The sequence below is a fragment of the Oncorhynchus keta genome, unplaced genomic scaffold (assembly GCF_023373465.1).
Source record: "Oncorhynchus keta strain PuntledgeMale-10-30-2019 unplaced genomic scaffold, Oket_V2 Un_contig_25596_pilon_pilon, whole genome shotgun sequence".
Classification (NCBI taxonomy): domain Eukaryota; kingdom Metazoa; phylum Chordata; class Actinopteri; order Salmoniformes; family Salmonidae; genus Oncorhynchus; species Oncorhynchus keta.
This window is the reverse complement of record NW_026284531.1, coordinates 17,501-74,131: the sequence shown is the minus strand read 5'-3', so window position 1 is coordinate 74,131 and position 56,631 is coordinate 17,501. Positions and strand designations below refer to the sequence as shown.

Sequence of the window (56,631 nt, the reverse complement as noted above, 5' to 3'; positions counted from 1 at the left end):
GTTCCCTGGTCATCATCTCTGGGTCCTGTTCAGCTGGAGCCTAATGTTCCCTGGTCATTATCTCTGGGTCCTGTTCAGTGGGAGCCTAATGTTCCCTGGTCATCATCTCCTGTTCAGTGGGAGCCTAATGTTCCCTGGTCATTATCTCTGGGTCCTGTTCAGTGGGAGCCTAATGTTCCCTGGTCATCATCTCTGGGTCCTGTTCAGTGGGAGCCTAATGTTCCCTGGTCATCATCTCCTGTTCAGTGGGAGGCTAATGTTCCCTGGTCATTATCTCTGGGTCCTGTTCAGTGGGAGCCTAATGTTCCCTGGTCATTATCTCTGGGTCCTGTTCAGTGAGAGCCTAATGTTCCCTGGTCATCATCTCCTGTTCAGTGGGAGGCTAATGTTCCCTGGTCATTATCTCTGGGTCGTGTTCAGTGGGAGCCTAATGTTCCCTGGTCATTATCTCTGGGTCCTGTTCAGTGGAAGCCTAATGTTCCCTGGTCATCATCTCTGGGTCCTGTTCAGCGGGAGCCTAATGTTCCCTGGTCATCATCTCTGGGTCCTGTTCAGCGGGAGCCTAATGTTCCCTGGTTATCATCTCTGGGTCCTGTTCAGCGGGAGCCTAATGTTCCCTGGTTATCATCTCTGGGTCCTGTTCAGTGGGAGCCTAATGTTTTCTGGTCATCATCTCTGGGTCCTGTTCAGTGGGAGCCTAATGTTCCCTGGTCATCATCTCTGGGTCCTGTTCAGTGGGAGCCTAATGTTCGCTGGTCATCATCTCTGGGTCCTGTTCAGCGGGAGCCTAATGTTCCCTGGTCATCATCTCCTGTTCAGTGGAGGCCTAATGTTCCCTGGTCATCATCTCTGGGTCCTGTTCAGTGGGAGCCTAATGTTCCCTGGTCATCATCTCTGGGTCCTGTTCAGTGGGAGCCTAATGTTCCCTGGTCATCATCTCTGGGTCCTGTTCAGTGGGAGCCTAATGTTCCCTGGTCATGATTTGCTGTTCAGTGGGAGCCTAATGTTCCCTGGTCATCATCTCCTGTTCAGTGGGAGCCTAATGTTCCCTGGTCATTGTCTCCTGTTCAGTGGGAGCCTAATGTTCCCTGGTCATCATCTCTGGGTCCTGTTCAGTGGGAGCCTACTGTTCCCTGGTCATTATCTCCTGTTCAGTGGGAGCCTAATGTTCCCTGGTCATCATCTCTGGGTCCTGTTCAGCTGGGAGCCTAATGTTCCCTGGTCATCATCTCCTGTTCAGTGGGAGCCTAATGTTCCCTGGTCATCATCTCTGGGTCCTGTTCAGTGGGAGCCTACTGTTCCCTGGTCATCATCTCTCCTGTTCAGTGGGAGCCTAATGTTCCCTGGTCATCATCTCTGGTCCTGTTCAGTGGGAGCCTACTGTTCCCTGGTCATTATCTCCTGTTCAGTGGGAGCCTAATGTTCCCTGGTCATCATCTCCTGTTCAGTGGGAGCCTAATGTTCCCTGGTCATTATCTCTGGGTCCTGTTCAGCAGGAGCCTAATGTTCCCTGGTCATTATCTCTGGGTCCTGTTCAGTGGGAGGCTAATGTTCCCTGGTCATCATCTCCTGTTCAGTGGGAGCCTAATGTTCCCTGGTCATAATCTCCTGTTCAGTGGGAGCCTAATGTTCCCTGGTCATCATCTCCTGTTCAGTGGGAGGCTAATGTTCCCTGGTCATCATCTCCTGTTCAGTGGGAGCCTAATGTTCCCTGGTCATCATCTCCTGTTCAGTGGGAGCCTAATGTTCCCTGGTCATAATCTCCTGTTCAGTGGGAGCCTAATGTTCCCTGGTCATTATCTCTGGGTCCTGTTCAGTGGGAGCCTAATGTTCCCTGGTCATAATCTCCTGTTCAGTGGGAGCCTAATGTTCCCTGGTCATCTCTGGGTCCTGTTCAGTGGGAGGCTAATGTTCCCTGGTCATTATCTCTAGGTCCTGTTCAGTGGGAGGCTAATGTTCCCTGAGATCATTATCTCTGGGTCCTGTTCAGTGGGAGCCTAATGTTCCCTGGTCATCATCTCTGGGTCTGTTCAGTGGGAGGTTCCCTGTCATCTCTGGGCCCTGTTCAGTGTTCCCTGGTCATTATCTCTGGGTCCTGTTCAGTGGGAGCCTAATGTTCCCTGGTCATCATCTCCTGTTCAGTGGAGGCCTAATGTTCCCTGGTCATTATCTCTGGGTCCTGTTCAGTGGGAGCCTAATGTTCCCTGGTCATTATCTCCTGTTCAGTGGGAGCCTAATGGTCCCTGGGTCAATGTTCCCCTGGTCATTATCTCTGGGTCCTGTTCGGTGGGAGCCTAATGTTCCCTGGTCATCATCTCCCTGTTCAATGTGGTCAGGCACTAAATGTTCCCTGGTCATCTCTGGTCAGTTATGTCTCTGGTCTGGGTCCTGTTCAGTGGGGAGCCTAATGTTCCCTGGTTATCATCTATCCTCAGGGGTCCTGTTCTCTCTGCGGTGAGCCTAATGTTCCCCTGGTCATCATGTTCTCTGGGTCCTGTTCATCTCTGGTTCCTGAGCCTAATGTTCCTGGTCATCATCTCTGGGTCCTTTCAGCAGGAGCTAATGTTCCCTGGTCATTATCTCTGGGTCCTGTTCAGTGGGAGCCTAATGTTCCCCTGGTCATCATCTCTGGGTCTTGTTCACTGGGAGCCTAATGTTCCCTGGTCATTATCTCTGGGTCCTGTTCAGTGGGAGCCTAATGTTCCCTGGTCATCATCTCTGGGTCTTGTTCACTGGGGAGCCTAATGTTCCCATGGTCATTAAATGTTCTCTGGGTCCTTTTCAAATGTTCCTGGTCATAATCTTTGGGTCCCAGTGGAGCCTATGTTCCCTGGTCATCATCTCTGGGTCCTGTTCAGTGGGAGCCTAATGTTCCTGGTCATCATCTCTGGGTCCTGTTCAGTGGGAGCCTTAATGTTCCCTGGTCATCATCTCTGGGTCCTTTTCAGTGGGAGCCTAAATGTTCCCTGGTCTTAATCTTGGGTCCTTTTCATAATGTTCCCCTTTGGGTCCTGTTCAGTGAGCCTAATGTTCCCTGGTCATCTCTGGGTCTCAGCCTAAATGTTCCCTGGTCATAATGACCTTTTCAGAGCCTAACGGGTCATAATGACTGAAACAGGGAAGGGACTTCCTGGATTTGTCTCATAATCATTTTATGTTTAAAAAAAGTTTTCCATTGTATAACCTAATGAACTGTTAAGAATCCTTCCTGAGCTGTTGATACTTACCCACAATACCTTTGACGGGATTGACAGAGCTCAGCATGGCTTTAAAGACATCCACCATAGCCTTGTCTCTCAGGATGGTCTTCTGGAACACCGACAGGAAGTTCTAATGGAACCAAAACAAAACCCCTGTCGTGTTACGGAACCTTGAAGGGGAAGCAACTAACAAACTGCACCACTTGAATGATTCTAAATTACAAATCAAATGTATTTATAAAGCCCTTTGTACATCAGCTGATATCTCAAAGTGCTGTACAGAAACCCAGCCTAAAACCCCCAAACAGCAAGCAATGCAGGTGCAGAAGCACGGTGGCTAGGAAAACTCCCTAGAAAGGCCAGAACCTAGGAAGAAACCTAGAGAGGAACCAGGCTATGAGGGTGGAGATTATAAACCTAGAGAGGAACCAGGCTATGAGGGGTGGAGATTATAAACCTAGAGAGGAACCAGGCTATCAGGGGTGGAGAATATAAACCGTAAGAGAGGAACCAGGCTATCAGGTGGAGATTATAAACCTAGAGAGGAACCAGGCTATATAGATTATAAACCTAGAGAGGAACCAGGCTATGAGGTGGAGATTATAAACCTGAGAGGACCAGGCTATGAGGTGGAGATTATAAACCTAGAGAGGAACCAGGCTATGAGGGGTGGAGATTATAAACCTAGAGAGGACCCAGGCTATGAGGGGTGGAGATTATAAACCTAGAGAGGAAGCAGGCTATGAGGGTGGAGATTATAAACCTAGAGAGGAAGCAGGCTATGAGGGGGTGGAGATTATAAACCTAGAGAGGACCCAGGCTATGAGGGGTGGAGATTATAAACCTAGAGAGGAAGCAGGCTATGAGGGGTGGAGATTATAAACCTAGAGAGGAACCAGGCTATGAGGGGTGGAGATTATAAACCTAGAGAGGAACCAGGCTATGAGGGTGGAGATTATAAACCTAGAGGAACCAGGCTATGAGGGGTGGAGATTATAAACCTAGAGAGAACCAGGCTATGAGGGGTGGAGATTATAAACCTAGAAGAGGAACAGGCTATGAGGGGTGGAGATTATAAACCTAGAGAGGAACCAGGCTATCAGGGGTGGAGATTATAACCTAGAGAGGAACCAGGCTAAGCAGGCTATGAGGGGTGGAGATTATAAACCTGAGAGGACCCAGGCTATCAGGGGTGGAGATTATAAAACCGAGAGGAACCAGGCTATGAGGGGTGGAGATTATAAACCTAGAGGAACCAGGCTGAGGGGTGGAGATTATAAACCTAGAGGACCCAGGCTATGAGGGGTGGAGATTATAAACCTAGAGAGGAAGCAGGCTATGAGGGGTGGAGATTATAAACCTAGAGGAACCAGGCTATGAGGGGTGGGAGATTATAAACCTGAGAGGAACCAGGCCATGCTGAGAGGGGCTGGGGGTGTGGAGATTATAAACCTAGAGAGGAAGCAGGCTATGAGGGGTGGAGATTATAAACCTAGAGAGGAACCAGGCTATGAGGGGTGGAGATTATAAACCTAGAGAGGAAGCAGGCTATGAGGGGTGGAGATTATAAACCTAGAGAGGAACCAGGCTATGAGGGTGGAGATTATAAACCTAGAGAGGAACCAGGCTATGAGGGGTGGAGATTATAAACCTAGAGAGGAACCAGGCTATGAGGGTGGAGATTATAAACCTAGAGAGGACCCAGGCTAAGAGGGGTGGAGATTATAAACCTAGAGAGGACCCAGGCTATGTGGGTGGAGATTATAAACCTAGAGAGGAACCAGGCCAGAGGTGGAGATTATAAACCTAGAGAGGAAGCAGGTTGCTATGAGGGGTGGAGATTATAAACCCAGAGAGGAACCAGGCTATGAGGTGGAGATTATAAACCTAGAGAGGAAGCAGGCTATGAGGGGTGGAGATTATAAACCAGAGAGGAAGCAGGCTATGAGGGGTGGAGATTATAAACCTAGAGAGGAACCAGGCTATGAGGGGTGGAGATTATAAACCGAGAGAGGAACCAGGCTAAGGAGGGGTGGAGATTATAAACCTAGAGAGGAACCAGGCTATGAGGGGGTGGAGATTATAAACCCAGAGAGGAACCAGGCTATGAGGGGTGGAGATTATAAAACCTAGAGAGGAACCAGGCTATGTGGGTGGAGATTATAAAAACCTAGAGAGGAACCAGGCTAAAACAGGAGACAGTCACACTGCACTATGTGCTTGTTGAATGATAAGGACTGGCGTTGTCTGACAGAAAGTGAAGCTACGTGGCCTCCCGGGTGGCGCAGTGGTTAAGTGGCGCTGTACTGCAGCGCCAGCTGTGCCACCAGAGACTCTGGGTTCGTGCCCAGGCTCTGGTCGTAACCCGGCTGCGACCGGAGGCCCGTGGGGCGACACACAACTGGCCTAGCGTCACCCGGGTCAGGGAGGGCTACGATGGGAAATCCGTGTCTATGAGCGCACCAGATTATAAACCTAGGAGGAACCAGGCGAGGGGTGGAGATTATAAACCTAGAGGTTGCCAGGTGCAGGGGTGGAGATTATAAACCGAGAGGTGCGGCTGGAGACTTAAACCAGGCTGGGATGAGGGGTGGAGATTATAAAACCTAGAGGAGGAACCAGGCTATGAGGGGTGGAGATTATAAACCTCCCGAGGAACCAGGCTATGAGGGGTGGAGATTATAAACCTAGAGGAGGAACCAGATAGTAGCTATAAACCAATTGGAACCAGCTATTGGGGGTGGAGATTATAAACCTAGAGAAAAAAAGGCTTAAAAAAGTGAAGCTACGAGAGGAACCAGTATCTGGGGTAAAGATTATAAACCACACTGAGGAACCAGGCTATATCGGTGGAGTTTAAAACCTAGAGAGGACCCTGGCTAAATGGGAAAAGGTATAAAACCTGGAAAGAGGAACCAGGTTATGAGGGGTGGTTAAAACCTGAAGGAACCAGGCTAAGGGGTGGAGATCATAAACCTAGAAAGGTTAACCAGGCTAAATGAGGGGTGGAGATTATAAACCTGAAAACCAGGCTTACTCTGGTTATAAACCTGAAAACCAGGCTATACTCTGGAGATTAAAACCTAGAGGAGGAACCAGGTTATGAAGGGTGGAGATTATAAACATAGAAGGAACCAGTGCACTGTGTGTTTGTTGAATGATAAGGACCGGCGTTGTCTCGAACAGAAAAGTTAAGCTACGAACGACAGTATCTGTATTAAAATATAACCTGGTGATATGACCTCAATATCATGATTGTTTTAAGTCAAAATGGGACAACCTGGTTAAATGAAAAGGTTAACCTGGTTAGATTAAAAAGGTTAACCTGGTTAATTGAAAAGTTAACCTGGTTAAACTACAAAGGTTAAAAAAAGGTTAACCTGGTTAAATTAAAAGGTTAACCTGGTTAAATTAAAAGGTTAACCTGGTTAAATTAAAAAGGTTAACCTGGTTAAATTAAAAGGTTAAGGTTAAATTAAAAGGTTAACCTGGTTAAATGAAAAAGGTTAACCTGGTTAAATGAAAAAGGTTAACCTGGTTAAATGAAAAAGGTTAAATAGTTGTTAGGACTGCGGAAGTACATTCCATAGCATCCTAACAGAGTAGTGTTGATAGGCTGGCAGGCTGGGTTCACAACATAATATCACGTGACCTGCAGTTCCTTGACCATCATGAAGCAGAGCAGCCTGTCCAGCCCGTTGAGGCCGAAGGTCCCCAGGGTGTCCTGTATCTCAGAGAACAGACGGTTGTTGGTCACCTCCTGGTGGGTCTTCAGGTCGTACCAGGTGTTCAACTGGTCCATGTAACACGTCGCCCTGGGAAACACAGGTAACAGGTGAAGGCTTTGCATGAAGACATATTAAAAGCACTGAGAAGAGTATACCCCCCAAAACAGACTTCCTCTACCATGTTTACGCCATTAAAGAACACCAACGCTACCTTCCATAATTAAATCTTCAAATAGCCACCCTTTCTTGATGACTGTTGGGAAAAGCATTCCAGGTGAAGCTGGTTGAGAGAATGCCAAGAGTGTTTGAAGCTGTCATCAAGGCAAAAAGGTGGCTATTACATTTTTTGTCAGGTTAGTATATGATTCCATGTGTTATTTCATAGTGTTGATGTCTTCACTATTATTCTACAATGTAGAAAATAGTTTTTTTTTTTAAATAAATAAATACCCTTGAATGAGTAGGTAGTGTAGATACAAGTTAACAGACTGATGCCACCAAGGTGACATGGAGAGAGATACCTACTTGGGTCTGTGATGCGGAGGATCTTCATGTAGTCGTCCGATGAAGGTGGTTGACTCATCGACCGTGGGGAACTGGGTATGGGGATATGGGTCGACTGGTAGACACGGCCAATCCTGAATCTAAGAAACACAAAGAGGTGAACATTAGCCGTTTAAATAGTACGTATATTATTGGGAAAACCAGAGCTCTCCCAACCCTGTTTCTCTGGAGAGCTACTCTCCTGTAGGTTTTCAATCCAACCCCAGATATAACTAACCTGATTCAACCAGCTAATATATGTTGTATATAGCCTCTCTGCTGTATATAGCCTCTACTGTATATAGCCTTCTCTGCTGTATATAGCCCCTCTCTGCTGTATAGCCTCTCTTCTGCTGTATATGCCTCCTCTCTGTTGCATATAGCCTCTCTGCTGTATATAGCCTCTTCTGCTGTATAGCCTCTGCTGCATAGCCTCTCTGCTGTATATAGCCTCTCTACTGTATATAGCCTCTCTGCTGTATATAGCCTCTCTGCTGTATATAGCCTCTCTGCTGTATATAGCCTCTACTGTATAGCCTCTCTACTGTATATAGCCTTACTGTATAGAGCTCCCTCTACCGCGTATAGAGCCCTCTTACCGCGTATAGAGCTCTACCGCGATAGAGCCCCTCTACTGTATATAGCCTCTGCGCATAGAGCCTTCTACCGCGTATAGAGCCCCTCTACCGCGTATAGAGCCCCCTCTACCGCGTATAGAGCCCCTCTACCGCGTATAGAGCCCCTCTACCGCGTATAGAGCCCCTCTACCGCGTATAGAGCCTCTCTACCGCGTATAGAGCCCCTCTACCGCGTATAGAGCCCCTCTACCGCGTATAGAGCCCCTCTACCGTATAGAGCCCCTCTACCGCGTATAGAGCCCCTCTACCGCGTATAGAGCCCCTCTACCGCGTATAGAGCCCCTCTACCGCGTATAGAGCCCCTCTACCGCGTATAGAGCCCCTCTACCGCGTATAGAGCCCCTCTACCGTATAGAGCCCCTCTACTGTATAGAGCCCTCTACTGTATAGAGCCCCTCTACCGCGTATAGAGCCCCTCTACCGCGTATAGAGCCCCTCTACCGCGTATAGAGCCCCTCTACCGCGTATAGAGCCCCTCTACCGCGTATAGAGCCCCTCTACCGCGTATAGAGCCCCTCTACCGCGTATAGAGCCCCCTCTACCGCGTATAGAGCCCCTCTACCGCGCATAGAGCCCCCTCTATCGCGTATAGAGCCCTCTACCGATAGAGCCCTCTACTCTAAATGCCCTCTACCGTATAGAGCCCTCTACCGCGCATAGAGCCCCTCTACTGCGCAGGAGCTCCCTCTACCGTATAGAGCCCTCTACCGTATAGAGCCCCTCTACTGTATAGAGCCCCTCTACCGTATATAGCCTTTACTCATTTTCCACCATCATTTGCAATAAATTCCAAAAATCCTACAATGTGATTTTCTGGTTTTTTCTCCTCATTGTGTCTGTCATAGTTGAAGTCATGTGACTATATATATAGAAAGGGGATACGAGGAATCAACCAGACCCACTGAGAAAGAGGTCATGTGACTATATATATAAAAAAGGAGATACGAGGAATCAACCAGACCCAGTGAGAAAAGAGGTCATGTGACTATATATATAGAAAGGGGATACAAGGAATCAACCAGACCCACTGAGAAAGAGGTCATGTGACTATATACAGAAAAAGGAGATACAAGGAATCAACCAGACCCACTGAGAAAGAGGTCATGTGACTATATATATAGAAAGGAGATACATGTGAGGAATCAACCAGACCCACTGAGAAAGAGGTCATGTGACTATATATATAGAAAGGGGATACAAGGAATCAACCAGACCCACTGAGAAGAGGTCATGTGACTATATATAAAGGAGGATACGAGGGAATCAACCAGACCCACTGAGAAAGAGGTCATGTGACCATATATATAGAAAGGGGATACAAGGAATCAACCAGACCCACTGAAAGAGTCATGTGACTATATATATAGAAGGATACGAGGAATCATGTGACTATATATATATATAAAAGGGGATACAAGGAATCAACCAGACCCAGTGAGAAAGAGGTCATGTGACTATATATATAGAAAGGAGATACAAGAATCAACCAGACCCAGTGAGAAGAGGTCATGTGATATATATAGAAAAGGAGATACGAGGAATCCAGACCCACTGAGAAAGGGTCATGTGACTATATATATAGAAAGGGGATACAGAATCAACCAGACCCACTGAAAAGAGGTCATGTGACTATATATAAAAGAAAGGGATAGAGGAATCAACCAGACCCAGTGAAAGAGGTCATGTGACTATATATAAAAAGGGATACAAAGAATCAACCAGACCCACTGAGAAAGAGGTCATGTGACTATATATATATAAGGAATACAAAAGGAATCAACCAGACCCAGTGAGAAAGAGGTCATGTGACTATATATACAGAAAGGGGATACAAGGAATCAACCAGACCCACTGAGAAAGAAGTCATGTGACTATATATATATAAAGGAGATACGAGGTCAAACCAGACCCAGTGAGAAGCTGTCATGTGACTACGTATATAGAAAGATGGATACGAGACCTCCTCACTGAAGATCTTCAGTGACGTAGATGGATAGAAATCCTGGATGTACTCAAAGACCCAGTGAGAATCCATCCATGGTGACTATAGAAATCTCCTTCAGCTTCGAATCAACCACTGGTCTGTACCAGGTGATGAGAAATGACATTAATATTCTGTAACAGACCCCTTCAGCTTCAACTCACTGGTCTGTACCAGGTGATGAGAAATGACATTAATATTCTGTAACATATCCTTCAGAAAGGGGCATCAACTCACTGGTCTGTACCAGGTGATGAGAAATGACATTAATATTCTGAAAAAAGGTCCTTCAGTGCGTAGAAGCTGTTACATCCTGCCTTAGCCTTGGGGTTATAGATAAGACCTCCTCCTGCCAGATTTGGCCGTAGATGGAGCGTAATCCTACTCTTCTCAAGGACCAACTCCATCCATGGTACCATCTTCCAGGAGCTTCGGGATCAACTCACTGGTCTGTTTAGACACATTTTCTCAAATATAGAAATGATTTTATTTAATCTTTATTTAACTGGGCGAAAGAAAAAATTCTTGTCAATGAAGGCTAGTTTAATAGCCTTGTTCAGGGGCAGAATCACTGGTCTTTTTACCTGGTTAGCTCAGGGATTTGATCTAGTCCTTTTGATTAATATTCTGTAACCTGCCTTCCTGGGGGTAGGTTTATCAATAACTGGTCTTTTTACCTCTACCCTACTGATGAGAAGATGACATTAATATTTTGAAGAATCCGACCAATAGAACATATGCGGTGGTAAGAATATGATGCATTTAGGCTACTATTTTCATAGATGACCTTGTTTATAGATTATCAGTTCCTTTGTTTAGTTTGAACATGAAAATATTCGTAGGCTAAATCTTCTCACCAACTCCTTTGGGTTTTTCTGATACCATCTTCCAGGAGCTGCTTGGGCATCCACCTGAAGACACGCCATTTAAATAAGGATTGACAACTATAACCTGCATTTAGACACATTTTTCTCAAACCCCAGGGGCTACAACATATATTTTTATTTTGATTTGAATCTTTTCATTTACACCTCCATTGAAGTCAGTTAAGAACAAATTCTTACCACACAACAACGTTTTACAATGACCAGGCCTATCTTCATTGCAAACAAAGGACTTGTTTGGTTCCATCTAAATGCATTTTTCCTTTTCCAACATCAGAATTTAGAATGGAAATTTATTTACCTTGCACAGCTCGCCCTTTGTTCCTCAGTCGATCTTTCACTCAACCCAGCCCCTTTTCTTTTGTGTAACCAGCTGTCATATCTGCTCCGTAAAACCACTAGGCGTAATTTGTCCTCAAGACATATCTAAAATTATGTGTGATTGACAGGTACAAATAAATAATTAAACCCAATTTTTGTATTGAATTCAACTTGAGCCAGGGTTTGAAGATAACCAGATTTACAACTTTCAGAGTTAAGGTCTTCATCACTGCTATTGATGTAAAATATTCAGGTCTTTAAGAGTTTATTCCAAGAAGATAACAGCTCTATAAATATTGGTGCAACTCTGTGAGAAAATCAGGAACAAAATAAAAAGTCCTGATATTCAGCTGGCATAGAAAACCCACTGCCTCTCTAAAAACAACAGTTGCACAAACCCGTTTTAGTTTAAAACGGACACTCACAGATTCCAGCCAGCGTGTCTTCATGTCAGAGACATTCAGTAAAGATGGAGATGGACTCACAGGACAGGAACAAAATAAAAAGCCTCCCATCTATTGCATTTTCCTCTCACAGAGCGCTGGCTCTCACAGGATGCTGCCTCTCTGCCTCCTCTCACAGGACGCTGCCTCTCACAGGACGCTGCCTCTCACAGGACTGCCTCTCACAGGACGCTGCCTCTCACAGGACGCTGCCTCTCACAGAACGCTGCCTCTCACAGAACACTGCCTCTCACAGAACACTGCCTCTCACAGGACACTGCCTCTCACAGGACGCTGCCTCTCACAGTAAATACCTCTCACAGAAATCGCTGCCTCTCACAGAACACTGCCTCTCACAGAACGCTGAAGATCCACAGAACACTGCCTCTCACAGAACACTGCCTCTCACAGGTGACTGTTCCTTTGAGGCCAGATAGAGAATATTAGGTTTTAGGGAGACTCAGTGAGCATCTGCTCCTCTGCTCAGTTAGGGGCCAGGAACCAGGGAAACTCTGGCTCCTAGTTATAGTCACTACTATAGGTCCTAGTTATAGTCACTATAGGTCCTAGTTATAGTCACTACTATAGGTCCTAGTTATAGTCACTACTATAGGTCCTAGTTATAGTCACTACTAGGGTCCTAGTTATAGTCACTACTATAGGTCCTAGTTATAGTCACTACTATAGGTCCTAGTTATAGTCACTACTATAGGTCCTAGTTATAGTCACTACTATAGGTCCTAGTTATAGTCACTACTATAGGTCCTAGTTATAGTCACTACTATAGGTCTAGTTATAGTCACTACTATAGGTCCTAGTTATAGTCACTACTAGGGTCTAGTTATAGTCACTACTATAGGTCCCTAGTCACTACTAGGTCCTAGTTATAGTCACTACTATAGGTCCTAGTTATAGTCACTACTATAGGTCCTAGTTATAGTCACTACTATAGGTCCTAGTTATAGTCACTACTATAGGTCCTAGTTACTATAGGTCAGTCTACTATAGGTCCTAGTTATACTATAGGTCCTAGTTACTATAGTCACTACTATAGGTCCTAGTTATAGTCACTACTAGGTCCTAGTTATAGTCACTACTATAGGTCCTAGTTATAGTCACTACTAGGTCCTAGTTATACTATAGGTCCTAGTTATAGTCTATGAGGTCCTAGTTATACTATAGGTCCTAGTTATAGTCACTACTATAGGTCCTAGTTATAGTCACTACTATAGGTCCTAGTTATACTACTATCGGTCCTAGTTATAGTCACTACTATAGGTCCTAGTTATAGTCACTATAGGTCCTAGTTATAGTCACTACTATAGGTCCTAGTTATAGTATAGGTCCTAGTTATAGTCACTACTATAGGTCCTAGTTATAGTCACTACTATAGGTCCTAGTTATAGTCACTACTAGGTCCTAGTTATAGTCACTACTATAGGTCCTAGTTATAGTCACTACTATAGTTATAGTCACTACTATAGGTCCTAGTTATAGTCACTACTATAGGTCCTAGTTATAGTCACTACTATAGGTCTAGTTATAGTCACTACTATAGGTCCTAGTTATAGTCACTACTATAGGTCCTAGTTATACTATAGGTCCTAGTTATACTATAGTCACTATACTATAGGTCCTAGTTATATATAGTCACTTATACTATAGGTCCTAGTTATAGTCACTACTATAGGTCCTAGTTATAGTCACTACTATAGGTCCTAGTTATAGTCACTACTATAGGTCCTAGGTCCTAGTTATAGTCACTACTATAGGTCCTAGTTATAGTCACTACTATAGGTCCTAGTTATAGTCACTACTATAGGTCCTAGTTATAGTCACTACTATAGGTCCTAGTTATAGTCACTACTATAGGTCCTAGTTATAGTCACTACTATAGGTCCTAGTTATAGTCACTACTATAGGTCCTAGTTATACTATAGGTCTAGTTATAGTCACTACTATAGGTCCTAGTTATAGTCACTATATAGGTCCTAGTTATAGTCCTAGTACTATAGGTCCTAGTTATACTATAGGTCCTAGTTATAGTCACTACTATAGGTCCTAGTTATAGTCACTACTATAGGTCCTAGTTATAGTCACTACTATAGGTCCTAGTTATAGTCACTACTATAGGTCCTAGTTATAGTCACTACTATAGGTCCTAGTTATAGTCACTACTATAGGTCCTAGTTATAGTCACTACTATAGGTCCTAGTTATAGTCACTACTATAGGTCCTAGTTATAGTCACTACTATAGGTCCTAGTTATAGTCACTACTATAGTCCTAGTTATACTACTATAGGTCCTAGTTATAGTCACTACTATAGGTCCTAGTTATAGTCATAGGTCCTAGTTATAGTCACTACTATAGGTCCTAGTTATAGTATAGGTCCTAGTTATAGTCACTACTATAGGTCCTAGTTATAGTCACTACTATAGGTCCTAGTTATAGTCACTACTATAGGTCCTAGTTATAGTATAGGTCACACTACTATAGGTCCTAGTTATAGTCACTACATCTGCCATTTAGCAGATACTTTTATACAAAGACCCTAACAGTCATGTGTGCATACATTTTTCTATTGGGAGGCCCCAGCGGGAATCAAACCCGCAACCTTTGTCATCGCAAGCGCCATGCTCTTCCGACACACAGAGACCATAAAGTCCGTCTCTAAAACGACCTCTGACCTCGTAGCGAGCCCCCAGCTGGGCGTAGTCCTTCAGCTTGTCCTTGTCCAGTCTGGTGGGAACCTCACGATGGCATGGATCTGCAGCTACTGATGATCTTAGCCAAGGAGGTGAACATGCTCTCGGGGATGATCTGTAACACCTAGTGGAGAGTAGAGGAGACAACGTGCTCTCAGGGATGATCTGTAACACCTAGTGGAGAGTAGAGGAGACAACATGCTCTCAGGGATGATCTGTAACACCTAGTGGAGAGTAGAGGAGACAACGTGCTCTCAGGGATGATCTGTAACACCTAGTGGAGAGTAGAGGAGACAACGTGCTCTCAGGGATGATCTGTAACACCTAGTGGAGAGTAGAGGAGACAACGTGCTCTCAGGGATGATCTGTAACACCTAGTGGAGAGTAGAGGAGACAACGTGCTCTCAGGGATGATCTGTAACACCTAGTGGAGAGTAGAGGAGACAACATGCTCTCAGCTCTCTCCTCGGATGATCTGTAACACCTAGTGGAGAGTAGAGGAGACAATGTGCTCTCTCCCAAGGGATGATCTGTAACACCTAGTGGAAGTAGAGGGAGACAACGTGCTCTCGGGGATGATCTGTAACACCTAGTGGAGAGTAGAGGAGACAACGTGCTCTCAGGGATGATCTGTAACACCTAGTGGAGAGTAGAGGAGACAACATGCTCTCAGGGATGATCTGTAACTCCTAGTGGGAGACTAGAGGAGACAACTGCTCTACTCGGTGGATGAGTAACACCTAGAGACTAGACAACATGCTCTCTGGGATGATCTGTAACACCTAGTGGAGAGTAGAGGAAACAACATGCTCCTGGGATGATCTGTAACACCTAGTGGAGAGTAGAGGAGACAACGTGCTCTCAGGGATGATCTGTAACACCTAGTGGAAGTAGAGGAGACAACGTGCTCTCAGGGATGATCTGCCCACTAACACCTAGTGGACCTCTTTCTCCCTCTCTCTCAGAGGAGACAACGTGCTCTCAGGGATGATCTGTAACACCTAGTGGAGAGTAGAGGAGACAACGTGCTCTCAGGGATGATCTGTAACACCTAGTGGAGAGTAGAGGAGACAACGTGCTCTCAGGGATGATCTGTAACACCTAGTGGAGAGTAGAGGAGACAACGTGCTCTCAGGGATGATCTGTAACACCTAGTGGAGGTAGAGGAGACAACATGCTCTTCTCTGTAGGGATGATCTGTAACACCTAGTGGAGAGTAGAGGAGACAACATGCTCTCAGGGATGATCTGTAACACCTAGTGGGCAGAGTTGAGGAGCATCAACATGCTCTCAGGGATGATCTGTAACACCTAGTGGTGAGTAGAGGACTAGGGGACTGGGGGTAAACCTAGTGGAGAGCTAGAGGAGACAACATGCTGGGATGATCTGGTAACACCTAGTAGAGACTAGGGGACAACATGCTCTCAGGGATGATCTGTAGACCCGGGGGAAGGACTGGGATCACCATCATCCCGGTTGACAACGTGGGGCTGGGGGTAGAGAGTAGAGACTAGGGTGCTGGGGGTAGAAGCGAGCGCAGGGTAGGGATGCTGGGGCTGGGCTAGGTGCCAGAGAGGATGAGAACTAGGGCTCCCTCGCTCTCTCCACTGGCTTCAGTTGGCAGACAAGACCATGTCGCCTACGGAGAGACACCTCAATAGAGAGGCCCTACACCCAAACAAGGTGGTTCATCCACCTCTGGGCTCGTCCCTACCACTGAGAGTAGACTAGGCTCCTGGCCCCCAATGGGGGTAGAGAGAGACAGCGGAGACAATCACCACCTTCCGGGATGAAACCCCACCTCTACTTACCTAGGATAGGGTAGAAGTAGAATCCTTCTCACCCCCCTTCTCACCCCCAACAAGGATGCAGATAAGAGTGAGCACCAAGTGCTCTGGGCTGGGCTTACCTAAATGTAAAGTAGAAATGTAGTTATAACATAGTTATACTGGGGATGATAGGGCACTACTAGTGGAAGTTATAGTCAACGTACTATAGGTCCTAGTTATAGTCACTACTAGGGATGATCTATAGGTCCTAGTTATAGTCACTAGGTTAGGCTAAGGTCAGTGGGTTATAGTCACCTAGAGACTCAGGGACTGGGGTTATGTATAGATCCTAGTTATAGTATAGGTCCTAGTTATAGGGAGTTACTTAGGTCACTACAGAGAGTTATGAACTAGGGCTGGGGTAGAGAGTAGAGACTATCTGCTGGGGTAGAGAGTAGAGACTAGGGGCTGGGGGTAGAGAGTAGAGACTAGGGGCTGGGGGTAGAGAGTAGAGACTAGGGGTAGAGAGTAGAGACTAGGGGGCTGGGGGAGACTAGAGACTAGGGGGACTGGGGATAGAGTAGAGACTAGGGTGCTGGGGGTAGAGAGACAGAGACTAGGGTGCTGGGGGTAGAGTAGAGACTAGGGGCTGGGGGTAGAGAGTAGAGACTAGGGGCTGGGGGTAGGAGATCTGTAGAGACTAGGGGCTGGGGGCAGACAACGTGCTCTCAGGAGACTGTAGGGGCTGGGGTAGAGAGTAGAGACTAGGGGCTGGGGGTAGAGAGTAGAGACTAGGGGCTGGGGTAGAGGTAGAGACTAGGGGCTGGGGGATAGTGGAGAGTAGAGACAAGAGTAGAGACTAGGGGCTGGGGTAGAGAGTAGAGACTAGGGGCTGGGGGTAGAGAGTAGAGACTAGGGGCTGGGAGTAGAGACTAGCGGCTGGGGGGTAGAGAGTAGAGACTAGCGGCTGGGGGTATAGAGTAGAGAGTAGAGACTAGGGGCTGGGGGTAGAGTAGAGACTAGGGGACTGGGGGAGACAGAGAGTAGAGACTAGGGGCTGGGGGTAGAGAGTAGAGACTAGGGGACTGTAGAGAGTAGAGACTAGGGGCTGGGGGTAGAGAGTAGAGACTAGGGGCTGGGGGTAGAGAGTAGAGACTAGGGGCAGAGAGTAGAGACTAGGGGCTGGGGGTAGAGTAGAGACTAGGGGCTGGGGGTAGAGAGTAGAGACTAGGGGACTGGGGGTAGAGAGTAGAGACTAGGGGCTGGGGGTAGAGTAGAGACTAGGGGCTGGGAGTAGAGGGGGATGGGGGTAGAGACTAGGGGGGCTGGGGGTAGAGAGAGACTAGGGTGCTGGGGGTAGAGACTAGGGGGGCTGGGGGTAGAGTAGAGACTAGGGGGCTGGGGTAGAGAGTAGAGACTAGGGGGCTGGGGGTAGAGTAGAGACTAGGGGGCTGGGGGTAGAGAGTAGAGACTAGGGGGCTGGGGTAGAGAGTAGAGACTAGGGGGTGGGGGTAGAGAGTAGAGACTAGAGGGCTGGGGGTAGAGAGTAGAGACTAGGGGGCTGGGGGTAGAGAGTAGAGACGAGGGGGCTGGGGGCAGACTAGGGGGCTGGGGGTAGAGAGTAGAGACTAGGGGCTGGGGGTAGAGAGTAGAGACTAGGGGGCTGGGGGTAGAGAGTAGAGACTAGGGGCTGGGGGTAGAGTAGAGACCAGGGGCTGGAGGTAGAGAGTAGAGACTAGGGGGCTGGGGGTAGAGAGTAGAGACTAGGGGCTGGGAGTAGAGAGTAGAGACTAGGGGGCTGGGGGTAGAGAGTAGAGACTAGGGGCTGGGGTAGAGAGTAGAGACTAGGAGGCTGGGGGCAGACTAGGGGGCTGCGGGTAGAGTAGAGACTAGGGGCTGGGGGTAGAGAGTAGAGACTAGGGGCTGGGGTAGAGAGTAGAGACTAGGGGGCTGGGGGTAGAGAGTAGCGACTAGGGGCTGGGGGTAGAGAGTAGAGACTAGGGGACTGGGGGTAGAAAGTAGAGACTATGGGGCTGGGGGTAGAGTAGAGACTAGGGGGCTGGGGGTAGAGAGTAGAGACTAGGGGGCTGGGGGTAGAGTAGAGACTAGGGGCTGGGGATAGAGAGTAGAGACTAGGGGCTGGGGTAGTAGAGACTAGGGGGCTGGGGGTAGAGTAGAGACTAGGGGCTGGGGGTAGAGAGTAGAGACTAGGGGGACTGGGGGTAGAGTAGAGACTAGGGGCTGGGGGTAGAGAGTAGAGACTAGGGGGGCTGGGAGTAGAGAGTAGAGACTAGGGGGCTGGGGAGTAGAGAGTAGAGACTAGGGGGCTGGGGGTAGAGAGTAGAGACTAGGGGCTGGGGGCAGAGAGACTAGGGGCTGGGGTAGAGGTACCAGGGGCTGGGGGGAGTAGAGACTGGGGGCTGGGGGTAGAGAGAGACCAGGGCTAGAGAGATCTAGAGACTGGGGCTGGGGTTAGAGAGTAGAGACTAGGGGCTGGGGGTAGAGAGTAGAGACTGGGGATGGGGGTAGAGAGTAGAGACTAGGGGCTGGGGGTAGAGAGTAGAGACTAGTGGCTGGGGTAGAGAGTAGAGACTAGGGGGCTGGGGGTAGAATAGAGACTAGGGGCTGGGGGGTAGAAAGTAGAGACTATGGGGCTGGGGGTAGAGAGTAGAGACTAGGGGGCTGGGGGTAGGGGCGAGACTAGGGGCTGGGGGTAGTAGAAAGTAGAGACTATGGGGCTGGGGATAGAGAGTAGAGACTAGGGGGCTGGGGGTAGAGAGTAGAGACTAGGGGCTGGGGGTAGAGAGTAGAGACTAGGGGCTGGGGGTAGAGGAAGTAGAGACTGGAGGCTGGGGTAGAACTAGGGGGCTGGGGGTAGAGAGTAGAGACTAGGGGGGGGGTAGAGTAGAGACTGACCTGGGGGTAGAGAGTAGCGACTAGGGGCTGGGGTAGAGAGTAGCGACTAGGGGGCTGGGGGTAGAAAGTAGAGACTAGGGGGCTGGGGTGGGAGAGTAGAGACTAGGGGCTGGGAGTAGAGAGTAGAGACTAGGGGCTGGGGATAGAGATTAGAGACTAGGGGGCTGGGGGTAGAGACAGGGGGCTGGGGGTAGAGAGTAGAGACTAGGTGCTCCGGGACCATACCTTTCTGACGTAGGTCACCAGTTCCCCGGAGTAGAACTGAGAGACACTGAGCAGATCTGGACTGTTGGCCTGGTTGATACGCAGCAGAGGCAGGTCCAACGCAGACGCCAACTGGAAACACGGATCAATAACAACACGCGTTACAGACCGCATGTTTTCAAACAGGAAATACCCTTTTTCCCTTGTTTACGGGATGAACCTGTGTACTCTACGAAATGTACTGTTTGTGTCCGAGTAGTGAATGGTTGACCTTTAGGAAGGTTGCTCGTAGTTTGGTCACCATGGATGGGTTCACTCTGATACTCTCCTGCATGATGGACGTGAAGCTGGGAAAACAACCAGAGAAAAACATTCCAAATGGAACATTTATATATTTCGTATTTGACCAGGTTAGTCTCCTGGGTTAGTCTCCCTGGGTTAGTCTCCCTGGGTTCTTATCTGACCAGGTTAGTCTCCCTGGGTTCTTATTTCATGGTTATCTCCATTCTGGGTTCTTATTTGACCAGGTTAGTCTCCTGTTCTTATTTGACCAGGTTAGTCTCCTGGGTTCTTATTTGATCAGGACCCTGGGTTCTTATTTGACCAGGTTAGTCTCCCTGTTCTTGATCTGCCATGCATAGGACAGGTCTCCTACTGTCTGCATGGTGATCAGGACCATACATAACCCATTTATAACCCCTGACCTGGTTATGATCTGCCATGCATAGGGTTAGTCTCCCTGGGTCTTATGGTGACCAGGTTACCATTCATAACCCATTTATAACCCATTTATAACCAGGTATAACCCCACCTGTCTATGATCTGCCATGCTTAGGACAGGTCTCCTACTGTCTCATGGTGATCAGGACCATTCTTTTATTTGACCTCCTACTATCTGGGTGATCAGGACCATACATAGGTTAATTTGACCATTATGATCTCCCTGGGTTAGGTCTCCTACTGGGTTCTGCATTTGACCAGGACCATGGGTTCATAACCCATTTATAACCACTACCTTATGTCTCCTGGGTTAGTCTCACTGCCACTAACCTTTATAACCCCTACCTGTCTATGATCTCACTGGGTCTCCTACTATCTGCATGGTGATCAGGACCATTCATAACCCATTTATAACCCACAAATAACCCATTTATAACCCCTACCTGTCTATGATCTGCCATGCGTAGGACAGGTCTCCTACTGTCTGCATGGTGATCAGGACCATTCATAACCCATTTATAACCCCTACCTGTCTATGATCTGCCATGCGTAGGACAGGTCTCCTACTATCTGCATGGTGATCAGGACCATTCATTCAACCCATTTATAACCCATTTACCACTACCTGTCTATGATCTGCCATGCGTAGGACAGGTCTCCTACTGTCTGCATGGTGATCAGGACCATTCATAACCCATTCATAACCCATTTATAACCCCTACCTGTCTATGATCTGCCATGCATAGGACAGGTCTCCTACTATCTGCATGGTGATCAGGACCATTCATAACCCATTTATAACCCATTTATAACCCCCACTACCTGTCTATGATCTGCCATGCATAGGACAGGTCTCCTACTATCTGCATGGTGATCAGGACCATTAACCCATTACATTCTGCATAACCCATTCTAACCTACCTGTCTATGATCTGCCATGCATAGGACAGGTCTCCTACTATCTGCATGGTGATCAGGACCATACATAACCCATTCATAACCCCTACCTGTCTATGATCTGCCATGCATAGGACAGGTCTCCTACTATCTGCATGGTGATCAGGACCATTCATAACCCATTTATAACCCCTACCTGTCTATGATCTGCCATGCGTAGGACAGGTCTCCTACTATCTGCATGGTGATCAGGACCATTCATAACCCATTTATAACCCCTACCTGTCTATGATCTGCCATGCGTAGGACAGGTCTCCTACTATCTGCATGGTGATCAGGACCATTCATAACCCATTCATAACCCATTTATAACCCCTACCTGTCTATGATCTGCCATGCGTGGACAGGTCTCCTACTGTCTGCATGGTGATCAGGACCATTCATAACCCATTTATAACCCCTACCTGTCTATGATCTGCCATGCGTAGGACAGGTCTCCTACTATCTGCATGGTGATCAGGACCATACATAACATATAACCCATTTATAACCCATTTATAACCCCTACCTGTCTATGATCTGCCATGCGTAGGACAGGTCTCCTACTATCTGCATGGTGATCAGGACCATTCATAACCCATTCATAACCCATTTATAACCCCTACCTGTCTATGATCTGCCATGCATAGGACAGGTCTCCTACTATCTGCATGGTGATCAGGACCATACATAACCCATTTATAACCCATTTATAACCCCTACCTGTCTATGATCTGCCATGCATAGGACAGGTCTCCTACTATCTGCATGGTGATCAGGACCATTCCCATTTATAACCCCTACCTGTCTATGATCTGCCATGCATAGGACAGGTCTCCTACTATCTGCATGGTGATCATTCAGAACCCACAAATCATAACCCCTACCTGTCTATGATCTGCCATGCGTAGGACAGGTCTCCTACTATCTGCATGGTTTCAGAACCTCCTCCTTGATGTTGATGGTCCTGATCATCTGGTGAAGGAACTTCCTGGTTTATCAGCCAGAAACTGACACACCTGCAGGTTGGACTCAACTGGTGGAACTCTTGAACCTGAGCACAGGTAAAAAGGAGAGGACAAGAAGTCAGTTTTTATTGGTAAGGAGAGGACAGGAAGTCAGGGTTCATAGGTAAGGAGAGGACAGGAAATCAGGGTTCATAGGTAAGGAGAGGACAGGAAATCAGGGTTCATAGGTAAGGAGAGGACAGGAAATCAGGGTTTATAGGTAAGGAGAGGAAGTCAGGGTTTATAGGTAAGGAGAGGACAGGGGGTAAGTCAGGGTGTTTACAGGTAAGGAGAGGACAGGAAGTCAGTGTTTACAGGTATATTGGTAAGGAGAGGACAGGAAGTCAGTGTTTACAGGTAAGGAGAGGACAGGAAGTCAGGGTTTATAGGTAAGGAGTGGACAGGAAGTCAGGGTTTATAGGTAAGGAGAGGACAGGAAGTCAGGGTTTATATAGTCTCCTGTTTCCACACTTCAAATCAAGTCTCTTATCCACTGTAATCACTGGTAGAATGAACATGAGAAAGAGTTTTGCTTTTCACTGAAAAGTTACAACATATTTTTTGGACAAAGCTGCATCATTGTATATCAAATCGAAGGGATACAAATGTCTAAGAGTGTTACCATGTAATCACTATGTAACATAATGACCATGTAACGGTCATTAAGAGTGTTACCATGTAACGGTCACTAAGAGTGTTACCATGTAACGGTCACTAAGAGTGTTACCATGTAACGGTCACTAAGAGTGTTACCATGTAACGGTCACTAAGAGTGTTACCATGTAACGGTCACTAAGAGTGTTACCATGTAACGGTCACTAAGAGTGTTACCATGTAATATAATGATCATGTAATGGTCACTAAGAGTGTTACCATGTAACGGTCACTAAGAGTGTTACCATGTAATCACTGTGTTAATGACCATGTAACGGTCACTAAGAGTGTTACCATGTAATATCACTGAGAGTGTTACCATGTAATGGTCACTAAGAGTGTTACCATGTAACGGTCACTAAGAGTGTTACCATGTAACGGTCACTAAGAGTGTTACCATGTAACGGTCACTAAGAGTGTTACCATGTAACGCGGTCACTAAGAGTGTTACCATGTAGCGGTCATGTAACGTAAGAGTGTTACCATGTAACGGTCAGTAAGAGTGTTACCATGTAGCGGTCACTAAGAGTGTTACCATGTAACGGTCACTAAGAGTGTTACCATGTAACGGTCACTAAGAGTGTTACCATGAGTACCATGTAACGGTCACTAAGAGTGTTACCATGTAATCACTAAGAGTGTTACCATGTAACGGTCACTAAGAGTGTTACCATGTAATCACTGAGAGTGTTACATGTAATGGTCACTAAGAGTGTTACCATGTAACGGTCACTAAGAGTGTTACCATGTAATATAATGATCATGTAATGGTCACTAAGAGTGTTACCATGTAATCACTAAGAGTGTTACCATGTAACGGTCACTAAGAGTGTTACCATGTAACGGTCACTAAGAGTGTTACCATGTAATATAAGAGTGTTACCATAACGGTCACTAAGAGTGTTACCATGTAACGGTCACTAAGAGTGTTACCATGTAATCACTAAGAGTGTTACCATGTAACGGTCACTAAGAGTGTTACCATGTAATGGTCACTAAGAGTGTTACCATGTAATATAATGATCATGTAACGGTCACTGAGAGTGTTACCATGTAACGGTCACTAAGAGTATAACCCAGAGATAACATAACTGTACTCTTGTTCCCGTTCTAGTCGTTGTTGTTTGCGGTGAATTTCCCAGCCTCACCTCTACGAGGGCCTGTATCAGCTGAACGGTCTTCCTGCCTGCCGCGGTGGAGTCCTCGTAGTTCAGAGACTCGATCTGCTTCGAGATCTCCCTGAACCATGCCTGCAGGTTCTCTGTCCAACACAACAACAACCGCGTCAACAACGCACATCAACATCTAGCGCGTTTAGAGTGGAAGTATGGCATAGTGAGATCAGCTTTCACTATTGCAACAGGAATAAGTATGGTACAGTGAGCCATCAACAGGAATAAGTACGGAACAGTGAACCTGCAACAGGAATAAGTATGGTAGTGAGCCTGCATCAGGAATAAGTACGGTACAGTGAGCCATCAACAGGAATAAGTACGGTACAGTGAGCCATCAACAGGAATAAGTACGGTACAGTGAGCCTGCAACAGGAATAAGTATGGTACAGTGAGCCTGCAACAGGAATAAGTATGGTACAGTGAGCCTGCAACAGGAATAAGTATGGTACAGTGAGCCTGCAACAGGAATAAGTATGGTACAGTGAGCCTGCAACAGGAATAAGTATGGTACAGTGAGCCTGCAACAGGAATAAGTATGGTACAGTGAGCCTGCAACAGGAATAAGTATGGTACAGTGAGTCATCAACAGGAATAAGTATGGTACAGTGAGCCATCAACAGAAATGAGCCATCAACAGGAATAAGTATGGTACAGTGAGCCATCAACAGAAATAAGTATGGTACAGTGAGCCTGCAACAGGAATAAGTATGGTACAGTGAGCCTGCAACAGGAATAAGTATGGTACAGTGAACCTGCAACAGGAATAAGTATGGTACAGTGAGCCTGCAACAGGAATAAGTATGGTACAGTGAGCCTGCAACAGGAATAAGTATGGTACAGTGAGCCTGCAACAGGAATAAGTATGGTACAGTGAGCCTGCAACAGGAATAAGTATGGTACAGTGAGCCTGCAACAGGAATAAGTATGGTACAGTGAGCCATCAACAGGAATAAGTATGGTACAGTGAGCCTGCAACAGGAATAAGTATGGTACAGTGAACCTGCAACAGGAATAAGTATGGTACAGTGAGCCATCAACAGAATAAGTATGGTACAGTGAGCCTGCAACAGGAATAAGTATGGTACAGTGAGCCTGCAACAGGAATAAGTATGGTACAGTGAGCCTGCAACAGGAATAAGTATGGTACAGTGAGCCTGCAACAGGAATAAGTATGGTACAGTGAGCCTGCAACAGGAATAAGTATGGTACAGTGAGCCTGCAACAGGAATAAGTATGGTACAGTGAGCCTGCATCAGGAATAAGTATGGTACAGTGAGCCTGCAACAGGAATAAGTACGGTACAGTGAGCCTGCAACAGGAATAAGTATGGTACAGTGAGCCTGCATCAGGAATAAGTATGGTACAGTGAGCCTGCAACAGGAATAAGTATGGTACAGTGAGCCTGCAACAGGAATAAGCATGGTACAGTGAGCCTGCAACAGGAATAAGTATGGTACAGTGAGCCTGCAACAGGAATAAGCATGGTACAGTGAGCCTGCAACAGGAATAAGTATGGTACAGTGAGCCTGCAACAGGAATAAGTATGGTACAGTGAGCCTGCAACAGGAATAAGTATGGTACAGTGAGCCTGAACAGGAATAAGTATGGTACAGTGAGCCTGCAACAGGAATAAGTATGGTACAGTGAGCCTGCAACAGGAATAGGCTATGGTACAGTGAGCCTGCAACAGGAATAAGAATGGTACAGTGAGCCTGCAACAGGAATACAGTATGGTACAGTGAGCCTGAATCAGGAATAAGTATGGTACAGTGAGCCATCAACCTAAGTATGGTACAGTGAGCCTCAACAGGAATAAGTATGGTACAGTGAGCCTGCAACAGGAATAAGTATGGTACCGAGTGAGCCATCAACAGGAATAAGTATGGACAGTGAGCCTGCAACAGGAATAAGTATGGTACCATGTTGAGCCTGCAACAGGAATGCTTCCCACAGTGGCCACAAGCTTTTAAGACCATGTTGACTCACAATGCTTCACCTTCCGAATATTGAGTGGTGGACCATGTTTCCTCCAAACAGCCTCAGTTTGCCGGTGGACCATGTTGACTCCACAAGCTTCCGAAGGCTCCGATTGGGTTGTGGACCATGTTGACTCCAATGCTTCCCTCCGATTGGACCATGTTGACTCCAATGCTTCCCACCGATTGGACCATGTTGACTCCAATGCTTCCCACCGATTGGACCATGTTGACTCCAATGCTTCCCACCGATTGGACCATGTTGACTCCAATGCTTCCCACCGATTGGGTGGTGGACCATGTTGACTCCAATGCTTCCCACCGATTGGGTGGTGGACCATGTTGACTCCAATGCTTCCCTCCGATTGGGTGGTGGACCATGTTGACTCCAATGCTTCCCACCGATTGGGTGGTGGACCATGTTGACTCCAATGCTTCCCTCCGATTGGGTGGTGGACCATGTTGACTCCAATGCTTCCCACCGATTGGGTGGTGGACCATGTTGACTCCAATGCTTCCCTCCGATTGGGTGGTGGACCATGTTGACTCCAATGCTTCCCACCGATTGGGTGGTGGACCATGTTGACTCCAATGCTTCCCACCGATTGGGTGGTGGACCATGTTGACTCCAATGCTTCCCACCGATTGGACCATGTTGACTCCAATGCTTCCCACCGATTGGGTGGTGGACCATGTTGACTCCAATGCTTCCCACCGATTGGACCATGTTGACTCCAATGCTTCCCACCGATAGGACCATGTTGACTCCAATGCTTCCCACCGATAGGACCATGTTGACTCCAATGCTTCCCACCGATTGGGTGGTGGACCATGTTGACTCCAATGCTTCCCACCGATTGGGTGGTGGACCATGTTGACTCCAATGCTTCCCACCGATTGGGTGGTGGACCATGTTGACTCCAATGCTTCCCACCGATTGGGTGGTGGACCATGTTGACTCCAATGCTTCCCTCCGATTGGGTGGTGGACCATGTTGACTCCAATGCTTCTCACCGATTGGGTGGTGGACCATGTTGACTCCAATGCTTCCCACCGATTGGGTGGTGGACCATGTTGACTCCAATGCTTCCCACCGATTGGGTGGTGGACCATGTTGACTCCAATGCTTCCCCCGATTGGGTGGTGGACCATGTTGACTCCAATGCTTCTCACCGATAGGGTGGTGGACCATGTTGACTCCAATGCTTCTCACCGATTGGACCATGTTGACTCAATGCTTCTCACCGATTGGGTGGTGGACCATGTTGACTCAATGCTTCCCACCGATAGGACCATGTTGACTCAATGCTTCTCACCGATTGGGTGGTGGACCAGTCTTGATACACACGGGAAACTGTTGAGTGTGGAAAAACCCAGCAGCGTTGCAGTTCTTGACACAAACCGGGCGCCCGTCACCTACTACCATACCCCGTTCAAAAGGCATTTAAATCTTCTGTCTTGCCCATTCACCCTTAAACATCTGCACTGATGAAGCACAACAAGTGACATCAATCCATATCTTTCAATTCACCTGTCTCGATGTCATGGAAACAGGTGTTCCTAATGCTTTGTCCAATCAGTCACAGTATACCTCACACATTTAACTGATTGAGTGATTGACTTAACAGAAGTCATCAATAAGGGAGTCCAGATCTTTCTACCAGCTGGAATTCACCTGGTGTGTTTTAATGTCATGGAATTAGAGCAGCTGTGTTCCTAATGTGTTTTAATGTCCAACTCAGCTGTAATTATGTATAATGTCGAACTACCAGCTGTTTTATGTGTGTTTGAACTCCAGCTGTGGTAGAAGTCACAATGTGGTAATTACGTGGTTTTAATGTCCAGTTTAATTACGTGTGTTTTAATGTGAACTACCAGCTGTGGTAATTATGGTGTGTTTTAATGTCGAACTAGCAGCTGTGGTAATTATGTGTGTTTTAATGTCGAACTACCAGCTGTGGTAATTATGGTGTGTTTTAATGTCGAACTACCAGCTGTGGTAATTATGTGTGTTTTAATGTCGAACTACCAGCTGTGGTAATTATGTGTGTTTTAATGTCGAACTACCAGCTGTGGTAATTATGTGTGTTTCGATGCCGTAGCTAGTTCCGCTATCATCCATCTCACCATTCTTCTCCACTCTGGTTAGAGGCTTGACCCCAGAGAAGACCTCAGCCAGCTCGGTCATCCTCTCAGATCCCTCAGCTCGATAACTCTCCCATTTCAGCTGCTTCTCTGACAGCATCTTCTTGAACATCTGAGAGGGAAAATAAACAGGGGGGGACAGATGGTGAATTCACCATTTATATTCAGAGACCCAACATGTGTTTTATTTTATTGTGTAATTACAACTTGACATATATGATACGGTTCAGACTCACCTCTTTGAGGGTGAACTCAAACTGGGCGGTGTCTAGGAGAACCTGGAACAGGATCTTGGGGTTGTACTTGGAGTCGTTGATCACCTGGTCTTTGATCTGGCGCAGACGCTTGTTGTTGGGATCATAGGCTGCAAGAAGAAAAGACAACACAGTTTAGGAATATAGTACCGCCTGGGTGATATAGGAGCACCTGGCGTGATATAGGGCGCCTGGCGGGATATAGGAGCGCCTGGCGTGATATAGGAGCGCCTGGCGTGATATAGGAGCGCCTGGCGTGATATAGGAGCGCCTGGCGTGATATAGGAGCGCCTGGCGGGATATAGGAGCGCCTGGCGGGATATAGGAGCGCCTGGCGTGATATAGAGCGCCTGGCGTGATATAGGAGCGCCTGGCGGGATATAGGAGCGCCTGGCGAGATATAGGCGCCCTGGCGTGATATAGGAGCGCCTGGCGTGATATAGAGCGCCTGGCGGGATATAGGAGCACCTGGCGTGATATAGGAGCACCTGAGCGGGATATAGGAGCGCCTGGCGGGATATAGGAGCGCCTGGCGTGATATAGGAGCGCCTGGCGTGATATAGGAGCCTGGCGTGATATAGGAGCGCCTGCCTGGCGATACATATAGGAGCGCCTGGCGTGATATAGAGCGCCTGGCGTGATATAGGAGCGCCTGGCGGGATATAGGAGCGCCTGGCGTGATATAGGAGCGCCTGGCGTGATATAGGAGCGCCTGGCGGGATATGGAGCACCTGGCGGGATATAGGAGCACCTGGCGTGATATGGAGCACCTGGCCCTTATGGAGCACCTGGCGGGATATGGAGCGCCTGGCGGGATATAGGAGCACCTGGCGTGACACAGCGTCGCCTGGCGTGACACCAGGTCGCCTGGCGTGACATAATGCCGATTACACCGGAGGTTCAGCCCGGCATGATTACACCCTTTAGGTTCAGCCCGGCACGATTACACCAGAGGTTCAGCCCGGCACGAACACCAGAGGTTCAGTACCCAGGTTCAGCCCTTTATGGTTCAGCCCGGCACGGATGCACCAGAGGTTCAGCCCGGCACGATTACACCAGAGGTTCAGCCCGGATGCGACATGACACCAGAGGTTCAGCCCGGACGATTTACCCAGAGGTTCAGCCGGCACGACATACACCAGAGGTTCAGCCCGGCACGATTATGCACCAGAGGTTCAGCCCGGCACGATTACACCAGAGGTTCAGCCCGACACGATTACACAGAGGTTCAGCCCGACACGATTACACCCGAGGTTCAGCCCGACATGGATTACACCCTTTATGAGGTTCCTGACACAATTCTACTGGAGGTTCTGTCTGATATGATGCTACTGGAGGTTCTGCCCTGCATGGATATTTTGATACTTTTCTCATTCCCACTTTAAACAAACTAAATTAAAAGGCTTCATGAACCCTTCATAAGGAATATGGATGCTTCCTGAACCCTTTATGGATGCTTCCTGAACCCTTTATGGATGCTTCCTGAACCCTTTATGGATGCTTCCTGAACCCTTTATGGATGCTTCCTGAACCCTTTATGGATGCTTCCTGAACCCTTTATGGATGCTTCCTGAACCCTTTATGGATGCTTCCTGAACCCTTTATGGGATGCTTCCTGAACCCTTTATGGACGCTTCCCTGAACCCTTTATGGACCTTCCTGAACCCTTTATGGATGCTTCCTGAACCCTTTATGGATGCTTCCTGAACCCTTTATGGATGCTTCCTGAACCCTTTATAGATGCTTCCTGAACCCTTTATAGATGCTTCCTGAACCCTTTATAGATGCTTCCTGAACCCTTTATGCCTTTATGATGCTTCCTGAACCCTTTATGGATGCTTCCTGAACCCTTTATGGATGCTTCCTGAACCCTTCATGGACGCTTCCTGAACCCTTTATGGACGCTTCCTGAACCCTTTATGGACGCTTCCTGAACCCTTTATGGACGCTTCCTGAACCCTTTATGGACGCTTCATGAACCCTTTATGGACGCTGCTTCATGAACCCTTCATGGATGCTTCATGAACCCTTTATGGACGCTTCCTGAACCCTTTATGGACGCTTCCTGAACCCTTTATGGACGCTTCCTGAACCCTTTATGGACGCTTCCTGAACCCTTTATGGACGCTTCCTGAACCCTTTATGGACGCTTCCTGAACCCTTTATGGACGCTTCCAGAACCCTTTATGGATGCTTCCTGAACCCTTTATGGATGCTTCCTGAACCCTTTCTAATGCCTTTATGGATGCTTCATGAACCCTTTATGGACGCTTCCTGAACCCTTTATGGATGCTTCCTGAACCCTTTATGGACGCTTCCTGAACCCTTTATGGACGCTTCCTGAACCCTTTATGGATGCTTCATGAACCCTTTATGGACGCTTCATGAACCCTTTATGGACGCTTCATGAACCCTTTATGGACGCTTCATGAACCCTTCATGGATGCTTCCTGAACCCTTCATGGATGCTTCCTGAACCCTTCATGGACGCTTCCTGAACCCTTTATGGACGCTTCCTGAACCCTTTATGGACGCTTCCTGAACCCTTTATAGATGCTTCCTGAACCCTTCATAAGGCCTTTATTAATGCTTCCATAAATCAGTAGTAAGCCCATTTGATGCATGGACCTAGACGTCAACAGGAAGGCCCTACCGGAGTCTGCAGTGTGTAGCATCAGCCAGCGTATGGAAACGTTACAGTCCCGGAGACAGTTGAGCAGCTTGGGGACGTTATCCAGGACGATCTCCTCCCTCAGGAACCCTTCCTTCAGCAGCTGCTGGATCTGTGGCCTCAGGCCCTCCATGCTGACTGAATAACGACTGGCCTAGAGGAGGGTTGGAGTACGGATGGTTATAGGGTGTTATAACAGGTGTTATAACATGGCAGTGGGGGTCATAAGCAGGCCCTCCATGCTGACTGAATAACGACTGGCCTAGAGGAGGGTTGACGTATAGGGTGTTATAACAGGTGTTATAACATGGCAGTGGGGGGTCATAAGCAGGCCTTCGAACCTTCCACATTTTCCACAACAACTTGTGAAGGATATGATGGGAGAGTCACGTCTCTAGCAAGGCCTGATGGGAAACCCGAGTGAAACCATTTCACGTTAGCAGACGTTTTGTCAGTATAGCCCGTTCGCCTCCGTACCTGCTCTCTGATATTGGCTGAGTCCAGGGTGTAGTTGAGGGCGATCTTCGCAGCTTTATACGGTTCCCAGGCCTCCACCAGATTCACAGTGATTCCCATGTAGACACTGATGACCTGCAGAGGAGAAATTGTCAATACTTGAAACGAGCGTAATGGCTGGAGACCGAGGAAATATACCGCATCAAGACAAACAAGTACTCTAAATGTTTTTCCTAGTATTCAGGGAAGTAGAGATTAGATACAGTCTCTCACCCAGTTATCATGGAAGTAGAGTCAGTCTCTCACCCAGTTATCAGGGAAGTAGAGTTTAGATACAGTCTCTCACCCAGTTATCAGGGAAGTAGAGTTTAGATACAGTCTCTCACCCAGTTATCAGGGAAGTAGAGTTTAGATACAGTCTCTCACCCAGTTATCAGGGAAGTAGAGTTTAGATACAGTCTCTCACCCAGTTATCAGGGAAGTAGAGTTTAGATACAGTCTCTCACCCAGTTATCAGGGAAGTAGATACGGTCTCTCACCCAGTTATCGGGGAAGTAGAGTCAGTCTCTCACCCAGTTAACAGGAAGTAGAGTTTAGATACAGTCTCTCACCCAGTAATCAGGGAAGTAGAGTTTAGATACAGTCTCTCACCCAGTTATCAGGGAAGTAGTCAGTCTCTCAGTTATCAGGGAAGTAGAGTTTAGATACAGTCTCACCCAGTTATCAGGGAAGTAGAGTCAGTCTCTCACCCAGTTAACAGAGAAGTAGAGTTTAGATACAGTCTCTCACCCAGTTATCGGGAAGTAGAGTCAGTCTCTCACCCAGTTAACAGAGAAGTAGAGTTCAGATACAGTCTCTCACCCAGTTATCAGGGAAGTAGAGTTTAGATACAGTCTCTCACCCAGTTATCAGGGAAGTAGAGTCAGTCTCTCACCCAGTTAACAGGGAAGTAGAGTTTAGATACAGTCTCTCACCCAGTTATCAGGGAAGTAGAGTCAGTCTCTCACCCAGTTATCAGGGAAGTAGAGTCAGTCTCTCACCCAGTTATCAGGGAAGTAGTCAGTCTCTCACCCAGTTATCAGGGAAGTACTTATCCACTATCTCCCTCATCTTGGCCTGTTGAGTCTGAAGTATGGAGGGAATGAAGTAGAGACAGACATACAGCATGGCAGCCTGGTTAGCCAACGCTGTGCTGCGATGCTCAGGCAGAGGGTACGCAGACACCTGGGGGAGACACAGGACAGCTTTAGGAGACACAGGACAGCTTTAGGAGACACAGGACAGCTTTAGGAGACACAGGACAGCTTTAGAGACACAGGACAGCTTTAGGAGACACAGGACAGCTTTAGGAGACACAGGACAGCTTTAGGAGACACAGGACAGCTTTAGGAGACACAGGACAGCTTTAGGAGACACAGGACAGCTTTAGAGACACAGGACAGCTTTAGAGACACAGGACAGCTTTAGGAGACACAGGACAGCTTTAGGAGACACAGGACAGCTTTAGGAGACACAGGACAGCTTTAGGAGACACAGGACAGCTTTAGAGACACAGGACAGCTTTAGAGACACAGGACAGCTTTAGAGACACAGGACAGCTTTAGGAGAGACACAGGACAGCTTTAGGAGACACAGGACAGCTTTAGGAGACACAGGACAGCTTTAGAGAGACACAGGACAGCTTTAGAGACACAGGACAGCTTTAGAGACACAGGACAGCTTTAGAGACACAGGACAGCTTTAGAGACACAGGACAGCTTTAGAGACACAGGACAGCTTTAGAGACACAGGACAGCTTTAGAGACACAGGACAGCTTTAGAGACACAGGACAGCTTTAGACACAGGAGAGACACAGGACAGCTTTAGAGACACAGGACAGCTTTAGAGACACAGGACAGCTTTAGAGACACAGGACAGCTTTAGAGACACAGGACAGCTTTAGAGACACAGGACAGCTTTAGAGACACAGGACAGCTTTAGGAGACACAGGACAGCTTTAGGAGACACAGGACAGCTTTAGAGACACAGGACAGCTTTAGAGACACAGGACAGCTTTAGAGAGACACTTTAGGGACAGCTTTAGGAGACACAGGACAGCTTTAGGAGACACAGGACAGCTTTAGGAGACACAGCTTTAGAGACGGGACAGCTTTAGAGACACAGGACAGCTTTAGAGACGCAGGACAGCTTTAGAGACGCAGGACAGCTTTAGAGACGCAGGACAGCTTTAGAGACGCAGGACAGCTTTAGAGACACAGGACAGCTTTAGAGACGCAGGACAGCTTTAGAGACGCAGGACAGCTTTAGGGGACACAGGACAGCTTTAGAGGACACAGGACAGCTTTAGAGGACACAGGACAGCTTTAGAGACACAGGACAGCTTTAGACAGGACACAGGACAGGACAGCTTTAGGAGACACAGGACAGCTTTAGAGACACAGGACAGCTTTAGAGACGCAGGACAGCTTTAGAGACACAGGACAGCTTTAGAGACACAGGACAGCTTTAGAGACACAGGACAGCTTTAGAGACACAGGACAGCTTTAGAGGACACAGGACAGCTTTAGGGACACAGGACAGCTTTAGAGACACAGGACAGCTTTAGGGGACACAGGACAGCTTTAGGAGACACAGGACAGCTTTAGAGACACAGGACAGCTTTAGAGACACAGGACAGCTTTAGGAGACACAGGACAGCTTTAGAGACACAGGACAGCTTTAGAGACACAGGACAGCTTTAGAGACACAGGACAGCTTTAGAGACACAGGACAGCTTTAGGAGACACAGGACAGCTTTAGAGACACAGGACAGCTTTAGGAGACACAGGACAGCTTTAGAGACACAGGACAGCTTTAGAGACACAGGACAGCTTTAGAGACACAGGACAGCTTTAGAGACACAGGACAGCTTTAGAGACACAGGACAGCTTTAGGAGACACAGGACAGCTTTAGGAGACACAGGACAGCTTTAGGAGACACAGGACAGCTTTAGAGACAGGGACAGCTTTAGAAAACATGGATCTGAGAATCAGAAGATTTCATGATCGTAACATACAAATAGATTGAATAAAACATTAAAGACAATGTAATATTGTAGCATTAGTGAGTGTGTAAGAAATGTCATTCAGTTCAAGAATACTAACCACTAGGCTACCCTGGGGCGGCAGGGTAGCCTAGTGGTTAGAGTGTTGGACAAGTAACCGAAAGGTTGCAAGTTCAAATCCCCGAGCTGACAAGGTACAAATCTGTCGTTCTGCCCCTGAACAAGGCAGTTAACCCAGTGTTCCTAGGCCGTCATTGAAAATAAGAATTTGTTCTTAACTGACTTGCCTGGTTAAATAAAGGTAAAATAAATCAAATAAAAGGGAACCAATGGGGTGTTTACAATACTAACTAGGAGGACAGTGGGTTAGTATGACACTCCATATGACAGTGGGTTAGTATGACACTCCATATGACAGTGGGTTAGTATGACACTCCATATGACAGTGGGTTAGTATGACACTCCATATGACAGTGGGTTAGTATGACACTCCATATGACAGTGGGTTAGTATGACACTCCATATGACAGTGGGTTAGTATGACACTCCATATGACAGTGGGTTAGTATGACACTCCATATGACAGTGGGTTAGTATGACACTCCATATGACAGTGGGTTAGTATGACACTCCATATGACAGTGGGTTAGTATGACACTCCATATGACAGTGGGTTAGTATGACACTCCATATGACAGTGGGTTAGTATGACACTCCATATGACAGTGGGTTAGTATGACACTCCATATGACAGTGGGTTAGTATGACACTCCATATGACAGTGGGTTAGTATGACACTCCATATGACAGTGGGTTAGTATGACACTCCATATGACAGTGGGTTAGTATGACACTCCATATGACAGTGGGTTAGTATGACACTCCATATGACAGTGGGTTAGTATGACACTCCATATGACAGTGGGTTAGTATGACACTCCATATGACAGTGGGTTAGTATGACACTCCATATGACAGTGGGTTAGTATGACACTCCATATGACAGTGGGTTAGTATGACACTCCATATGACAGTGGGTTAGTATGACACTCCATATGACAGTGGGTTAGTATGACACTCCATATGACAGTGGGTTAGTATGACACTCCATATGACAGTGGGTTAGTATGACACTCCATATGACAGTGGGTTAGTATGACACTCCATATGACAGTGGGTTAGTATGACACTCCATATGACAGTGGGTTAGTATGACACTCCATATGACAGTGGGTTAGTACACTCCATACAGACAGTATGACACTCCATATGACAGTGGGTTAGTATGACACTCCATATGACAGTGGGTTAGTATGACACTCCATTTTAAAAAAGGTAAGAAAACAAATGGTTTAAAACAATAACAACAATAATAATAACAACAACAACAACAATAATAACACTAATAATAATAATAATAGCAATAATAATAAACACTAATAATAATAACACTAATAATAATAATAATAATGATAATAATAATAATAATAACAATGATAATACTAATAATAACAATAATAATAATAACAATAATAACAATAATAATAATAATAACAATAACAACAACAACAATAATAATAATAATAACAACAATAATAACAATAACAATAATAACAATAATAACAATAACAATAATAACAACAATAAATAATAACAATAACAACACCAATAATAAACAATAATAATAATAACAATAACAACACCAATAATAATAATAACAATAATAATAATAACAACAATAATAACAACAATAACCTATCAGTTCTACCTGGTTATAGATGTCACCATGCTGATGAAGGTAGAACTGATAGGTACTCTCTTCGAGATCGTACCTGGTTATAGATGTCGTCAGAGCGCAGCCTCCCGATCACCATGCTGATGAAGGTAGAACTGATAGGTACTCTCTGGAAGTAGCTCTCGGGGTAGTTAGCTGGCCGCTTGGCCCCTGATTGGCTGGAGTAGCCAGTACTCCGCAGCAGCTTACAGATGTCATCCAGGTTAGAGTCTGCTGAGGAGCGGGCAGCACTGGACACACAAACAGGACATGTATAGCTAGTAGCACGCTCCAATCAGATGGTTGTTTTTCTTTCATTCAAATGATAGATACTACTACAATACTGTAGTACTACTACAGTATGATAGATAGTACTACAGTATTATAGAGAGCATTACAGTATTATAGAGAGTATTACAGTATTATAGATAGTAGTACAGTATTATAGATAGTAGTATAGATAATAGATAGTACTATATTATAGAGAGTAATACAGTATATAGTATTATAGAGAGTATTACATAGTATTATAGATTATCATACAGTATAGATAGTAGTATTACAGTATTATAGATAGTATTACAGTATTATAGTAGATATCATAGTATTAGTAGAGAGTATACAGTTATAGTAGATAGATATAGTATAGTATTATAGATAGTATTACAGTATTATAGATAGTATTATATATAGTAGTATAGTATTACAGATAGTATTACTGACACCATTAAAGGGTCCCTGACAAAATAACAAAGAGGATTGATTCTTAAAAGGATTGTATAAAGGATGTAGATAGTATTACATTATTATAGAGAGTATTATAGATACTATCACATTATAGATACTATCATAGTATTATAGATACTATCATAGTATTATAGATAAAGGATGTAGAACAGTATTATAGATACTATCATAGTAGGACACACAGCATTATAGATCCTCCACTATTAAAGGTAATAAAACAGTACTTAGATAGGATTGTATAAAGGATGTAGGACTCCATTTTAGAGAGTATTATAGATACATCATAGTATTATAGATACTATCACTAAATAGATACTATCACAGTATGATACTATCATAGTATTATAGATACTATCAAGTATTATAGATACTATCACAGTATTATAGATACTATCATAGTATTATAGATACTAGCCTAGTATTATAGGATTGTATAAAGGATGTAGAAGCCATTTTCCCCAAAAACAGCGTTGCAAGGGTTAGTAGGACACCAGCATCCTGACCTCCCCCTCCATCTTCTGAACAAGGACTAGAGATACAGCGCCACACTGGTTACCAAGGAGACAAACAGCACATGGTAGGACTCTCACTGTTCAGGACCTCACACTGGTTACAAGGAGACAAACAGCACATGGTAGGACTAACCCTGAACATAGGACCTCAGGTTACCCAAACAGCCCTGAACAAGGCTAGACTTAACATACCTCATTGGTTAAAACACTAATTTATTACCTTAACTGACTTGACCAAGAGACAAAATAAAAGGATTACCTAAATAAAGGACCTCACACTGGTTTTTTTAAACAGCAGCTGTTTTCCATCCTCATTCAGCAGCACCGGTCTCCAAGGTCTGTTGCACATGGTAAACTCCTTCACATACAGATCATCAGGATCACCTGGTTAGAGGAGAAAACAGCACATGGTAGATAACCTTCAGGACATGGTGACCAAGGAGACAAACAGCACATTAGGACTAACATACCTTCAGGACATGAGGACCTCACACTGGTTACCAAGGAGACAAACTGATTAGATAAACCTTCAGGACATGGGACCTCACACTGAGGAGACAAACAGCACATTAGGATAACATACCTTCAGGACATACAGGACCTGAGGAGAGACAAACAGCACATTAGGACTAACATACCTTCAGGACCTCACACTGGTTACCAAGGAGACAAACAGCACATGATTAGATACCTTCAGGACACACTGGTTAGGAGACAAAACAGCTGATTAGATAAAGCATGGTGAGGAGACAAACAGCACATTAGGACTCTCACATACCTTCAGGTCCTCACACTGGTGAGGAGACAAACAGAGACAGCTGATTAGATAAAGCATGGTGAGGAGACAGAGACAGCTGATTAGATAAAGCATGGTGAGGTCAGACAGAACAGCTGATTAGATAAGCATACAGGACCTGGTTAGGAGACAGAACAGCACATGGTAGGACTCTAACATACCTTCAGGACATACAGGACCTCACACTGGTTACCAAGGAAAAGCATGGTGAGGAGACAGACAGCTGATTAGATAAAGCATGGTTACCAAGGAGACAGAACAGCACACTGTAGACTAAACATACCTTCAGGACATTGCAGAACAGCTGATTAGATAAAGCATGGTGAGGAACAGACAGCGTGATTAGATAAAGCATGGTGAGGAGACAGAACAGCAAGATGATTAGATAAAAAATCTGGTGAGGAGACAGAGTTACAGCTGATTAGATAAAGCATGGTGAGGAGACAGAAACAGCTGATTAGATAAAGCATGGTGAGGAGACAGAACAGCTGATTAGATAAAGCATGGTGAGGAGACAGAACAGCTGATTAGATAAAACAGCTGGTTATGGTGAGGAGACAGAGACAGCTGATTAGATAAAGCATGGTGAGGAGACAGAACAGCTGATTAGATAAAGCATGGTGAGGAGACAGAACAGCTGATTAGATAAAGCATGGTGAGGAGACAGAGACAGAACAGCTGATTAGATAAAGCATGGTGAGGAGACAGAGACAGCTGATTAGATAAAGCATGGTGAGGAGACAGAACAGCTGATTAGATAAAGCATGGTGAGGAGAGACAGAACAGCTGATTAGATAAAGCATGGTGAGGAGACAGAACAGCTGATTAGATAAAGCATGGTGAGGAGACAGAACAGCTGATTAGATAAAGCATGGTGAGGAGACAGAACAGAACAGCTGATTAGATAAAGCATGGTGAGGAGACAGAACAGCTGATTAGATAAAGCATGGTGAGGAGACAGAACAGCTGATTAGATAAAGCATGGTGAGGAGACAGAACAGCTGATTAGATAAAGCATGGTGAGGAGACAGAGACAGCTGATTAGATAAAGCATGGTGAGGAGACAGAACAGCTGATTAGATAAAGCATGGTGAGGAGACAGAACAGCTGATTAGATAAAGCATGGTGAGGAGACAGAGACAGCTGATTAGATAAAGCATGGTGAGGAGACAGAACAGCTGATTAGATAAAGCATGGTGAGGAGACAGAACAGCTGATTAGATAAAGCATGGTGAGGAGACAGAACAGCTGATTAGATAAAGCATGGTGAGGAGACAGAACAGCTGATTAGATAAAGCATGGTGAGGAGACAGAACAGCTGATTAGATAAAGCATGGTGAGGAGACAGAGACAGAACAGCTGATTAGATAAAGCATGGTGAGGAGACAGAGACAGAACAGCTGATTAGATAAAGCATGGTGAGGAGACAGAGACAGAACAGCTGATTAGATAAAGCATGGTGAGGAGACAGAGACAGAACAGCTGATTAGATAAAGCATGGTGAGGAGACAGAACAGCTGATTAGATAAAGCATGGTGAGGAGACAGAACAGCTGATTAGATAAAGCATGGTGAGGAGACAGAGACAGCTGATTAGATAAAGCATGGTGAGGAGACAGAACAGCTGATTAGATAAAGCATGGTGAGGAGACAGAACAGCTGATTAGATAAAGCATGGTGAGGAGACAGAACAGCTGATTAGATAAAGCATGGTGAGGAGACAGAGACAGAACAGCTGATTAGATAAAGCATGGTGAGGAGACAGAACAGCTGATTAGATAAAGCATGGTGAGGAGACAGAGAACAGCTGATTAGATAAAGCATGGTGAGGAGACAGAACAGCTGATTAGATAAAGCATGGTGAGGAGACAGAACAGCTGATTAGATAAAGCATGGTGAGGAGACAGAGACAGCTGATTAGATAAAGCATGGTGAGGAGACAGAACAGCTGATTAGATAAAGCATGGTGAGGAGACAGAGACAGAACAGCTGGTTAGATAAAGCATGGTGAGGAGACAGAACAGCTGATTAGATAAAGCATGGTGAGGAGACAGAACAGCTGATTAGATAAAGCATGGTGAGGAGACAGAACAGCTGATTAGATAAAGCATGGTGAGGAGACAGAACAGCTGATTAGATAAAGCATGGTGAGGAGACAGAGACAGCTGATTAGATAAAGCATGGTGAGGAGACAGAACAGCTGATTAGATAAAGCATGGTGAGGAGACAGAACAGCTGATTAGATAAAGCATGGTGAGGAGACAGAACAGCTGATTAGATAAAGCATGGTGAGGAGACAGAGACAGAACAGCTGATTAGATAAAGCATGGTGAGGAGACAGAGACAGAACAGCTGATTAGATAAAGCATGGTGAGGAGACAGAACAGCTGATTAGATAAAGCATGGTGAGGAGACAGAACAGCTGATTAGATAAAGCAGAGGAGACAGAGACAGAACAGCTGATTAGATAAAGCATGGTGAGGAGACAGAACAGCTGATTAGATAAAGCATGGTGAGGAGACAGAACAGCTGATTAGATAAAGCATGGTGAGGAGACAGAACAGCTGATTAGATAAAGCATGGTGAGGAGACAGACAGAACAGCTGATTAGATAAAGCATGGTGAGGAGACAGAACAGCTGATTAGATAAAGCATGGTGAGGAGACAGAGACAGAACAGCTGATTAGATAAAGCATGGTGAGGAGACAGAACAGCTGATTAGATAAAGCATGGTGAGGAGACAGAGACAGAACAGCTGATTAGATAAAGCATGGTGAGGAGACAGAACAGCTGATTAGATAAAGCATGGTGAGGAGACAGAACAGCTGATTAGATAAAGCATGGTGAGGAGACAGAACAGCTGATTAGATAAAGCATGGTGAGGAGACAGAGACAGCTGATTAGATAAAGCATGGTGAGGAGACAGAACAGCTGATTAGATAAAGCATGGTGAGGAGACAGAACAGCTGATTAGATAAAGCATGGTGAGGAGACAGAACAGCTGATTAGATAAAGCATGGTGAGGAGACAGAACAGCTGATTAGATAAAGCATGGTGAGGAGACAGAACAGCTGATTAGATAAAGCATGGTGAGGAGACAGAGACAGACTACTTGACATGGTGAGGAGACAACACACAGTAAGACTTCAGCTCAATGACTGAACAGACCAAAAATACGTAAATCCAAAACAGACCTGGTGGAAGGAAGGAAGGAAGGAAGGAAGGAAGGAAGGAAGGAAGGAAGGAAGGAAGGAAGGAAGGAAGGAAGGAAGGAAGGACAGACGGAAGGAAGGAAGGACACTTTCAACACAGACAGACAGACAGACAGACAGACAGACAGGTAATTCTGTATGACAGACAGACACAGACAGACAGACAGACAGACAGACAGGTAATTCTGTATGACAGACAGACAGACAGGTAATTCTGTATGACAGACAGACAGACAGACAGGTAATTCTGTATGACAGACAGACAGACAGACAGACAGACAGACAGACAGGTAATTCTGTATGACCTGATTAGATCAACGATGTACTTGTGAACACTTTCAAACGCCAGGTAGAACCGTGAGAGTATCTCCAGGTTGTTCTCCCGGAACTCATCGTCCAGATCCTGCAGATCTGGTTTGGCTTCTAGCTTACTGTCGTAGTACTCTGGACCCTGGAAGGCAACGGGGAGAAAGGGTTACTCATGTTTTATCCCTGTTCTTCTTCATCATCATCATCATGCCATAACACATTCTAAACAATCTAGTTCATAGATGACAGGTAACAATCAGATAACTGGAAAGGCCTAACCATGACACTGGCGGTGTGTGTGTCCATTACCGAAGGAGGTGCACCCCAAACAATGTCCTTTCACTGTGATCTCATCTCACACTCATTGAACAAGACAACCCCCCCTCCCCATCTCACCTTGAAGTAGCTGAAGTCACAGATGATGTCTCCGTATTTCTGCTGGTCGCTTTTGTCTTTGAGTCTGAAGACAGCAGGGATGAACTCCGAGAGGCGGAGGAGCTCGGCGATGATAGCGTTTCCCCGGGACACGATCCTCAGCACCGCCTGACCACACAGGTTGTTTTCCGCCAGGAAATCCACCATGGCGACGGTCTCAGGTCGACAAGGCGCCTCTGCAATTCGGGCTCTGGCCCACTTCTACTCTAGTATTGTGTACAAAAAAAAAAAAGAAGAGACACAGCTGCCACAGGTTAAACCAGGGACTAAAACTGCATCTCTAAATAGTATTCATGTGTATAATGTTAACGAGTTCAGATAGCTACATGAAATAATTGTATATGTAGTTATCACCAGCAGGCTAGTTTGAAGCGAGTGGCCGGAAAGATATTTTGCAACAAGCGCTGAATTCTACCGAACCGAGCGATGACTAGTTTTCTACTTTCTAAATGTTTTACATGCATCATTTCACAACCCTACTCACCTTAAGGTATACACCTATAGGATCGTGTCGTTGCTCGCTAAATGTTGACCGTTTCAAGTTTTTACAATTCAATTCCTGTTTATCATCACATGACAAACCACATGATTCATCTTCCCTGCAGAGTGTTTGTGGACCACTAGGTGGCGACGAAGTCAAGACTAAGAGCAGGGGGCTTTTCTTCTTCGTGTGAATTTTCTGCCGCTTCTTCTTCGTTGCTATTATGGCGGTCCGCAAACAAATATTATAGGTGCATGTCGCCACCTACTGTATTGGCTGTGTATCAGCCTACTATTCTTTGGTATGAATTCATTACCTTGTGAAAAAAATTGGCCGACTAACTAACCCTACACCCATTAAAACCTCACCAATATGCACTATCTAACCCTGTACCTATAGACAATCTAACCTTGTACCTATACACTATCTAACCCTGCACCTATACACTATCTACTATCTAACCCTGTACCTATACACTATCTACTATCTAACCCTGTACCTGTACACCCTCCCACTACTTCGTCCCTCAACATCAGCCTGGGAGGATGTAACCTCTCTTCTCTAAACTCCTTGCAGATCTTCTACAGTTGCTGCTGCAACTACCTCATATATCTTCTGTGGTTTCTGTTCCATCAGTACAGTTGATCACCATGGCTACAAACGCAAGAAATCTAACCTTACTTCTGGCCTACTCAGTGGGGGGGTGCTTCCAGTTGAATCACTCACCCTTGGGCTATCCACTGCTTTCTTCACTCCCTGCATAGGAAACGTTCTACCCCACGTGAACTCTCCCTCTCTCTCTCTCTCTCTCTCTCTCTCTCTCTCTCTCTCTCTCTCCCTCTCTCTCTCTCTCTCTCTCTCTCTCCCTCTCTCTCTCTCTCTCTGCACTTTGTATCCCCAGCTGCATTGGCAACCCCACAGTGCTTTCTCTATCCCAGCTTTACACTCCTATCCTGCACAGTTCTCTCACATCTTGGGATCTCCCTTCTTCACACTGCTACAACACCTCTGAATCCTTGGCACCTAAAGCACCTTAACGGGTGTTAGCTTGGTGGCTAAGGTTAGATAAGCTAGGGGATTAGGGGTTAAGGTTAGATAAGCTAGGGGATTAGGGGTTCAGGTTAGATAAGCTAGGGGATTAGGGGTTCAGGTTAGATAAGCTAGGGGATTAGGGGTTCAGGTTAGATAAGCTAGGGATTAGGGGTTCAGGTTAGATAAGCTAGGGATTAGGGGTTCAGGTTAGATAAGCTAGGGATTAGGGGTTCAGGTTAGATAAGCTAGGGGATTAGGGGTTCAGGTTAGATAAGCTAGGGATTAGGGGTTCAGGTTAGATAAGCTAGGGGATTAGGGGTTCAGGTTAGATAAGCTAGGGATTAGGGGTTCAGGTTAGATAAGCTAGGGGATTAGGGGTTCAGGTTAGATAAGCTAGGGGATTAGGGGTTCAGGTTAGATAAGCTAGGGGATTAGGGGTTCAGGTTAGATAAGCTAGGGGATTAGGGGTTCAGGTTAGATAAGCTAGGGGATTAGGGGTTCAGGTTAGATAAGCTAGGGGATTAGGGGTTCAGGTTAGATTGTTGTGGCTGCTTCACATGCTATGTTGTTGTCTCTACCTTCCCCTTTTGTGCTGCTGTCTGTAGCCCAATAATGTTTGTACCATGTTTTGTGCTGCTACCATGTTGTGTTGCTACCATGTTGTATTGCTACCATGTTGTATTGCTACCATGCTATGTTGTTGTCCCTACCTTGCCCTTTGTGCTGCTGTCTGTAGCCCAATAATGTTTGTACCATGTTTTGTGCTGCTACCATGTTGTGTTGCTACCATGTTGTATTGCTACCATGTTGTATTGCTACCATGCTATGTTGTTGTCTTAGGTCTCTCTTTATGTAGTGTTGTGTTGCTACCATGTTGTATTGCTACCATGCTATGTTGTTGTCTTAGGTCTCTCTTTATGTAGTGTTGTATTGCTACCATGCTATGTTGTTGTCTCTACCTTGCCTTTTGTGCTGTTGTCTGTAGCCCAATAATGTTTGTACCATGTTTTGTGCTGCTACCATGTTGTGTTGCTACCATGTTGTATTGCTACCATGCTATGTTGTTGTCTTAGGTCTCTCTTTATGTAGTGTTGTGTTGCTACCATGTTGTATTGCTACCATGCTATGTTGTTGTCTTAGGTCTCTCTTTATGTAGTGTTGTGTTGCTACCATGTTGTATTGCTACCATGCTATGTTGTTGTCTTAGGTCTCTCTTTATGTAGTGTTGTATTGCTACCATGCTATGTTGTTGTCTCTACCTTGCCTTTTGTGCTGCTGTCTGTAGCCCAATAATGTTTGTACCATGTTTTGTGCTGCTACCATGTTGTGTTGCTACCATGTTGTATTGCTACCATGTTGTATTGCTACCATGCTATGTTGTTGTCTTAGGTCTCTCTTTATGTAGTGTTGTATTGCTACCATGCTATGTTGTTGTCTTAGGTCTCTCTTTATGTAGTGTTGTATTGCTACCATGCTATGTTGTTGTCTTAGGTCTCTCTTTATGTAGTGTTGTATTGCTACCATGCTATGTTGTTGTCTTAGGTCTCTCTTTATGTAGTGTTGTATTGCTACCATGCTATGTTATTGTCTTAGGTCTCTCTTTATGTAGTGTTGTATTGCTACCATGCTATGTTGTTGTCTTAGGTCTCTCTTTATGTAGTGTTGTATTGCTACCATGCTATGTTGTTGTCTTAGGTCTCTCTTTATGTAGTGTTGTATTGCTACCATGCTATGTTGTTGTCTTAGGTCTCTCTTTATGTAGTGTTGTATTGCTACCATGCTATGTTGTTGTCTTAGGTCTCTCTTTATGTAGTGTTGTATTGCTACCATGCTATGTTGTTGTCTTAGGTCTCTCTTTATGTAGTGTTGTATTGCTACCATGCTATGTTGTTGTCTTAGGTCTCTCTTTATGTAGTGTTGTATTGCTACCATGCTATGTTGTTGTCTCTACCTTGCCTTTTGTGCTGCTGTCTGTAGCCCAATAATGTTTGTACCATGTTTTGTGCTGCTACCATGTTGTGTTGCTACCATGTTGTATTGCTACCATGTTGTATTGCTACCATGCTATGTTGTTGTCTTAGGTCTCTCTTTATGTAGTGTTGTGTTGCTACCATGTTGTATTGCTACCATGCTATGTTGTTGTCTTAGGTCTCTCTTTATGTAGTGTTGTATTGCTACCATGCTATGTTGTTGTCTCTACCTTGCCTTTTGTGCTGTTGTCTGTAGCCCAATAATGTTTGTACCATGTTTTGTGCTGCTACCATGTTGTGTTGCTACCATGTTGTATTGCTACCATGTTGTATTGCTACCATGTTGTATTGCTACCATGCTATGTTGTTGTCTTAGGTCTCTCTTTATGTAGTGTTGTGTTGCTACCATGTTGTATTGCTACCATGCTATGTTGTTGTCTTAGGTCTCTCTTTATGTAGTGTTGTATTGCTACCATGCTATGTTGTTGTCTCTACCTTGCCTTTTGTGCTGTTGTCTGTAGCCCAATAATGTTTGTACCATGTTTTGTGCTGCTACCATGTTGTGTTGCTACCATGTTGTATTGCTACCATGTTGTATTGCTACCATGCTATGTTGTTGTCTTAGGTCTCTCTTTATGTAGTGTTGTGTTGCTACCATGTTGTATTGCTACCATGCTATGTTGTTGTCTTAGGTCTCTCTTTATGTAGTGTTGTATTGCTACCATGCTATGTTGTTGTCTTAGGTCTCTCTTTATGTAGTGTTGTATTGCTACCATGCTATGTTGTTGTCTTAGGTCTCTCTTTATGTAGTGTTGTATTGCTACCATGCTATGTTGTTGTCTTAGGTCTCTCTTTATGTAGTGTTGTATTGCTACCATGCTATGTTGTTGTCTTAGGTCTCTCTTTATGTAGTGTTGTATTGCTACCATGCTATGTTGTTGTCTTAGGTCTCTCTTTATGTAGTGTTGTATTGCTACCATGCTATGTTGTTGTCTTAGGTCTCTCTTTATGTAGTGTTGTATTGCTACCATGCTATGTTGTTGTCTTAGGTCTCTCTTTATGTAGTGTTGTATTGCTACCATGCTATGTTGTTGTCTTAGGTCTCTCTTTATGTAGTGTTGTGTTGCTACCATGTTGTTGTCATGTTGTATTGCTACCATGCTATGTTGTTGTCTTAGGTCTCTCTTTATGTAGTGTTGTATTGCTACCATGCTATGTTGTTGTCTTAGGTCTCTCTTTATGTAGTGTTGTATTGCTACCATGCTATGTTGTTGTCTTAGGTCTCTCTTTATGTAGTGTTGTATTGCTACCATGCTATGTTGTTGTCTTAGGTCTCTCTTTATGTAGTGTTGTATTGCTACCATGCTATGTTGTTGTCTTAGGTCTCTCTTTATGTAGTGTTGTATTGCTACCATGCTATGTTGTTGTCTTAGGTCTCTCTTTATGTAGTGTTGTATTGCTACCATGCTATGTTGTTGTCTTAGGTCTCTCTTTATGTAGTGTTGTATTGCTACCATGCTATGTTGTTGTCTTAGGTCTCTCTTTATGTAGTGTTGTGTTGCTACCATGCTATGTTATTGTCTTAGGTCTCTCTTTATGTAGTGTTGTATTGCTACCATGCTATGTTGTTGTCTTAGGTCTCTCTTTATGTAGTGTTGTATTGCTACCATGCTATGTTATTGTCTTAGGTCTCTCTTTATGTAGTGTTGTATTGCTACCATGCTATGTTGTTGTCTTAGGTCTCTCTTTATGTAGTGTTGTATTGCTACCATGCTATGTTGTTGTCTTAGGTCTCTCTTTATGTAGTGTTGTATTGCTACCATGCTATGTTGTTGTCTTAGGTCTCTCTTTATGTAGTGTTGTATTGCTACCATGCTATGTTGTTGTCTTAGGTCTCTCTTTATGTAGTGTTGTATTGCTACCATGCTATGTTGTTGTCTTAGGTCTCTCTTTATGTAGTGTTGTATTGCTACCATGCTATGTTGTTGTCTTAGGTCTCTCTTTATGTAGTGTTGTATTGCTACCATGCTATGTTGTTGTCTTAGGTCTCTCTTTATGTAGTGTTGTATTGCTACCATGCTATGTTGTTGTCTTAGGTCTCTCTTTATGTAGTGTTGTATTGCTACCATGCTATGTTGTTGTCTTAGGTCTCTCTTTATGTAGTGTTGTATTGCTACCATGCTATGTTGTTGTCTTAGGTCTCTCTTTATGTAGTGTTGTATTGCTACCATGCTATGTTGTTGTCTTAGGTCTCTCTTTATGTAGTGTTGTATTGCTACCATGCTATGTTGTTGTCTTAGGTCTCTCTTTATGTAGTGTTGTATTGCTACCATGCTATGTTGTTGTCTTAGGTCTCTCTTTATGTAGTGTTGTATTGCTACCATGCTATGTTGTTGTCTTAGGTCTCTCTTTATGTAGTGTTGTATTGCTACCATGCTATGTTGTTGTCTTAGGTCTCTCTTTATGTAGTGTTGTATTGCTACCATGCTATGTTGTTGTCTTAGGTCTCTCTTTATGTAGTGTTGTATTGCTACCATGCTATGTTGTTGTCTTAGGTCTCTCTTTATGTAGTGTTGTATTGCTACCATGCTATGTTGTTGTCTTAGGTCTCTCTTTATGTAGTGTTGTATTGCTACCATGTTGTATTGCTACCATGTTGTTGTCATGTTGTATTGCTACCATGCTATGTTGTTGTCTTAGGTCTCTCTTTATGTAGTGTTGTGTTGCTACCATGTTGTATTGCTACCATGTTGTATTGCTACCATGTTGTATTGCTACCATGTTGTATTGCTACCATGCTATGTTGTTGTCTTAGGTCTCTCTTTGTGTAGTGTTGTATTGCTACCATGTTGTTGTCATGTTGTATTGCTACCATGCTATGTTGTTGTCTTAGGTCTCTCTTTATGTAGTGTTGTATTGCTACCATGCTATGTTGTTGTCTTAGGTCTCTCTTTATGTAGTGTTGTATTGCTACCATGCTATGTTGTTGTCTTAGGTCTCTCTTTATGTAGTGTTGTATTGCTACCATGCTATGTTGTTGTCTTAGGTCTCTCTTTATGTAGTGTTGTATTGCTACCATGCTATGTTGTTGTCTTAGGTCTCTCTTTATGTAGTGTTGTATTGCTACCATGCTATGTTGTTGTCTTAGGTCTCTCTTTATGTAGTGTTGTATTGCTACCATGCTATGTTGTTGTCTTAGGTCTCTCTTTATGTAGTGTTGTGTTGCTACCATGTTGTTGTCATGTTGTATTGCTACCATGCTATGTTGTTGTCTTAGGTCTCTCTTTATGTAGTGTTGTATTGCTACCATGCTATGTTGTTGTCTTAGGTCTCTCTTTATGTAGTGTTGTATTGCTACCATGCTATGTTGTTGTCTTAGGTCTCTCTTTATGTAGTGTTGTATTGCTACCATGCTATGTTGTTGTCTTAGGTCTCTTTTATGTAGTGTTGTATTGCTACCATGCTATGTTGTTGTCTTAGGTCTCTCTTTATGTAGTGTTGTATTGCTACCATGCTATGTTGTTGTCTTAGGTCTCTCTTTATGTAGTGTTGTATTGCTACCATGCTATGTTGTTGTCTTAGGTCTCTCTTTATGTAGTGTTGTATTGCTACCATGCTATGTTGTTGTCTTAGGTCTCTCTTTATGTAGTGTTGTATTGCTACCATGCTATGTTGTTGTCTTAGGTCTCTCTTTATGTGGTGTTGTATTGCTACCATGCTATGTTATTGTCTTAGGTCTCTCTTTATGTAGTGTTGTATTGCTACCATGCTATGTTGTTGTCTTAGGTCTCTCTTTATGTAGTGTTGTATTGCTACCATGCTATGTTGTTGTCTTAGGTCTCTCTTTATGTAGTGTTGTATTGCTACCATGCTATGTTGTTGTCTTAGGTCTCTCTTTATGTAGTGTTGTATTGCTACCATGCTATGTTGTTGTCTTAGGTCTCTCTTTATGTAGTGTTGTATTGCTACCATGCTATGTTGTTGTCTTAGGTCTCTCTTTATGTAGTGTTGTATTGCTACCATGCTATGTTGTTGTCTTAGGTCTCTCTTTATGTAGTGTTGTATTGCTACCATGCTATGTTGTTGTCTTAGGTCTCTCTTTATGTAGTGTTGTATTGCTACCATGCTATGTTGTTGTCTTAGGTCTCTCTTTATGTAGTGTTGTATTGCTACCATGCTATGTTGTTGTCTTAGGTCTCTCTTTATGTAGTGTTGTATTGCTACCATGCTATGTTGTTGTCTTAGGTCTCTCTTTATGTAGTGTTGTATTGCTACCATGCTATGTTGTTGTCTTAGGTCTCTCTTTATGTGGTGTTGTATTGCTACCATGCTATGTTATTGTCTTAGGTCTCTCTTTATGTAGTGTTGTATTGCTACCATGCTATGTTGTTGTCTTAGGTCTCTCTTTATGTAGTGTTGTATTGCTACCATGCTATGTTGTTGTCTTAGGTCTCTCTTTATGTAGTGTTGTATTGCTACCATGCTATGTTGTTGTCTTAGGTCTCTCTTTATGTAGTGTTGTATTGCTACCATGCTATGTTGTTGTCTTAGGTCTCTCTTTATGTAGTGTTGTATTGCTATCATGCTATGTTGTTGTCTTAGGTCTCTCTTTATGTAGTGTTGTATTGCTACCATGCTATGTTGTTGTCTTAGGTCTCTCTCTTATGTAGTGTTGTATTGCTACCATGCTATGTTGTTGTCTTAGGTCTCTCTTTATGTAGTGTTGTATTGCTACCATGCTATGTTGTTGTCTTAGGTCTCTCTTTATGTGGTGTTGTATTGCTACCATGCTATGTTATTGTCTTAGGTCTCTCTTTATGTAGTGTTGTATTGCTACCATGCTATGTTGTTGTCTTAGGTCTCTCTTTATGTAGTGTTGTATTGCTACCATGCTATGTTGTTGTCTTAGGTCTCTCTTTATGTAGTGTTGTATTGCTACCATGCTATGTTGTTGTCTTAGGTCTCTCTTTATGTAGTGTTGTATTGCTACCATGCTATGTTGTTGTCTTAGGTCTCTCTTTATGTAGTGTTGTATTGCTACCATGCTATGTTGTTGTCTTAGGTCTCTCTTTATGTAGTGTTGTATTGCTACCATGCTATGTTGTTGTCTTAGGTCTCTCTTTATGTAGTGTTGTATTGCTACCATGCTATGTTGTTGTCTTAGGTCTCTCTTTATGTGGTGTTGTATTGCTACCATGCTATGTTGTTGTCTTAGGTCTCTCTTTATGTAGTGTTGTATTGCTACCATGCTATGTTATTGTCTTAGGTCTCTCTTTATGTAGTGTTGTATTGCTACCATGCTATGTTATTGTCTTAGGTCTCTCTTTATGTAGTGTTGTATTGCTACCATGTTGTTGTCTTAGGTCTCTCTTTATGTAGTGTTGTATTGCTACCATGCTATGTTGTTGTCTTAGGTCTCTCTTTATGTAGTGTTGTATTGCTACCATGCTATGTTGTTGTCTTAGGTCTCTCTTTATGTAGTGTTGTATTGCTACCATGCTATGTTGTTGTCTTAGGTCTCTCTTTATGTAGTGTTGTATTGCTACCATGCTATGTTGTTGTCTTAGGTCTCTCTTTATGTAGTGTTGTATTGCTACCATGCTATGTTGTTGTCTTAGGTCTCTCTTTATGTAGTGTTGTATTGCTACCATGCTATGTTGTTGTCTTAGGTCTCTCTTTATGTAGTGTTGTATTGCTACCATGCTATGTTGTTGTCTTAGGTCTCTCTTTATGTAGTGTTGTATTGCTACCATGCTATGTTGTTGTCTTAGGTCTCTCTTTATGTAGTGTTGTGTTGCTACCATGCTATGTTGTTGTCTTAGGTCTCTCTTTATGTAGTGTTGTATTGCTACCATGCTATGTTGTTGTCTTAGGTCTCTCTTTATGTAGTGTTGTATTGCTACCATGCTATGTTGTTGTCTTAGGTCTCTCTTTATGTAGTGTTGTATTGCTACCATGCTATGTTGTTGTCTTAGGTCTCTCTTTATGTAGTGTTGTATTGCTACCATGCTATGTTGTTGTCTTAGGTCTCTCTTTATGTAGTGTTGTGTTGCTACCATGTTGTTGTCTTAGGTCTCTCTTTATGTAGTGTTGTGTTGCTACCATGTTGTTGTCTTAGGTCTCTCTTTATGTAGTGTTGTGGTGTCTCTCTTGTCGTGATGTGTTTTGTCCTATTTTGTTTTTTGTTTGTTTAAAGAGTTAAGGTTAGGAGTTAGTTTAAAGGGTTAGGGGTTAGTTTAAAGGGTTAAGGTTAGGGGTTAGTTTAAAGGGTTAAGGTTAGGAGTTAGTTTAAAGGGTTAAGGTTAGGAGTTAGTTTTAAAGGTTTACGGTTAGGGGTTAGTTTAAAGGGTTAAGGTTAGGAGTTAGTTTAAAGGGTTAAGGTTAGGAGTTAGTTTAAAAGGTTACGGTTAGGAGTTAGTTTAAAGGGTTAAGGTTAGGGGTTAGTTTAAAGGGTTAAGGTTAGGAGTTAGTTTAAAGGGTTAAGGTTAGGAGTTAGTTTAAAAGGTTACGGTTAGGAGTTAGTTTAAAGGTTTAAGGTTAGGAGTTAGTTTAAAGGGTTAAGGTTAGGAGTTAGTTTAAAGGGTTAAGGTTAGGGTTAGTTTAAAAGGGTTAAGGTTAGGAGTTAGTTTAAAGGGTTAAGGTTAGGAGTAAGTTTAAAAGGTTAAGGTTAGGAGTTAGTTTAAAGGGTTCAGGTTAGGAGTAAGTTTAAAAGGTTAAGGTTAGGAGTTAGTTTAAAGGGTTAAGGTTAGGGGTTAGTTTAAAGGGTTAAGGTTAGGGGTAAGTTTAAAAGGTTAAGGTTAGAGTTAGGGTAAGCTAACATGCTAAGTAGTTGCAAAGAAGCTAAAAAAGTAGTAAGTAGTTGTAAAGTTGCTAATTAGCTTAATGCTAAAGTTGTCTGTGATGAGATTTGAACACCTAAAGCGCCCTGATCCGAGTAGTGATGGGATTTCGGGGGCGGCAGGGTAGTCTAGTTGTTAGAGCGTTTGGACAAGTAACCGAAAGGTTGCAAATCCCCAAGGTACAAACCCCTGAACAGGCAGTTACTGTCCCGAGGCCGTCATTGAAAATAATCATTTGTTCTTAACTACCTTGCCTGGTTAAATAACATTTAAAAATTACGTCTCTTTTTACGGGTCTGAATGGGTCTGAATTGATAACTGCTATAGTCTACCACCGTCGCCCGTTCTCTCTTCTCTCAAACTCTTTGTGAGTCCTATTAGCTGCTCTATATAACATGCAGGGGGGTGATCATTATTTGCTGGTGGCAGAGCCAAAAAGTCCTTCACCTCTTTGAACCCCTAACAGAACCACTGTGTTACAGATACTGAGACATACATTCACGGCTGTGGCTGTTGCACTGCAGTAGGCATTACCCTGTATTCATTACTCTGTATTCATTACCCTGTATTCATTACTCTGTATTCATTACCCTGTATTCATTACCCTGTATTAATTACCCTGTATTCATTACTCTGTATTCATTACCCTGTATTCATTACCCTGTATTCATTACCCTGTATTCATTACCCTGTATTCATTACTCTGTATTCATTACCCTGTATTCATTACTCTGTATTCATTACCCTGTATTCATTACTCTGTATTCATTACCCTGTATTCATTACTCTGTATTCATTACCCTGTATTCATTACTCTGTATTCATTACTCTGTATTCATTACCCTGTATTCATTACCCTGTATTCATTACTCTGTATTCATTACCCTGTATTCATTACCCTGTATTAATTACCCTGTATTCATTACTCTGTATTCATTACCCTGTATTCATTACTCTGTATTCATTACCCTGTATTCATTACTCTGTATTCATTACCCTGTATTCATTACTCTGTAATCGTTACCCTGTAATCATTACTCTGTATTCATTACTCTGTATTTATTACCCTGTATTCATTACCCTGTATTCATTACTCTGTATTCATTACTCTGTATTCATTACCCTGTATTCATTATCCTGTATTCATTACTCTGTATTCATTACTCTGTATTCATTACCCTGTATTCATTACTCTGTATTCATTACCCTGTATTCATTACTCTGTATTCATTACTCTGTATTCATTACTCTGTATTCATTACCCTGTAATCATTACTCTGTATTCATTACCCTGTATTCATTACTCTGTATTCATTGCCCTCCATTCATTATGCTCTATTCATTACCCTGTATGAATTACTCTGTATTAGTTACTGTATTAATTACTCTGTATTAATTACCCTGTCTTCATTACCCTGTAATCATTACCCTGTATTCATTACCCTGTATTCATTACTCTGTATTCATTACCCTGTATTCATTACCCTGTATTAGTTACTGTCTTCATTACCCTGTATTCATTACTCTGTATTCATTACTGTATTCATTACCCTGTATTCATTACTCTGTATTCATTACTCTGTATTCATTACTCTGTATTCATTACCCTGTATTCATTACCCTGTATTCATGACTCTGTATTCATTACCCTGTATTCATTATCCTGCATTCATTACTCTGTATTCATTACTCTGTATTCATTACCCTGTAATCATTACTCTGTATTCATTACCCTGTATTCATTACTCTGTATTCATTGCCCTCCATTCATTATGCTCTATTCATTACCCTGTATCGAGTACAGTATATACATATGATATGTGTATTCATTACCCTGTATTCATTACTCTGTATTCATTACCCTGTATTCATTATCCTGTATTCATTACCCTGTATTCATTACTCTGTAATCGTTACCCTGTAATCATTACTCTGTATTCATTACTCTGTATTCATTACTCTGTATTCATTACCCTGTATTCATTACCCTGTATTATTACTCTGTATTAGTTACTGTATTAATTACTCTGTATTAATTACCCTGTATTCATTACCCTGTATTAGTTACTCTGTATTCATTACCCTGTATTCATGACCCTGTATTCATTACCCTGTATTCATTACCCTGTATTCATTACCCTGTATTCATTACCCTGTATTCATGACCCTGTATTCATTACTCTGTATTCATTACCCTGTATTCATTACCCTCCATTCATTATGCTCTATTCATTACCCTGTATTAATTACTCTGTATTAGTTACTGTATTAATTACTCTGTATTAATTACTCTGTATTCATTACCCTGTATTAGTTACTCTATATTCATTACTCTGTATTCATTGCCCTGTATTAGTTACTCTGTATTCGTTACTGTATTAATTACTCTGTATTAATTACCCTGTATTCATTACCCTGTATTAGTTACTCTGTATTCATTACTCTGTAATCAGTACCCTGTATTCAGTACCCTGTATTCATTACCCTGTATTCATGACCCTGTATTCATTACTCTGTATTAGTTACTGTATTAATTACTCTGTATTAGTTACTGTATTAATTACTCTGTATTAATTACCCTGTATTCATTACCCTGTATTAGTTACTCTGTATTCATTACTCTGTATTCATTACCCTGTATTCATTACCCTGTATTCATGACCCTGTATTCATTACTCTGTATTCATTACCCTGTATTCATTACCCTCCATTCATTATGCTCTATTCATTACCCTGTATTAATTACTCTGTATTAGTTACTGTATTAATTACTCTGTATTAGTTACTGTATTAATTACTCTGTATTAATTACCCTGTATTCATTACCCTGTATTAGTTACTCTGTATTCATTACTCTGTAATCAGTACCATGTATTCATTACCCTGTATTCATGACCCTGTATTCATTACTCTGTATTCATTACCCTGTATTCATTACTCTGTAATCAGTACCCTGTATTCATGACCCTGTATTCATTACTCTGTATTCATTACCCTGTATTAATTACCCTGTATTCACTACCCTGTATTAGTTAACCTGTATTCATTACTCTGTATTCATTACTCTGTATTCATTACCCTGTATTCATTACTCTGTAATCATTACCCTGTATTCATTACCCTGTATTAGTTACTGTATTCATTACTCTGTATTAGTTACTGTATTCATTACTCTGTATTAGTTACTGTATTCATTACCCTGTATTCATTACCCTGTTTTCATTACCCTGTATTCATTAACCTGTATTAGTTACTGTATTAATTACCCTGTATGAGTTACTGTATTAATTACTCTGTATTCATTAACCTGTATTCATTACCCTGTATTCATTACCCTGTATGAGTTACTCTGTTTTCATTACCCTGTATTCATTACCCTGTATGCATTACCCTGTATTAGTTACTCTGTATTAATTACTCTGTATTCATTACCCTGTATTAGTTACTGTATTAATTACTCTGTATTAATTACCCTGTATTCATTACCCTGTATTAGTTACTCTGTATTAATAACTCTGTATTCATTACCCTGTATTAGTTACTGTATTAATTACTCTGTATTCATTACCCTGTATTCATTACTCTGTATTCATTACCCTGTATTCATTACCCTGTATTCATTACCCTGTATTAGTTACTGTATTCATTAGCCTGTATTCATTACCCTGTATTAGTTACTGTATTAATTACTCTGTATTCATTACCCTGTATTCATTACCCTGTATTAGTTACTGTATTCATTACCCTGTATTCATTACCCTGTATTAGTTACTCTATTCATTACTCTGTAAAGTGGGGGTATGTCAGAATAAGGTTGAACCAAAAGATTACATGTAACAAATATGAAATTAAATACGAAATTATGATGTGAAATGAAATACGAATCAATAATGTCTGTTGATCCTAACATGATGTACAATATTCCCGTGATGTTTCTATACGATAACAATAACGTAATATATTTAATATGTCGTATACTATTTATTAACAGTTTCACTCGTGACATTTGAATGAATTTAATCGTTATGACACACCCCCTCTCTATTGTCAGTGGTTGCACTAATCACACTGTAACCTGGTTCAAGTCTTCATGACACACCCCCTCTCTATTGTCAGTGGTTGCACTAATCACACTGTAACCTGGTTCAAGTC

At 43.9% G+C, this 56,631-nt stretch overlaps 1 pseudogene; it reads right to left on the bottom strand.

Annotated features, from left to right (window-relative positions):
* Window positions 1-3,227: 3,227 nt before the first annotated feature.
* Window positions 3,228-42,795, bottom strand: LOC127922406 (WASH complex subunit 5-like; annotated as a pseudogene).
* Between the last annotated feature and the right edge of the window lie 13,836 nt (window positions 42,796-56,631).